We start from the raw sequence: 72,089 nt of genomic DNA on the forward strand, positions 1-72,089 counted from the left end.
GCCAAAGAAGCAAAGAAGCAAATGAATAAATAAATAAATAAATAACGCCTGATCTCAGGTTAACTGTTGAACACTATACAAATCAATGAACACTCTCGCAATGCTTCGGGGGTTTTTCCCGTAACTCACGACCACTATCATTGACTACTTCAGCGTGTGTCAATCTTCATATACGCTTACTATTACTTCGAACGCGCGCCATCGTGAACGCTTAAAAGCCTTTGCCAACTCTTGTAAACACTATAAAATTAATGAACACTCTCGCAATACTTCGGGGGTTACTTTCGGTAACTTCGACCATTATCATTGACTACTTCGGCTTGGTTAATCTTCTTTTAAACTTACTATTACTTCGAAAGTGCGCTATCGTGAACACTTAAAAGCGTTTGCCAACTTGTGAACACTTTACAAATCAATGAACACTCTCGCAATGCTTCGGGGGTACTTCCCGTAACTCACCACCACTATCATTGACTACTTCAGCTTGTGTCAATCTTCATTTAAACTTACCATTACTTCGAACGCGCGCCATCGTAAGCACTTAACAGTCTTTGCCAACTCTTGTAAACACTATAAAATAATCCTTCGGGGGTACTTTCGGTAACTTCGACCACTATCATTGACTACTTCGGCTTGGTCAATCTTCATTTAAACTTACTATTACTTTGAAAGCGCGCTATCGTGAACACTTAAAAGCTTTTGCCAACTTGTGAACTCTATAACATTAATGAACACTCTCGCAATCCTTCGGAGGTACTTTCTCTAACTTTCGACTATTATCATTGACTACTTCAGCTTGCTGATTACTTTCGAACGCGCGCTTGAATGCCTTTACGAGCTTCGCGCAAAATCTCCTGTATCATAGTTTCCTGTGACCCGTAAATCTAAGAGGCACCTCTAGCTGTCGCCACTCTATAAACCAAATTTATACCGACTTGTTTAATGCTGTATCTTCTTTTTAACACTGTATTTACATGAACTTTCTCACGCTCTTGTTAAATTTCTGTCGCTATTATCAATTATTTTATGCGTTTGTAAGGTATAGAGTGCTTTAGTAACCTTCATTTGCTTTCATAATACGCTTTCGATGGCGCGATTCCGTAAACTCGCAAACGTGTATCATGGTCAACTTCGTTAACTTAGTGTTACCCTTTGTGTTACCCGATCTTGTCATTCTCGGTCCTTAACTGTCGTCTTGGTTACTTGGGTTTGTATGAATGTGGTTATCTCAAAATCATTTATAATTTTGTTGCGATTATAGTATAAACTGTATTAACAAATAAAACTCTGTGCTCAATACTAGTTTAATCTGGTGTTTGTGATAAAAATAAAATATATATGTTCATTTTTGATGTCATATAAACATTAAAACTCAGTTCAAGAATATTTCTGTTTGAGGGTAGACATTTGTTTTGCGTCTAATGTGAATGAGATTTGGTTAATGTATATAACGTTATACACAATAAGCTTTATGTAATGTAAAGAAGCTGAAAGGATAAGCAACATAAAGAATGTGGAATAGTGGGTTGTAAGCTATATGTTCTATAAAAATATATTAAGCTGCAACTGTTCAATTAATAAAGGTATTGAATTTTTAAGAAACTGTATTGATGAACCCGTGGGATATTAAATAAAATTGTTTTAATCTGAAATTAAGCTTGTAAATTATAATTTTACCACAGTAATGAGAACTGAGCGCTATCCATTTTGTGCTCGCAAATGTCTAAGCAAAAAAAGAAAAAAGAAACTGGGAGAGAATTGAATGGTTCACTCGATCGAAGCTTATTGTTCTGGTTTTCCACGAACCGCAATGGTTTTATTCGCTTCCAATTCAATGGCTCTTCTCTTGTTGATATCGAATTTCGTGTCCGCTCCGTCGTGTTCTTCGACTTACATGATCGCTCCGAAACCAGATCCAGTTCGTCTCGAAAGCAAGCGCATGAAATTCTTATGACAGTCACAATTTTTTTTACAACATTAACTCTCAACGGTTAAACTTTGGAATTCATCCCAAAAAATGCAAGTTCCAATTAAGGGGGAGGGAGGTTGCGCTGTCTGAAGTGTTTAACTGAATTTAAATGTATTACAAAGTACGAATATAACTCGGTTCATTTAACAGCCGGTATTTACCATTGTCTATCCAATACTGTGTATATTTGACAATTTCTGAGTGAAATTGTAATTAATATAGTAATGAGTGTGCTAGCTAAGTAATACTAATAAATAAATGTGTAATAGTTTGTGTTAATACTACATGATGTAATGGCAGTGCTTTGAATTTAGTTCGTGCAAGCGAATGTGAACCTGAGTGTTAGATAAAGATCAAATATATTCTGCTATTGTTGAATTTGTCACCCCTGTTCTGCTGGTTGCCTTCGCTCAACTTCATCTGGAAAACGCGAAAATAACTGGGAAAATCTGCCCTATTATAAAAAATGGTGGTGTAGAAACTGAGCATGCTGTTTTCCTCTTGTCCTCTAGAGTAGCCTGGACATGAAAATTTTGAATACGCAGCGTCCACGTTATTAGTGCACGCCTCGTTGATAGGTCAAATTACGGCCCCTTTTCAAAAAGCGCACCACTTCCAGACCCAACCTCCTCCCTAATTTAACACCACCTCCTTTCTTAATCAAAAGTATTCACAACTGTGAAAAATGAATCATTAGGGGACATCACGCTATCGGATGTTAAAGACGCGGCTGCGAATAATTTTAAAAGTATAAACCTTATTCACCGAAGTGGTATGGTTGTGAATTGTGCAAGATAATAACCGGCGAGCTTAACAGCCAATCAACCTTGGTACTTGACGAGGCTGAGCCAATCAGAGCGGACAGAAATCTTATAAAAATCTTATAAAAACTACACACAAAACTTCTGTAAAATATTCATAAAAATAAAACGTCCACATCAATGTTGTATAAATACAAATTTCCGGCAAAACCCCTTCACAATTTAGAATTCTAAGATACTAATTAAAAACTAAATATATGTCCACGATAGAAAAATATTACAATTTTGATTAATTTAAGAGTGGGAAAAGGAAAATCATTCATTACTAAGAAAAAAACTATAAAATCTAGGCCTAAAATTATGAGTGCAGATGTAGACCAACTACAGCGAAAGTGAAAGGAATTAGTTGCTGGCAATAGAATGCGTTGCAGTTTTCCGGCGTTCAATTGAAACAAAGACGGGGTTCAATTTGAGGCTGGGAATCCTCTTTCGAGCTCCTCAGGGGCTCACTTTTTCCAAGCACGTTTAAGTAAAAAAAAAAAAAAACCAGGCACATGAAGTTGGAGATCGTGCAGTCAACCATCAAAGACAAATCCGAACTTCCACGACGTTAGGGACCGGTCTTTATTTATCACCTGGGGGGGGGGGGGGGGGGGTCGGAGTATTTTGGGGGGGATCACTTGATTTTTAGGAGAACAGAGGGGGGAATCAGTCGTATCTGAGAGCCCAAAAGGGGGGGATCACTGAAAATTTTGGAAGGATTCAGAGGGGGGACCACTCAAATCTGCTTGAACAATGCCAGTTTGAAAGCATACAACATAAATGTGCCCATTCTGCTGGGAGATGATAGCATTTGCAATCTCAATTTGTTCTAACACAACTTTATTTAAAAAACGGAAGTCTGTCACACTGGCGAACGTGTGCATTTCAATTTATATCGAGAAAGCTTTGTTTTAACGCTTTTATATTTTTCCTTTTATAACGTGCTCATGACTTAGCTAATATTCATCTTTAAACATGACAGGTGAATTCTAAATTGTGAACTATATAAACTTCTGATAACTGAAACATTGTAAAAAGCGTGTTTGTTTAAACATAAACCATTTATCGCCTCTCCAGGAATGGGCGTCCTGTGTCAGCTCTATACTAAATTCGATTCAACTGCTTCATCTGCCTCATCTTGAGCCTCATCATCCCATTCAACAACTTCATTTGCCTCTTGAGCCTCGTCATCCGATTCAACAGCAACATTTAGTCCCCTTCGGCAGGTTGACCCTGGACTTTGTGCCCTTAAAATGGCCGCTACTTGCTCTAGATTTTTTGCTAGGGTCGTGCTAAAAATACCCTTTTCTAGTAGCCATAGCAAAGGGTCTAGATTCAAACGCCTTGTTAGTTTCTTAGCAAAGTCAGCATTGATGCTATCTACAGGAGTAACTCTATCATTCTCTTCGATTGAACCGAAAATTTGCCTCGTGACCTCGATTGAGGTCAAGTTTCCTAAGAGATGACGTGTCCTCTGCTTGAGTCGCTTGTCCTTGGTTTTTCGGACCTTCCTCTTATTTTCTTTCTTTCTTCTTGACATTGTTGATTTTCTCGCGCACAAAGGAAACTTCTTTGACAGGTTAATATGCGCTGTTGTCAACTTGTTGGATGCGGACTGAAGTTCCTCGTGCAGTGTAGTGATTCGCCTATCTGCTTCTTCTAAATAGGCCAACTTGTCGCCTGCAAATGACTTAAGAGTGTGGTCCTCTGAAAATTGTCGCTAAATATGACCTGCTGATAGGGACTTGGCGGGCTGCTTTTTGGCACTCTAAAAAAAGTAACTTTGCAGTTTCAAGCACTGATTGCAGTTTCAAGCATTTTGCAGTTTTAAGCAAGATTGCTTGTATGTCAACTGAATTCAGATGTCTGGATCCAGACTAGAAAAAGACACGGATCAAGAGACACTTTTAAAAAAAGACTGCGCGATAACGGCTTTATTATGCTGTAAGTACATCATAGTTAGAAATACTACCTGTATATGAACGTTTAAAACACTAAATATACACGTCGAAAGGTGAATATGGGTACAGAGACATTGGGGGGGGGATCACTAAAGTTATATATAGTTATGAGGGGGGATCACTTCAATAAAATAACATTTAAAGGGGGGATCGGCTAAATTTCATCGTGTTTAGCCCAAAATCCTCCGACCCCCCCCCCCCCCCCCCCCCAGGCGATAAATAATGACCGGTCCCTTAAGAAACAATACAGGATCAATCTGTCTGAAGTGTTACATTTGTGATAATTTATTACAGTTTACCATTTAAGGGGTCTTGAAAGACGGCCGGGCTTAATAACTTTCTTCGCAGGGAAAGGGAGAGGGGGGTATTAGAGAGAGGGGACGTAATAGATTTATGGTAGCTAAAGCAACAAGAGTGAGCCTAGGCTGGTGTAGACCACGAATAGTCCCTCCAGGGATCATAGAGCGAGGAAGAGACGAGAGGGCGAGTGAATATCATGTTCGTGCGATCTTACTGCCCCCGAAATGATCCCGACTGCCCGAAATGATCCTCAACCCTGAAATGATCCCTAGTTAATTTTAGGAATGGAATGATGTCCCGAATCATAATCATAATATAATAACGTAGCCCAAATATTGAGTTCGACAAGTAAGTTAAAACGGGTAAAACTATAGTTCTACGAAGTTGTAGATTTAATACAGGGCGAATATTATTTTGTTGCGATGGCTCTCAACACAATTCCGATATTAAAGTGGAGCGCCGTTGGTCAGTTAATTATGGGAGTAAACAAGCGGTTATTTGCATACAAATTGGCTCTACAGCCTTGACCTATATTTTACAAAAACACCAAACAATTAATAACTTAACAAGGATCAATTAAGACACGCGACTAATAAACGCTCCCCCAAAAAACAGACACGAGATACCGTTTTAAAAAACTTTATTAAAAAAAAAAATGACAAAAAAAGTCAAATACACAGCGTTTTGAAAGGGATGGAAATTAATTAATCCTCATCTTCTTCGCCCATGGGGTACTTGTAAGGTTTGACTCGAAACTTGGAAAAAGTTAATTTCTCAGCCAAAGGAAGGCTCGGCCCATTTTTTTCAAGTTAATTCCTCCTTGACTATGGTTAGTCCCTCATCTGTGTCTATATATATTCGTGTATTGAAGTACGGTTCCCGTAGATGGCCTGTAAATGATATTCCCCGCTTTCTCTTTGGTTCAATTTCTCAAGTATTGAAGGTCGGTACATTGGTTGCATGTTGTTCAATAGACATCATCAGTGTTATCAGGAGTATGGTACTTTCTAATGTTCAGCCTTCTGGCAAAGGCATCTATGCTCTTGTTGAGAGTTTCTAGCTACGGTGGTGGTGGAGTGGCACAAAAATTCAAGCCCTTCGCTAATAAATTAGTTTCTGGCTGGGTGAGTTTTAATGAAGATAAGGTAACTATTCTTCTTTTAAGGATTTCAGCTTTCGTGATAGTTTCACTGTTTCTTTTTTCTTCTATTCATTTTCCTTTATTCGTAGTCCGTTTCCGTTCTAAAGTATCGCTACAAATGGTATTTTGCTGCGTGTTCCATATATGATGTGTTTAGTCTTTGCATTGGCCACTTCTTTGAAATGGTTGTCGGCCTCTATACTGTTAACAGACTTGGCGCCAAAAAATTCTCTCACGGAGTTTTAACTGCATGAAATGTCTTTAATTCTCCCTTAAAAGTCAATGGTCGGCCTCTCATTGTATGTGGTTTGTCAAACAAAAATAATTTGTGCCGTTGGCTATCAACGGGGACAAAAAAAAGAATGGTAATCGACACGAAGGCAATTTGCGTGGAAGTTTTGGGCAAAACCATCGCAGCCCGCCTTGTCCTCTCCGTCATCAACACAGCAAATCTTGCACGAATCAACGTTCCTTCTGCAAGTAAGACTGCAGTAAACAGTGATCCAGTCTAATGAAATCACTGACAAGCCATGACATGGATTCATTTTGAGAATGTTCTGATATATGGGGGTATGTTCAACTTCAGAAGTTCACAATATTCTTAACTCCGCCCGGGATTTAATTTTTTGACCGGAAACAGTTTCATTGTTAGATGTCATGTGACCTCGAAATAGCCGATGAGAGCACGCGCTGTTGAGAAAAAATTCCAGCTTTATAACAAATTGTTTTCTTTCATGGCACCTAACCCAGGTACCAGAGGTTTTTCTCGGAAGTACGACGGAGACGTTTTGCGGTCAGACGACATGTCTTCGGCCGAAACCCTTATCGAACCCGGAAGCCTCAAGAACGAAGCTTTTTTGGAGACCTTGCTAATAGTTGCTTTGAAATGTTTTTCAAGATACGTAAACTAGCCTATTTCTTTCTTCTCATCAGTCGTGCGGGGGAAGGAAAGTGCAGCCCCCAATAAGATTTGTCTATGAGTGGCTGTTAATCTTTTATTTTTCCAAACACCCAACGGTAAACTTTCATTGGCGAGCTTCGAGAGTCACTGTTATAATATGTCATATTTAGTAATATTCCATTTCATGCAAAACTGCGATTTTTTGTGTGTATAAAATCGTATAAAACTGTACCAAAGCAAGTAAAATAGTTAATTATAACGTCTTTCAGACCAATAAACATAAGAAAGCTAAGATTTTAAAGCATCTTCATAAATCTGCGGCCCTAAAGACGTTTCACATCTTGAATGACGGACAGGTCCCGAGCAGCGCCATGTCACATATAAATATTCAGGGGCACCCAACGATAATATAGTTCAAAACCACTTAAACATAGCATTGTGAAACGTATTTTAGTATTTAAACGGTAGATATAGGCATATTTTTATCCCCTAAAAATTTTTCATCTGTTCGGATTTCCTAGCTGAAAGTCTAAGTGATCCGAAAATTATAGGGATCCAAACTTACCTTTCCGAAAATTTCAGACTGAAAAAAGGCTCCCAAAATCCTAGGTGACCTTTTTAGGGTAAAAATCCGTTAAAAATGGGCAATTATACCATGTTTTAGATGTTCGAAAATCCTAGGAGAGGCAGGCAAGCAAGAAATTTTACAAAAAATGTTCCGAAAATGCTAGATCTCAAATCGTCTTCCGAACAGATATTTTCCGAAAATTGACGTTGGGTGCCCCTGAATATTTGACAGTTGTAGAGCTCATCACAGTTGGGCTATCCACCGAACGTCTCATCTTTGCTTGTCATTCACTCATTCATTTATTTTTATTTCACGGTATTTACATTACCAGTTCACAGATCATTGGGATGTAACAATTACAGATTCTCTTTAAGAGTTAATGAAATAAAACAAAACAGAGTTATTGATATATTGAACGTGTGTTGTGGCCAAAGCACCATCTGCTTTCCAGTTGGTCATCACCTGCTTTAGAATAAACTGAAACCCACTTAGCTTTATTAACAGGGAATCGTAAAGCCTAAGACTAGCATAATTTCATGGTTGACGGTATCAAAGGGTTCGGAAAAATCTAAGAGGAGACCACCTGTAATGAGATTTTTATCAATTGCGGTTTTAAGATTGTCGCTTATTTCCAGAATAGCAAGCTCAGTGGAATGATCTTGTTACTATGTGGACTTTGAAAACTCATAAAAATCATACTTAATAACGGGTAACTTGAAAGCATGCCCAGATGAGCGTGTAGGAGAATATGCAACTGGGCGGAGTTCTGTATATCTCCTTTGGCTAAGTTATTTGTGAACTTGTAAAGCACAGAAGCAAACAATTGTTCAGTGAGATTGCAATGTCTTCCAGTCCAATGCAACTAAGCATATCAGACACATTGTCCTGGCGATTGTAACGTGACAGGACCCAACGAGCTCCTCTCCTCTAAACCATTTCAACCTGCACAATGGTTTTGCCTCTATAACAGTCCCATACTGATGAGAGGTATTCAACTGTAGGCCGCGTGGCTCAGTAGAGCAATATTTCAAATTTCGCATGAGGAATCCTATCGTCTTATTTGCTTTGTTTGTGTTTTTTTTGCATATGATCGTTCCACCTAAGATCTTTTGAAAGATATACCCTAAGATACTTGGTAATATCTATTGCCTCAAGGCAGCAGCCGTGAAGTTGTGAAGTGTGCAATTAAAAATGAAGGGCTCAAGTCGTCTATAATTCTTTAGGACATTGTATTTGGCAACATTGAATTCCGTTTTCAAGTTTTCCCCCGCTGGTTTACTATTAATAAAATCGTCGCGCTTAGAAATAAGCAAATTGCGAATTATTTTACAAAGATATAGATATTAATAAGAAAAAAAGAGAAGTAATTTAAACTAATTACATCGTGTTCAAAATGTTCCAACGTGGATGGGGACCACCCGGGCCAACGGTGTCAATTGGCGCCATGTGTGGATGACAACGCTGGCTGGACGTCTGTTGATTTAATACTTCCTCTGCATTGTGTGAAAGCTTCATTGGACCAGTTTGGGAGAAAAACTCTTGAATTGTTTATTTGACAATTCTACTTTACAGATAGGTCAGTGAACACCAAGTCTTCAGTGGACAACAAGTCTCCTGATATCAGCCAGAAGTAATGCCAGTTTTGTCAGTAGGTGCGTGTTTAATAAAGGACCAGAAGCATTTACTGCGAGTACTGAGGCCTATGCTACTGCAGCAGATGACCATCATCATCTGATTCCTCAAACATGTTGTTCACGTAATCACGTAATTTTTGGACTTCCTTTTTCAAGGACTTTATGTTTAATATCTTACCGAAGGGTTGTGCGTGTTAGTAGTTCTATCCGCTACCTTGTAGAAGTAGTACCTAACTGAAGCGCTGCTGTGCGTGTCGATCTCTTGGTTGCTGCGGTATTTGATTCATAATAGGGACCTTTAGCATCAGGTTTTTCGTGGGGAAACGGCAAACCGCAAACCGCAAAATGTCACGTGACCACGGCCTTGCGGTCACGTTTGCAGTTTGCAGTTCACGTTTGAACCGCAGAAAGGGCTTCCAGCGGTAAGTGATTTACGGCAAGGTTTTTTGCCACAAAAAATTGTACAGCCTCGCGTTTCAAGGTATGAACTAGCTTTTTGTATCCGTTTGCGATGTGTTTGTTGGATTTCTGATCTCGAATCAATGAATTATTGCTGATTTTAGGGCGATTAAAGTGATGCACTTCGACTTGATGAAAACAACATGGCGGCCCTAAACAATGATCGCGTACTTCAAATCAATTTTATATTCCTTTCTGCCGTACTAACAATGGAAAGTATTCTGTTCCAATCCACAGTTAAATTTTTTTTTTCTATCTTGTTACTGAATTCATAACTTAACTCAGTCTCTGTTTGGAACTTCCTATTTTTAACGTATCACTCCGCTAATATCATTTTATTTTGCTTATTTCTTTTAGACCATGTAGACTGGGGAGCTCAGGCTTCATAAAGCCTTCTGGTTTCTTCTGGGCTCCCTTGCAACCTTACAATTTATATATGTATTCTTGTATTGTATTGTATTTTGGCTAAATAAAAGTGAACTGAACTGAACTGAACTGAACGCCTTGCTAAAGTTTGAAATCTCCGCAACGCGAAACTGCAAACGCGTAACTGCGGTTTGCGGTTCGCGGTTTACCTGATGCTAAAGGTCTCTAATGCTGTGGGTTTATCCGGTTGAAGAACCTTCGCTCACAGCAAAACATTTTTTTGAATTCACTTTTAAAGATAGGATTCATTCCTGCGTATATAAAAGGATTTATTGTATTTGACAGATAAATAAAGAAAATAGTAAGGAGTTCAATATTTCGTGGCATCTCAGACGTGACGACATGGAAGCGCCTTAAAACAACAACAACCCAAAATGGAATCCAGCATATCATGAACGCGAACACAACCACAAAGAGAGACTTACTCAGCTTCAGTTCTTGCACAGTGATGCTTGAGCCTGTTGCGCCCCTGTGAATCGTAGATGACATAGCGGCATTGTGCTGTCGGATCATTTTTGCAACCTTTATGTAGCTGAATATTGTTATCGTTAACGGTGTTAAAAAGAACAAACTGAGGACGATGGTATAGTGAATGATTTTTCCACTTTCACTGAGATGAGCTACACCGCAAAGGGCATATCCTGGAATGAACGCATTATAATCTTGGAGACCAGCTAACTTGGGAACTGCACTGTAGCAAGTAACGAGGATCCATACACAGGCCAATAATGCTCGTGACTTCCACGGTGAAAAGATTCTCTTGTATTGCTGCTCCGACTTACAAATCCTCATGTACCTGTTAAATGCTGTTAAACCCATAGTGACGGGTGAAACGTAGATCACAAACATAGCCATGTACACTTGAAAGTTGCAGATCACTTGACCATAAACCCATTCGCCTGTTATAAGCACACCCAATGCAAAAGGCATGACAAATACAGCGGACATCTAGTCACGTACAGCAAGTGCGATGATATACAGATTGGTGGTTGTGCGTAGTCGTGTGTTCTTGTAAACTGCAATACAAACCAATATGTTCCCCGTTAACGACAATACGTTTAAGGTCACAAGGAAGAAGACTTCCACGCTGGTCAAAAAGAAACCGCGATTGCCGAGAGTATCCGCCATCGTGGCTCTTCTAATGGATATTTTCTTAAAAGCAATTCATGATCAAGGATAGTCGTAAAAACGAACACAGAGTTTTACGGCTTTAAGATCACGAACGTGTTAATTGTCAAACTGCTTTTGTTTTGTTACCCTTCGTCCACGACGTTTAAACTAAGTAATGTAAATAAATACGTTATAACAGGTTGTACCCTCCTCTTAGGTTTTTCACCCGTTAAAATATTCTTTTAGAATAGCCAATGGTCCTTGATACAAGACAACGTTCAAGGATGCTAGTTTCAGTTTGGCCTTCATTTGTCATTTGCAACGTTTTTCCGTTTGTAAGTAATTAATAAGTGGTAAATTGTTAAGAGTGCATGGTGCCTATAGCTATGATAACGTGGCTCAAATTTCTTTAACCCCACTTTCGTTTCTGCTAATACTGCATGAGTTCGACGACAAAGTTAGAACAGGTGAAACCATAGGTCTTTTTATTTTAGTGGTAATTCAAATGTGACACTTTTTTATAACGTCTGTTCAAACAGGGCAGCACTAAAACACGGAATCCGGAATCCGGAATCCGGAAACGGAAACGGAATCACGGAAACGGAAACGGAAACGGAAACAGAAACGGAATACGGAATCAAATATCAATGATAGAAAATTAAAGAATTTCACATTACACAATTAGTACAATCCAAAGAGAATTTGTCTTAGTTTTCTTGGCAGTTCCCTTAAATACCGTAAAATTCCGAAAATAAGCCCCTCTATGTATAAGCCTCTCCAAAAATAAGCCCCCCAAAAAGGGCCTTTGAAAAATATAAGCCCCGGGGCTTATTTTCAGAAATTTACGGTATATTCTTGTTATTGTGTCTTGATAAGGTTTGCCGTAGTGTGGGTTACTGCACTGCAAGGCCGATCAAAGTAATTTTACGAGTAATTTTTATTCACAAGTTCATGGGTTGAATAATACAGTGAAATATTACTTTTGTGGCTAATTGTCAAGAATAGTAGTAGTTAGCCTCAGACCACACCACGTGATTGTCCCCAAACTGAATACGCCAAACATGACCGACCGGTGACGTGACCACAGTTCCGGTGTTTTAGCAATAAGTTCAACTTTTTCGCCAAGCTGAATACTGATGGAATACTGGTGTACCGGTAATTGAGTTTACGTGGACGTCCGTATTTTTGTTGAAGAGGCTTATTAAACATGGCGCATTATTTTGATGTAATCGGTTGCGGAATCAAGCTAATGCATGCACAATTCTCTCTTCTCTTTGGACTCCACAATGCCATGGTTCTCTTGAGTAAGTTGTCTTGATAAATAAAACTGAACACTGTTGAAGACAACCCAGAAAAGACACTAAGAAAAACTTGACGGCGACGCCTTTCAGTTATATAAACGACGCCTCTGACGATTCAAACGAAGTCTGTCTCCATATAACTTACCTTTTTCTTAAGGCACTAGTTTTTGTCAGTAACGTTTTTCTCCTCGCTTTGCTGTCCCATGAGAATTTTTATTCGTTGCCGATAGTGGTATCAAGCGTCTTTTCACCGGAATCGACTCCTCTAGTGATACAGCAGTCTCCTCTCCTCTACTCAGCTAATTTATTCATTTGTGTCTTTTTTTTTATCTGTTTATTTATTTTATTGTCATTGCTAATATATTTTTTTTCAAATCGATCGCTTGGAACCTTCTTTCACAGATTCCGTATCCGTTTCCGTTTCCGTTTCCGTGATTCCGTTTCCGTTTCCGGATTCCGGATTCCGTGTTTTAGTGCTGCCGGTTCAAACATAGTGCCGATCACCAGCACTTTGAATTGTTGAAATCTGACACATGAAAGCTTGGTATACGTGCCCTCAAGAGCCAAAAAAAATACTTAAAATGATGCTGCTTGTTCCAATAAGTTTTTTCCTTCTGGCGGGTAGATTTTGTTCTGGAGGGTTGTAAGTTTTGATTTAACAAATGTGATTTTTGCCGCTTGTTTCACACTGAGAGGTCATGACACGCATATTGATTTGCTGTGGGTTTTGTTTCTGGTCGGCAGGATTGGCCCTCTGATCCAAAATTAACGCCCTTTTGTTGCTGCTAAATAAGGTTTTAGGTTGTTTAATTTTCTCCAAAGTGCCTCCTGGATCTGAATAACTTTTCTTTTGTCCGCGAATGTAATGGTTTCCTGCAATGTTTTGACACGCTGGGCCCACAACCTCGAATGTCAAATGAACTTGACGGGTTTTGTTTGCGTCCTCTGCCACTGAAGAAACAAGTTTTAGATACAATGTTCTGAGCGTCGAGTATTTCTTCGATTAGCCATTAGCTTTCGATTGGTTTCCAAATTTTTCATGACTTATTGTTAGAGCTGCTCTGATACGAAGTTCTGACACATGGGACGAAGTTTACTTTCTAGTCCTTTTTTTGTTAGCACCTCTGCTGCTTTCCTGTTTTGATTTCTGCTGTGATTTCCTTGCATTTTAGCGTTTTCGTTCGAATTGCGCGTCGACGTCGCTTAACTGGAATTGACGTTTGGCTGCTTGGATTGTTTTGTGCGACGATATCCTCTGTTTGCCTTTTACTGTTGTTTATTTCTTCCTGCCGAGGTTCCAGTACCGAAATTGAAATTTCATGACTAGGATCGCTGTCCGCGGACTTCAATTCCTCCTAATAAACTGATATATGATCTAGCAAATCAGTCATTTCCAACGAAATCGTGGAATCTAGCTCCCAATCGGGACAACCTTTGAAGAGAAAACCATTTGTTTTGTTTACAAAATCACTTTGGTTGATGAAACACACCTCCACGCGGGACGCTATTATTTCTTGACAGCGCTGAATAAAAGTTTGCGGACCTCTCGGGAAACCAATTTCCGATTAATTCAAGGGTTTAATTAGTCTAAAAATAACTTTAGTGAAATTCACATATCTCAAGGGCTAGACTGGGCGTTTCCGTCACTGTCCCATTATGGCTCTTGGTGCCCAAAAAGAAACAAAATCTAACCCCCCATAACATTCGTTTCTCTGAAAAAGTAGAGTCACCAGGAATTTGGCCGTTACCTCTACCTAGGCTGAAGGCAAGCTCTCCATATGGCCCCGTTTTTTTAACGGTTGGATTGCGCTTTCCACCGCATAAATCACAATTTTCCTCTGAATAGAGATTTATCCAGTGGATAGAGTTATTCACCTTTTGAACAACTGGGCCCTGGGGAATATTGTGCGAATTCACACGCTAGCGACATATTTAAAAATTAATGAATGAGGCTGAGTATCTTATGAAGAATTATGGAGATCGAGGAGAGTGTTATTCGTCGAGGCCGTAGGCCGAGGCGGATAACACTCTCCGAGATCTCCATAATTCTTCATACGATAGGAAAGTCACTGTCATAATAATTTATGTCATAATTAGTAACATTCCATTTTGGGGCAAAACTGCGATTTTTTTTTTATGTGTGTGTAAAAGTCGTGCAAAACTGTCATTTCTATTTTAGACTAATAAACATAAAACAACTGCAGCCAAGATGTTCCACATCTCGTAAATGGCGGACCGGTCCCGGGCAGTGCTATGTCACATATGATTCACAGTTGTAGAGCTCATCTCATTTGGGCTTTTCACTGACCGTCTAATCTTTGCTTAACGTTGTGACATATAAAAAACCCAAGGGTGATTTAAATGTCCCCGCCGTTTTGTACCACGGGGAAGGAGGTGGGGAAAATTTAGTTTTGCTTGTACCCAAGGGGATTAAAATGGCCGCCATCTTGGATTTTACTGTCTAGTTACATTTTCAGAAGAGTGCTGAAACTGAAAGCGTTTTTCTAGATCAAAAGTATGGTCGGATCAAAAATTAAATTGAATTGCACTTAGATGCATTTCGTATTTATATGTTGTTTTTCTACAGAATGAGACCCAAAACAACAATTACCGAAAAAATTGTTAGAACGTTTTTCTCCTAGCGGCGAGGAGTGACGAGAGACGGCTGTGTTGGAAGGTTTAACACTGAGCGATCGTTAAGCCATTGGTTTGGAGCTTAAGAAAAGGCGTTGTCTTTGAGGGACTTACGTCAATCGAACTTGTGAAGACGTTTTCGCATTCTTGAGCAGTAGTTTTGCACAAATATTCGGGCAGAAGTTTTGGACTATTGGCGTGTGCGGGAAAGACTCCGGAACTTAAGCGACCTACAACTGGTTAAGGTACGGAAAAACGGGCAACAAAAAAGTGCACCTTAATTTGCAACATTGCTGTAAAACGAGCTGAATAGCGATGTTGCGAGCCTGTACCACCCACATAAAACCTGTCTTGCAACAAATCAGGCTGTTAACAGGTTTTAAACATGGGTGGTAAAACGCGCAACATCGCTGTTCAACTCGTTTTGTGGCAATGTTGCAAAACAAGTTGCACGTTTTCTGTTGCCAGTTTTTCCGTACCTTTACTTGGGGGGAAACTAACTCTGAGCGACTACGCTTTTAGCGATCTGACAAGGCTCGTCACCGCCTTGGTACACAGGATCTCACTGACTGCCATGAAACAGACAGCAAATACTTCAACTTCTTGAACCAAGTGCAAGTCCAAGTTAGGTTTATTGTGTAAAATACGCTTAGCTATTTCAGTGAGAAAACTCACTAGCTAGGGAGTCACACATTAAACCGATAAGAAATTTTTTAAAAAAAATTGATAATTATGACTAAAATATGTACAAAATAACTAAAGATTAAGCTAAAACTATTTACAGTACGATAGACTGGTAGTAACTTCAACTTTAACTTCAACTTTATTTAAATTTGAAAATATAGCAAAAGATACATTGGGACTGGCCTGCAGTTAGCAAGGCTATTCGAGGCAGGCCAGGCTACATAATTTACAACAAACTAGGCAAATACAAAGAAATTAGGCGTTATATAAGTATATACATTTTACATAAAATAGATACGTTCTACTTAAATGCAAGGACAATAATTAAAGTGAAATTTTAGAAATAAAATAAAATGAAAATAAAGGACAAGAGAATTACTTTTTCATTTTCACGATGATCGTATCCACATCAATATAGGAGTCATTAGTTTCAAGGAAATCGAGTAGCATTTCTTTTAGTGATCTTTTAAAAGCTTTTTTCGGTCTTTCTTTAAGAATTTGAGGTATCCCATTCCAAATTTTGACCCCAACACGCGAAAAAGCATTTCGTTTGACATTGAGTCGAGATTCTTTAGTATAAAAATGTTCAGAGGTTGAGGCACGTGTGTTGTAAGTGTGAACACTAGAAATTCGAGAGAAGAGTTTCGAAATATTAACCGGAGCAGTGTTTTTATTTACATCATACATAAGACTGCAAACGGATTCATAATATAGAGACTGTAAAGGTAGAATTTTTGCATTGACAAAAAAAGGTATTACGTGGTCGTTTGTTTCAGCAAAATATATTAAACGCAGTGCGCGTTTTTGAAGGACAAGAATTTGGTCAAGGAAAGTTTTACACGCGTTTCCCCAAGAGATAAGACCATAAGTTAGATAAGGTGTAATAAGTGACTGATAAATATTTAAGAGGGTGCAAGTGGGAACAATATGTCTTAGACCCTGTTTACATGGAGTGGGGGACCCCGGTCTAGTGGGGTTGGTTTCTTTTGTTTTCACGCTCTGGGGGACACAAAACAAAAGAAACTTACCCCACTAGACCGGGGTCCCCCACTCCATGTAAACAGGGTCTAAATCTCGCAATTAGCCCAATTGTTTTACTTATTTTATTTGCAACAGAGTGAATATGGGTCTTCCAAGATAGATTTTCATCAATTAACAGTCCAAGATATTTAATAAAGTTTTTGCGTTCAAGGGTAACCTTTTTATTGCTTTCATTGTCAAAAATATTGACCTGGGGATCATAGTTGAGTTTTTTTTGGTATGGACGAAAAATTACATAGTTTGACTTTTTAATATTCAGTAGTAGTACTAGTAGTAGTTTATTATAGTAAAACTGACAGGTCCAGTTTTCTAATACCATTTTTAAAAGCCTTGAAAGATCGTTTAGTTCTATATGAATCGGGTGTAGAATTCCATAGTTTTTAGTTTTTCCATGGTGTACAATCTATAATCTTGCTCACAAACGAGGACTAAAGCATAACCAACTAATCATTACAAGGTACTTTCTTACATAGTACATTGTACACTACTCGCCTTTAAAGATGTCTGCTGTGAAAAGTACATCTGTGCGGCACGCAAACCACTTGCAGAAACAATGCCGTGTTTTACCAAAATCCGTTCATGTATTAGTTTACATTGCAAAAGCTACTTGAGCGACAGTTTAAAAAACCTTGAAGGGAAACTAAGACAACATTTGCGTGAATGGAAAAACTTCCTTCCATAAGCAAATTGAAACATGGAAGTTCTGATTATGGTCGATTATGAAAGGAACTGAAATTTCAGAGAAACTACTTGAATATTCATTTGATTAATTGCACGTGGTTACTTCGGGCACATGTGCGAAAGTACAACTTCATTTGAATAATTTGCAGGAAAGTTATTGTCGAGGAATAACGTTCAGACTCGTTCAGATGCATCAAGCCGGAAGGAACATGTGAAACAATTATGTGAAATTGCTGAAGAAATCTACAAATAGATAAGCGGAAGCTGAAATGAGAATATATGCGGATGAATATAAAAAAACCCACAAAGCCCAAAATTTATATGATTTCTCCCCAGACGGTTGTGATTTATTCGCCATTGAAAAGCAGGAAGAAATGAAAACGTTCGAGCAAAACTCTGTTACCTTGATCCAGAGCCATAATACGAGACTTTCATTTTAACACCGAGTGACAGCTCTTTTATCTTCCGATCGAATTAACACAGATCAGTTAACCTGAAGATTCAAACACACACAAACGCTTTTTTAACCCGAATTTTGGGTAGTTGTTAAACTAAGTATCCATTCGCCGGGCAAACATAGATAAAAAAATTTTCTTCACTTGAGACAAAACAGGAAATTAAAATAGAAGAAATTTTCGATTTCACATACACCCACTGGATTGCGCCTTCGTTCACAGCATAGTATTCAGTATAAACGGAATTCTCCTATGGGCACTGATCTATCTCTTTCTCAATTTAATTACAACAGACTGTACGTACTTCACGAAGGCTCATCCACCTCTGACCTGGTAGAAGCTGCTGTAGTATCGAGAAGAATTTCTGCTGTACATGTCGACCCCTCTTTGCCTTCTCCCGATCCGGTATTTGATTCACAATTCTGTGAGTGTTTGCAACTGAAGAGCCTTCGTTGACAGCATAACATTTTTCGGAATTCGCTTCTGAAAGTGCGATTCATCCCTGCGTATATGAAAGGATTTATTGTATGGGATAAATATATGCAGAAATTGGACAGGAGTTTAATGTTCCTTGGCATCGACGTGACGACATTGAAGCCCCTTAAAACAACAACAACCCAAAATGGGATCCAGCATATCATGAACGCGAACACGACCACAAATAGTGCCTTACTCAGCCTGAGCTCTTGCACGTTGATGCTTGAGCCTGTCGCAGCCCTGTGAATCGTAGATGACATAGCGGCATTGTGCTGTCGGATCATCTTTGCAACCTTTATGTAGCTGAATATTGTAGTCAATAAAGGAGTTAAAAGGAAAAAACAGAGGACAATGGCGAAGTGGACTCTTTTTCCAGTTTGATTGAGATGAGCCGGAGCGCACAGGGCATATCCTGGGACAAACACATAGTCTTGAAGACCTGTTAACTTTGGAACAGGGATGTAGCAAGCAACGAGGATCCATGCAAAGGCCAATAATGCTCGTGACTTCCACGGTAAAAAGATTCTCTTGTATTGCTGCTCCGACTTACAAATCCTCATGTACCTGTTAAATGCTGTTAAACCCATAGTGACGGGTGAAATGTACACCACAAACAAAGCAATGTACGCTTGAAAGTCGCAGATCACTGGGCCATAAAACCATTCCCCTTTGATAAGCACACCCGCTGCAAAAGGCATGACAAATACACCGGACATCAAATCACTTACAGCAAGTGCGATGATATACAGATTGGTGGTTGTGCGTAGTCGTGTGTTCTTGTAGACTGCAATGCACACCATTATGTTCCCCGTTAACGACAGAAAGTTGAAAATTATGATGGAGAAGACCTCTACGGTGGTTAAAAGTACACTACGGTTGCTTAAAACGTCCGTCATCCTGAGATCTAAGAAATACCAATTGACTAAACAGGAGGAGGAAGTTTTTATATTTTGGTTTCAATTCTAGATCATGAGATTGCTAATCGGTTAACTTTCGATACTAGTTCATGTCCTTGAGGCGGGGCTTATCAAGGACAGCCTTCTCCTCAGGCGCTTCGTTTTTCGCAAGGTAGAGGCGAGCGACTGGTGATGAACCGCAAGGGTCCAATGGAGGAGTACAGACGGCAGGCGAAGCGCCGTCTCGCCCGTTGTCTCCTTCCCGCCTTCCTTTGCGCGAACATGTTCATCGAGAGAGAGACGTCTGAGTGCGAGGCAGTATCAAGGATGTTTAACCGTAAAATTTGAAGAATGCGACATCCATAGAAACTTACCGAAAATTCAATATTTTCTAGACTTATAACAGCACTGGGTTTTGTGGCTTTTCTTATAGATATATTTCCATATTGTTTCGCAACACAGAAAAGCATGAACAACAACAAGAACAAGAACAACAACAAGAACAACAAAACTGGCCGGTCGTCCTTAGTGCTCAGAAATGGCTTGAATTGCTGAGTCTGAACTGTTAAGAAAATTGTTTCAAATTCCTCTTGGAAAAAAGATTCAAATAGCTACAAATCGGGGAACGGATTCAGCCTTATAAACAATCAATTTGTAATATCTGGCTTTTAGTTTTTGATTGACATTAGTACACCCATCGTCTCAAGGACAACACTCGTCACAGGAAAACGATTTTTTCAGAAGGACATTACTCGTCGCAAGGGCAACAAATGTCAAATGTCATCATTCGAATTAAAAATGAAATTAAACGTACTTTTACTCTATTCAGACAGGGCTATTATGGCTTCCTATGACCGGTAGGGGGATGGGGGGCTACATACTTCAAAACCGCTCATGATACGGCCACCAAAATTACACAGAATATTGTACCCACTATTTCCAGTATCTATGCCTTATTTGATTGACGCAATGACGTAAGTTTACGTCACAATTACGTCATATACTTGAATTTATTGGCAGAATCCAAATTTCATCATTTTTTCTTCTCAACCGAAAAATGCTTTACAAATGGTTAGGTGTCTTACAAAATCAAGAAGTTGGCTGACATATAGTCTGCTACACAGCCGCTTTTAGTGTCGTCAGGAGCGTTGCGTGACGACACTAAAAACGGCTGTGTAGCAGACTAGCTGACATAGAAATCATCTTTAATCACTGAATAGCGATGATTTAAGGATGACGTCATTTATTATTATCAAAGGATCTTAAACAATCTGCCATCTTGGATCCGCCATTTTGAATTATTTGAACGTGTTCAATTTCACGTTAAAAACCCGTACAATATAGAAAATCGTGATAGAAAAAAAATCTATATAAAACGATGCTTAGGAAGCCAAAAAAAAAAAAAAGAAAAGAAAAGAAAAACGGAAGAAAAAAGTCCTCAATTTGCAAAATTCCGAGAGAAATTAACACTGATAAGATTTGAACCCAACTTCTGCCAATTGGTCATTTTAACTTTTTTTTTTTCTCAAATCAGTTACGAAAAAGTCTGGGATACACTAACTGCTTTAAACTTCATAGTGGTCATGGCTAAAACGGTTTTGAAGTTATTTAGCTTTTTAGCGTGGGGGGATCTAAACGCCTCCCTGGTCTGAATAGGAAAAAGTTTAATAAGTGAATTCGTGCTCTCTCTCTCGTTTTCTTTTGTTTCTCGGTTTAAGGTATAAAATTGTTTAGAAGTGAAAATAGTACATTAGCTGCCTTTTTTGCGTAACACACCAAACAAAGTCAACTGGTCCTCCCCTAAGCCCCACACAACGCCTTTTTCGAGTATGTAAAGTCTCATGAGTACGTAGACTAGCCTAATTTTGCCCTCAGTCATGCAAGGGAAAGGAAATGCAATCCCCAATAAGATTTGAGTAGCTGTTCATTTTTTTTCCAGACAGAAAACTTGAATTGGTGAACTTCGACAGTCACTGTTATAATATGTCATAATTAGTAACATTCCATTTTGGGGCAAAACTGCGATTTTTTTTTTTGTATGTGTGTGTAAAAGTCGTGCGAAACTGTACCAAAAGAAGCAAAATATTTAATTATCATTTCCATTTTAGACCAATAAACATAAAACAACTGCAGGCAACATGTTCCACATCTCGTAACTGTGACGGACCGGTCCCAGGCAGCGCCACGTTCGGCATGTTTCACAGTTGTAGAGCTCATCTCAGTTGCTCTAATCTTTGCTTAACGTTGTCACATATAAAAAAACCCAAGGGTGATTTAAGTGTCCCTGTTTTGTGCCACGGGGGAGGAGATGGGAAAATTTAGTTTTGCTTGTACCCAAAGGGATTAAAATGGCTGCCATCTTACATTTTACTTTCTGTTTACATTTTTCAGAAGAGTGCTGAAACTGAAAGCGCTTTTCTAGATCACAAATATGGTAGGAATAAAAATTAAATTAAATTGCTCTTAGATGCATTTGGTATTTATACTTTGCTTTTCTAGAGAATGAGACCCAAAACAACAATTACCGAAGAATTCATCAGATTTTTTTTCTCCTAGCGTCGAGGCACGATGCACAGTAATTTCTTAGGGAGTTATTATAACTCCAAAAATGGAGTAAAACGTTTAGGTACTAGATAATCCCTTTTATGGGGTTACTTTAACTCCTGATTTAACTCCAAATTTGAAGTTATTTTTACTCCTGAAAAAGAGTTCTTTTTACTCCCAGGCAGGAGGCCATATGGGCTCCTGTCCCAGTCTGGAGTTAAATAACTCCAAAAATGGGTTTATTTTTACTCCTTACATGGGTCTTTTTTACTCTTTAACTCTGAAAGTGCAGTGAAAATTTTAGGTTCAGGTATGAGCTTCTGCTACAGGATAACTCCTATTTGGGGGTTATTTTAACTCCTCAATATCTGGGATCATTTTTACTACTGAAAAAGAGTTCTTTAAACTCCTTTTTGGGGTTAAAATAACTCCACAGTAAGAAGTTAAATTAACCCCACTAAAGGAGTTATTATAACTCCTTAAAAATTACTGTGTGAGAGACGGCTGTATTGGAACGTTTAATACTGAGCGATCTTTAATCCATTGATTGGGAGCTTCACATGGAAAAGGGGTTGTCTTTGAGGGACGCAGGTCAATCAAACATGTGAAGACGTTTTCGCATTCTTGAGCAGCAGTTTGGCACGAATACTCGGTCAGAAGTTTCGGAATATTAGCGCGTGCGAGAACAACTCGGGAACTTAAGCGACCTACAACTGGTTACTTGGCGGGGGGAGGGCGGGGGGGACTTACGATGAGCAACTACACTTTAGCGATCTGACAAGGCTCGTCACAGCCTTGGTACACAGGATCTCACTAACTGCCGTGAATCGGACAGCAAATACTTCAAATTCTTGAACCAAGTGCAAGTCCAAGTTAATTTTATTGTGGAAAATACGCTTAGCTATTTCAGTAGACTGCTTGCAGTCCGCCTTTTTTCTTAAAATCCTTCTAGTTCTTATCTAATCCAGCGCGATTACAAATTTAGGGATTGAGACGAGACGGGAAAAGACGGACTGCTGACTCTTTTGCAGTAAACAAACCCTCCGTCAGCCAAGAAACGGACTAACCGATTGGTCAATTGCATAGCTGTTGACAGATCATTGACTGGTCTGTGGTGAGATTGTAAACAACAAAAATAGTCACGCGTCACAAGCAACTGCAAACAATAGCGAACCAAGCAGAATCTCAGCAATATAAAAGTTTTAGGATATCTTACAGAAGGAAAGTGTTGTAAATTTCCTCAAGGGAAACGAATTCAAGGCAATCTTACTTAATTTTTTCAGTTATTTACGTTTTATTTATAAATCGTTTCAAGTTACTCGCGTTTAATTGATTAATTAAATTACCATGACAGCTTCGTTGTCTCCAGACAGAACAAAAGAGTCAGCAGTCTCTTATTTTTACTTCTCGGGCTTCGCCGCTCTTGCCTGCGTGAAATAGGAGACGTCTGCACCGCACAGGCAACGCCGCTCGCGTTTTTATATATAGCAGTAACTTTGCAAAGAAAAATAAGAGACTGCTCGCAGTCTACTATTTCATTGAGAAAACTCACTAGCTAGTTTACAGGTATTACACATTTTACTAGAAATACGTATTACGCAATAACCCTCGCGAAACTCGGTTTGTAACGGCAATCAAGTTTTACAGGTATTACACATTTTAAAAACTGTTAAGAAATTAAAAAAGAATAGATAATTATGACCAAAATATGTTCAAAATAACTATTAAAAACATAGAAAAAAACTATTTACATAAGACTAAAAAATTTCACCAAGATTAAGCAAAAACTATTTACAGTGCGATAGACTGGTAGTAGTAGTAGTTTATTATAGTAAACCTGATAGGTCCAGTTTCGTAATACTATTTTAAAAGCCTTGAAAGATCGTATAGTTCTTTATGAATCGGTTTTAGAATTCCATAGTTTTTCCGTAGTGTAAAATCTTTAATTTATGCTTAAACGAGAACTAAAACATAACCAACTTATCTTTACAGGACAGTTTCCTACGTAGTACATTATACTGGCTATTCGCTATTAGAGATATCTGTGAAAAGTGCGTCTGAGTGGCACGCAACCACTTGTAGAAACAATATTGAGTTCTATTTTTTAAAAGCTATTTGAGTGACAGTTTAAATAACCTTGAAAGGAAATATAGGACTCCCATATGAAAGGGGCGGGGATGCTCGTCGTCTCGCTTAGGAGTGTACATTTTGGATTTTGGTCTCACTTAGGGCGTTCTCGGCAAAACGCCATTATATTTAGCCGTTAAGGTCTCTTTTAGCGTTGCAGGCAAATTATATATTTTCAATTCGTTTTAGTTACTAGATTCATGGAATCAAAGTTGAAAGTGGTCTCCTTTAGTGGTTTAATTCAAAATTTCCGACGAGCATCCCAGGCAAGCCGGAAGGAACATGTGAAACAATTTTGAGAAACTTGCCGGAGATATCTACAAATAGATAGTAAGAGGAAGCTGAAATGAGAGTAAATGCTGATGAATATCGAAAGTTCCAGAAAGCCCCAAATTTTAATGATTTATCCCGAGACTGTTATAATTTATTTGCCATTGAAAAGCAACAAGAAATGAAAACGTTCGAGCAAAACTGTGTCACCCTGATCCTGAGGCATATTACATGACATTCATTTTCACACTGAGAGACAACTCTTTTATCTTCCGATTGAATTAACACAGATGTAACCTGAAGGTTCAAACACACACAAACGCTATTTTAACCCGAATTTATGGTAGTTGCTTAGCTGAGTATCCATTCGCCGCGAAAACATAGATAAAAAAAGTTCTTTACTTGAGACAAAACAGGAAATGAAATTAAAGAAATTTTCGATTTCACATACACCCACAGGATTGCGTCTTCCTTCACAGCATAGTATTCAGTAGCAGAATTCTCTTATGGGCATCTATCTCTTTTTCAATCTAATCACAACAAACTATGACGACTACGTTAGTTCAGGAAGTCTAATCCACCTCTGACTTGGTAGAAGCTGCTGTAGTAGTACATCGAGGAGAATTTCTGCTGTACATTTCGATCCCGCTTTGACCTGTCCCCTGTCCGGTATTTGATTCACATTTCTGTGAGTGTTTGCAGTTGAAGAGCCTTCGTTCACAGCAAAGCATTTTTCGGAATTCGCTTCTGAAAGTGCTATTCATCCCAGCGTATATAAAAGGATTTATTGTATGGGATAAATATACACAGAAGTTGGAGAGGACTGTTATGTTCCGTGGCACCGACTTGACGATATTGAAGCCCGTTAAAACAACAACAACCCAAAATGGGATCCAGCATATCATGAACGCGAACACAACCACGAATAGCGACTTACTCAGCCTGAGCTCTCGTACGTTGATGCTTGGGCCTGTTGCGCCCCTGTGAGTCGTAGATGACATAGCGGCATTGTGCTGTCGGATCATCTTTGCAACCTTTATGTAGCTGAATATTGTAGTCAATAGAGGAGTTAAAAAGAAAAAACAGAAGACAATGGCGAAGTGGACATTTTTTCCAGTCTGATTGAGATCAGCCGGAAGGCAAAGGGCATATCCTGGGACAAACACATAGTCTTGAAGACCTGTTAACTTTGGAACAGGGATGTAGCAAGCAACAAGGATCCATGCACAGGCCAATAATGCTCGTGACTTCCACGGTGAAAAGATTCTCTTGTATTGCTGCTCCGACTTACAAATCCTCATGTACCTGTTAAATGCTGTTAAACCCATAGTGACGGGTGAAACGAGTACCACAAACACCGCCATGTACGCTTGAAAGTTGCAGATCACTCGGCCATAAACCCATTCGCCTGTTATAAGCACACCCAATGTAAAAGGCATGACAAGTACACCGGACATTAAATCACTTACAGCAAGTGCGATGATATACAGATTGGTGGTTGTGCGTAGTCGTGTGTTCTTGTAAACTGCAATGCATACGATTATGTTCCCCGTTAACGTCAGAACGTTGAAAATTATCATGGAGAAGACCTCTACGGTGGTTAAAAGTACACTACGGTTGCTTAAAACGTCCGCCATTCTGAGATATAAGAAACACCGATTAAGTAAACTGTATTTTGGTTTCAATTCTAGATTACGAGATTGATAATCGGCTATTTTTCGAAACTAGTTCACGTCTTTGAGGCGGAGCTTATCAAGGATTTTAACCGCAAAATTTGAAGAATGCGTCATCCATAGAAACTTACCGAAAGTTCAATACTTTCTAGACTTAATATCAGCACTGGGTTATTTGTGGCTTTTCTTATAGATATATTTTCATATTGTTTCTCAACACAGAAAAGCATGAACAACAACATCAAAAAAACTGGCCGGCCGTCTTAAGCGGCTCAGAAATGGCTTGAATTGCCGAGTATGAATGTTCTCGTACCCTGTTAACAAAAATGTTTCAAATTTCTCTTGGAAAAAAGATTCAAATAGCTACAAATCAGAGAAACGGATTCAGCCTTATAAAGAATGAATTTGTAATTATGAAAATATCTGGCTCTTAAATTTTGATTGTCAATATTAGTACACCCATCGTCTCACGCACAACACTCGTCACAGGCCGGCATGATTCTTTCAGAGGGCAGTACTCGTCAAAGGGGCAACAAATGTCATATATCATCATTCTAATTAATTAATTAATTAATTAAATGAAGTATACTTTTACGCTATTCAGACAGGGCTTTTATTTTGCTTCCTGTGACCGGTAGTGGGATGAGGGCTCCAAACTTCAAAACCGCTCATGATACGGCCACCAAAATTACACAGAATATTGTACCCATGATTTCCAGTATCTATGCCTAACTTGATTGACACAATGAGGTAACTTTACGTCACAATTACGTCACATTCTTGAATTTGTTGGCAGAATCCAAATTTCATCAATTTTTCTTCTCAACCGAAAAAATACTTTATAAATAGTAAGGTGTCTGACAAAATCAAGAAGTTGGCTGACATAAAAATCATCTTAATCACTGAACAGCGGTGATTTAAGGATGACGTTATTTATTATTATCAAAGGATCTTAAACCATCTGCCGTCTTGGAACCACCATTTTGAAGTATTTGAATGTGTTCAATTTCACATTCAGAAGCCGTATAAATATAGAAAATCGTGTTAGAAAAAAATCTATACAAAACAATGCCTAGGAAGCAAAAAAAAAAAAAAAAAAAAAAAAAAAAAGAAAAACGAAAGAGATTTCAAATCAGTTACGAAAAAGTATGGGATACACTAACTGCTTTAAACTTCATAAATAGTGCTAAATCAAGTGTAATTAATAAGTCATTATAACGTGAATGTTGACGTGACGTAAGGTTCCTAGATACCTTTTTCGGAAAAGTCGCTGATTTTAGAGGACATAGGTAAAACGGCTTTGAAGTTATTTAGCTTTTTAGCGTGGGGCGATCCAAACGCCTCCCTGGTCTGAGTAGGAATTAATAAGTGACTTCGTGCTCTCAGTTCCTTTTCCTTTTGTTTCTCGATTTGGGATATAAAATTGTTTAGAAGTGATAATAGGGCATAAGCTGCCTTTTTTTCGTAACAGTTTAACTCCTTTCTGAAGTAAACACGACTGGAAGAGTGGATCCCTGCCTGCCTTCTTGAATTGTTCGCACTACTCTAGCAGACACACCCATAGCATTGCGTCTTTGGGCACAGCAGAGAATTTTTCGGAATTCCCTTCTGAATATAGGATTTATCCTTGCGGATATAACGCATTCACTGTATTGGAGAAATACATACAAAAATTGCAGAGGAGTTCGACATTCCGTGGCATCGTCGTGACGAGACGAAAGCGTCTCAAAATAACGATAACCCAAAATGGGATCTAGCATATCATGAACGCCAGCACGACTGCGAAAAGTGATTTGCTTATCTTGATCTCACGCGTAGTAATGTGGCTGAATGTTTCGCGTCTCTGGATTGTGGTTGACGCATCGGCGTTGTGCTGTTGGATCGTCATTGCAATTTTTATGTAACTAAATATTGCTGTTAGTAACGGGATTAACAGGAAACATATAACGATAAAGGCATAGTGAAACAGTTTTCCAATTTTGCTTAGGTGGGCTGGAGCGCAAAGGGCATATCCCGGGACGAAGACAAAATCCTGAAGACCAGCTAACTTCGGTGCAGCAGTATAACAAGCGACAAAAATCCACACACAGGCAAGCAAACCGCGAGACTTCCACGGTGAAAAGATTCTCTTGTACTGCTGCTCCGACTTGCAAATCCTCATGTATCTGTTGAAAGCCATTAAACCCATCGTTACTGGTGAAATGTAGATAACAAACCCACGGAGGAAACCATCCGCGGAAAGTTGCAAAAACCTGAGCCAAAAACCCAATCGCAAAGGCGGATAACACTCTCCGAGATCTCCATAATTCTTCATACGATACAAAAGCCGAATTCAAAATTTTTTTTTTATTCAGTCAAAATTCTTTATTCCTAGTTTAAAAACATGGCTAAAAAAGAGGAGAAAAATGTTCCTTACCCACACCAAATGAAGTCAACTGGTCCTCCCCTAAGCCCCAGATAACGCCTTTTTCGAGTATGTAAAGTCTTGACATTTTTTCAAGAGTACGTAGACTAGCCTAATTTTGCCCTCAGTCATGCAAGAGAAAGGAAATGCAACCTCCAATAAGATTTGAGTAGCTGTTCATTTTTTTTTTTCCAGACACAAAACTTGAATTGGTGAACTGCGACAGTCACTGTTATAATATGTCATAATTAGTAACATTCCATTTTGGGGCAAAACTGCGATTTTTTTTGTATGTCTGTGTAAAAGTCGTGTGAAACTGTACCAATAGAAGCAAAATATTTAATTATCATTTCCATTTTAGACCAATAAACATAAAACAACTGCAGGCAACAAGTTCCACGTCTTGTAAATGACGGACCGGTCCCAGGCAGCGCCATATCACATGTTTCACAGTTGTAGAGCTCATCTCAGTTGCTCTAATCTTTGCTTAACGTTGTAACATATAAAAAAACCCAAGGGTGATTTAAATGTCCCTGTTTTGTACCACGGGGGAGGAGGTGGGGAAAATTTAGTTTTGCTTGTACCCAAAGGGATTAAAATGGCTGCCATCTTGCATTTTACTTTCTGTTTACATTTTTCAGAAGAATACTGAAACTGAAAGCGTTTTCTAGATCACAAATATGGTAGGAATAAAAATTAAATTAAATTGCTCTTAGATGCATTTGGTGTTTATATTTTGTTTTTCTACCGAATGAGACCCAAAGCAACAATTACCGAAAAATTCATTAGACTTTTTTTCTCCTAGCGTTGAGGAGCGATGTACAGTTATTTTTAGGGAGTTATTATAACTCCAAAAGTTGAGTAAAAAGTTTAGGTACAGGATAATCCCTTTTATGGGGTTACTTTAACTCCTGATATAACTCCAAATTTGAAATCATTTTTACTCCTGAAAAAAAGTTTAGGTACAGGATAATCCCTTTTATGGGGTTACTTTAACTCCTGATTTAACTCCAAATTTGAAGTCATTTTTACTCCTGAAAAAGAGTTCTTTTTACTCCCAGTCAGGAGGCCATATGGGCTCCTGTCCCAGTCTAGAGTAAAATAACTCCAAAAATGGGTTTATTTTTACTCCTTACATGGGTTGTTTTTACTCGTTTTGGAGCTAATTAAACTCTGAAAGTGGAGTGAAAGTTTTAGGTACAGATATGAGCTCCTGGTGCAGGATAACTCCTATTTGGGGGTTATTTTAACTCCTCAATATCTGGGATCATTTTTACTCCTGAAAAAGAGTTGTTTAAACTCCCTTTTGGAGTTAAATGACTCCACTGTAAGGAGTTAAATTAACCCCACTAGAGGAGTTATTATAACTTCTTGAAAATTACTGTGTGAGAGACGGCTGTATTGGAACGTTTAATACTGAGCGATCCCTAAGCCATTGATTGGGAGCTTAACATGAAAAAGGGGTTGTCTTTGAGGGACGCAGGTCAATCAAACTTGTGAAGACGTTTTCGCATTCTTGAGCAGTAGTTTTGCACAAATATTCGGGCAGAAGTTTCGGACTGTTAGCACGCTAGAACAACTCGGGGACTTAAGCGACCTACAACTGGTTACTTAACGGGGCGGGGGGGGGGGGGGGGGGGGGCTTACTCTGAGCGACTACGCTTCAGCGATCTGACAAGGCTCGTCACAGCCTTGGTACACAGGATCTCACTAACTGCCGTGAATCGGATAGCAAATACTTCAACTTCTTGAACCAAGTGGAAGTCCAAGTTAATTTCATTGTGTAAAATACGCTTAGCTATTTCAGTGAGAAAACTCACTAGCTAGTTTACAGGTATTACATATTTTACTAGAAGTACGTATCTCGCAATAACCCTCGCGAAACTCGGTTTGGTCACGGCAGGACTCAAGTTTTACAGGTATTACACATTTTAAAAACTGAAAAGAAATTAAAAAAGAATAGATAATTATGACTAAAATATGTTCAAAATAACTACTGAAAAGATAAAAAGAAACTATTTACACAAGACTAAAAAAATTCACTAAGATTAAGCAAAAACTATTTACAGTGCGATAGACTGGTAGTAGTAGTTTATTATAGTAAACCTGATAGGTCCAGTTTTGTAATACTATTTTAAAAGCCTTAAAAGATCGTATAGTTCTTTATGAATCGGGTATAGAATTCCATAGTTTTTCCATAGTGTAAAATCTTTAATTTATGCTTAAACGAGAACTAAAACATAACCAACTTAACTTTACAGGGCACTTTCCTACGTAGTACATTGTACCGGCTATTCCGGCACTATTAAAGATATCTGTGAAAAGTGCGTCTGAGTGGCACGCGACCACCTGTAGAAACAATATGGAGTTCTATATTGTAAAAGCTATTTGGGTGACAGTTTAAATAACCTTAAAAGGAAATATGGGACTCCCATATCAAAAGGGCGGGAATGCTCGTGGTCTCGCTTAGGGATTTCGGATTTTGGTCTCACTTAGGGCGTTCTCGGCAAAACACCATTATATTTAGCCGTTAAGGTCTCTCTAGCGTTGCACTCAAATTATACATTTTCAATTCGTTTTAGTTACTAGATTCATGGAATCAAAGTTGAAAGTGGTCTCCTTTAGTGGTTTAATTCAAAATTTCCGACGAGCATCCCAATCAAGCCGGAAGGAACATGTGAAACAATTTTGTGAAACTTGCTGAAGATATCTACAAATAGAAAGTAAGAGGAAGCTGAAATGAGAGTAAATGCTGATGAATATCGAAAGTTCCAGAAAGCCCCAAATTTTAATGATTTATCCCGAGACTGTTATAATTTATTTGCCATTGAAAAGCGGCAAGAAATGAAAACGTTCGAACAAAACTGTGTCACCCTGATCCTGAGGCATATTACAAGACTTTCATTTTTACACTGAGAGACAACTCTTTTATCTTCCGATGGAATTAACACAGATTAGCCTGAAGGTTCAAACACACACAAACGCTTTTTTAACCCGAATTTATGGTAGTTGCTTAGCTGAGTATCCATTCGCCGCGAAAACATAGATAAAAAAATTCTTTACTTGAGACAAAACAGGTAATTAAATTAAAGAAATTTTCGATTTCACATACACCCACAGGAATGAGTCTTCCTTCACAGCATAGCATTCAGTAACAGAATTCTCTTATGGGCATCTATCTCTTTTTCAATCTAATCACAACAAACTATGACGACTACGTCAGTTCACGAAGTTTCATCCACCTCTGACTTGGTAGAAGCTGCTGACTAGTATCGAGGAGAATTTCTGCTGTACATTTCGATCCCTCTTGGACCTGTCCCCTGTCCGGTATTTGATTCACAATTCTGTGAGTGTTTGCAGTTGAAGAGCCTTCGTTCACAGCAAAACATTTTTCGGAATTCGGTTCTGAAAGTGCGATTCATCCCAGCGTATATAAAAGGATTTATTGTATTTGACAGATAATTAAAGAAGCAAGCAAGGAGTTCAATATTTCGTGGCATCTTGTCAACGACATGGAGGTTCCTTGCAACAACGATCACCCAAAATGGGATCCAGCATATCATGAACGCGAACACAACCACAAAGAGAGACTTACTCAGCTTCAGTTCTTGCACGGTGATGCTTGAGCCTGTTGCGCCGATGTGAATCGTAGATGACATAGCAGCATTGTGCTGTCGGATCATCTTTGCAACCTTTATGTAGCTGAATATTGTAGTAAATAAAGGAGTTAAAAAGAAAAAACAGACGACAATGGCGAAGTGGACACTTTTTCCAGTTTGATTGAGATGAGCCGGAACGCACAGGGCATATCCTGGGGCAAACAAATAGTCTTGAAGACCTGTTAACTTTAAAACAGGGATGTAGCAAGCAACGAGGATCCATGCACAGGCCAATAATGCTCGTGACTTCAACGGTGAAAAGATTCTCTTGTATTGCTGCTCCGACTTACAAATCCTCATGTACCTGTTAAATGCTGTTAAACCCATAGTGACGGGTGAAACGTACACCACAAACATAGCCATGTACGCTTGAAGGTTGCAGATCACTCGGCCATAAACCCATTCGCCTGTTATAAGCACACCCAGTGTAAAAGGCATGAGAAATACACCGGACATTAAATCACTTACAGCAAGTGCGATGATATACAGGTTGGTGGTTGTGCGTAGTCGTGTGTTCTTGAAAACTGCAATGCACACCATGATGTTACCCGTTAACGACAGAACGTTGAAAATTATTATGGAGAAGACCTCTACGGTGGTTAAAAGTACACTACGGTTGCTTAAAACGTCCGCCATTCTGAGATATAAGAAAAACCAATTAAGTAAACTGTATTTTGGTTTCAATTCTAGATTACGAGATTGATATTCGGCTATTTTTCGATACTAGTTCACTTCTTTGAGGCGGAGCTTATCAAGGATTTTAACCGCAAAATTTGAAGAATGCGACATCCATAGAAACTTACCGAAAGTTCAATACTTTCTAGACTTAATATCAGCACTGGGTTATTTGTGGCTTTTCTTATAGATATATTTTCATATTGTTTCTCAACACAGAAAAGCATGAACAACAAAAACAAAAGAAAAACTGGCCGGCCGCCCTAAGCGGCTCAGAAATGGCTTGAATTGCCGAGTCTGAATGTTCTCGTACCCTGTTAAAAAAATTGTTTCAAATTTCTCTTGGAAAAAAGATTCAAATAGCTACAAATCAGAGAAACGGATTCAGCCTTATAAAGAATGAATTTGTAATTATGAAAATATCTGGCTCTTAAATTTTGATTGTCAATATTAGTACACCCATCGTCTCACGCACAACACTCGTCACAGGCCGGCATGATTTTTTCAGAGGGCAGTACTCGTCACAAGGGCAACAAATGTTATATATTATCATTCTTATTAATTAATTAATTAAATGAAGTATACTTTTACGCTATTCAGACAGGGCTTTTATTTTGCTTCCTGTGACCGGTAGTGGGATGAGGGCTCCAAACTTCAAAATCGCTCATCATACGGCCACCAAAATTACACAGAATATTGTACCCACGATTTCCAGTATCTATGCCTAACTTGATTGGCACAATGAGGTAACTTTACGTCACAATTACGTCACATTCTTGAATTTGTTGGCAGAATCCAAATTTCATCATTTTTTCTTCTCAACCGAAAAATACTTGATAAATAGTAAGGTGTCTGACAAAATCAAGAAGTTGGCTGACATAAAAATCATCTTTAATCACTGAACAGCGGTGATTTAAGGATGACGTTATTTATTATTATCAAAGGATCTTAAACCAGCTGCCGTCTTGGAGCCACCATTTCGAATTATTTGAATGTGTTCAATTTCACGTTCAAACACCGTATAAATATAGAAAATCGTGTTAGAAAAAAATCTATACAAAACGATGCCTAAGAAGCAAAAAAAAAAAAAAAAACGAAAAAAAAAGAAAAAAAAGAAAGAAAGAAAGTCCTCAGTTTGTAATGATTCCGAGAGAAATTAACGCTGTTGAGATTTGTACCCAACTTCTGCTAATTGGTCATTTAAAATTTGTTTTTTCAAATCGGTTACGAAAAAGTCTGGGATACACTAACTGCTTTAAACTTCAGAAATAGTGCTAAATCAAGTGTAATTAATAAGTCATTATAACGTCAATGTTGACGTGACGTAAGGTTCCTAGATACCTTTTTCGGAAAAGCCGCTGATTTTAGTGGACATAGCTGAAACGGTTTTGAAGTTATTTAGCTTTTTAGCTCGGGGGGATCCAAACGCCTCCCTGGTCTGAATAGGAATAAGTTTAATAAGTGAATTCGTGCTCTCAGTTCCTTTTCCTTTTGTTTCTCGAATTGGGGTATAAAATTGTTTAGAAGTGATAATAGGGCATAAGCTGCCTTTTTTTTCGTAACAGTTTAACTCCTTTCTGAAGTAAACACGACTGGAAGAGTGGATCCCTGCCTGCGCTCTTGAATTGTTGGCACTACTCTAGCAGACACACCCACAGCATTGCGTATTTGTGCACAGCAGAGAATTTTTCGGAATTCTCTTCTAAATATAGGATTCATCCCTGTGTATATAAACGGATTCACTGTGTTGGAGAAATACATACAAAAATTGCAGAGGAGTTCGACATTACGTGGCATCGTCGCGACGAGACGAAAGCGTCTCAAAATAACGATAACCCAAAATGGGATCCAGCATATCATGAACGCCAGCACAACTGCGAAAAGTGATTTGCTTATCTTGATCTCACGCGTAGTAATGTGGCTGAATGTTTCGCTTCTCTGGATTGTAGTTGACGCATCGGCGTTGTGCTGCTGGATCGTCTTTGCAATTTTTATGTAACTAAATATTGCTGTTAGTAACGGGATTAAGAGGAAACATATGACTACAAAGGCATAGTGAAACATTTTTCCAATTTCGCTTAGGTGGGCTGGAGCGCAAAGGGCATATCCCGGGACGAAGACAAAATCCTGAAGACCAGCTAACTTCGGTGCAGCAGTATAATAAGCGACAAAAATCCACACAAAGGCAAGCAAGCCGCGAGACTTCCACGGTGAAAAGATTCTCTTGTACTGCTGCTCCGACTTGCAAATCCTCATGTATCTGTTGAAAGCCATTAAACCCATCGTTACTGGTGAAATGTAGATAACAAACCCACCGAAGAAACCATGAAAGTTGCAAAAAACTGAGCCAAAAACCCAATCGCTTGTTATTAACACACCGGTTGAGAAGGGTATTACAAGTACAGCTGAAATCAAGTCACTTAAAGCCAATGCGATGATATAGAGATTTGATGTTGTGCGTAGTCGACTGTTCTTGTAAACAGAAATACAAACCAAAATGTTTCCCAATAAGGACGAAACGTTTAAAATAACAAGCGAGCTGACCTCCAGGATGATTAAAAAGGGGCTGCGATTAATAAGTGCTTCCGCCATTGAAGCTGTTCTCCAGAAATATTTTAGCGAAGTCCGCGAGAACTGACTTTAAGAAAGAAGTTTACTCTGTGTCAGGTTATGGAGCTGCTAATGTTAAGTTTCGAATAATCTTTTTTGCTTTTTGCTGAGCTTTTTACCCACGGATTTTAATTTAAAAGTCATGAAAAATTGATAGATGCCACTTTGTGAAAATCTGATAACAAAACCATGAAATATAGCTTGAATGCCATGCATTTCGACTCTTCCAGGTACTAAGCTAAGTACAAACTGACGCAACATTGTTGGCCAAAAGGTTTTCCTGACATTTTTGGGTGTTACGTACATGTTGCCTCCGTTTGCAAACCTTGTTCTATATTTATGCGTGTTGTTCAGAGTTGTTGCGCAAAGTTTGAAACCGGTCAAACTTTTGGACCAATCGCAAATTGTAATCCCAAATTTCTTCCAGATTTGGTCAACAGTAGCTGACTATGGTGAATTATGTCTGGCTTTTAGCCAATCAGAAACAGAGAAATATTTTGCATGAATAATAATGGGAGTTATCGCATCCGTTTGCAAACTAATGCCGCCAACCGACTATTCAACAGCCCCCAACATTTTCGGGCCGACAATGGCGGGAGTTGTTGGGTCCGTTTGCAAGTTTAGCTTTATATATCTGAATTCATTGAAGGTCAGGAGTTTGCGCAATTCACAATTCGCAAAGCAACCTTCATTGAAATAGCTATGCATTTAAAAATACGTGCGTTGTCATGTGGTTATAAGTGATAAAAAGAAACACTTGAATGGTTTACAAACCTCTTTGAGCCGCAATCAATTCTTTATGACTTTAATTTGGAGCCCTGCAGGTGCTATTAAAATTGTCAGTAGTAAGAGGGACGAGACAAAACAGACGCTAGCCGATTAGAGAAATTGATTTTTATATTTATTTAATTTCTGATATTTCACTTAAAGGTTTTTTTATTAACCTCTATCTTATAACTGACAAGGTAAAACCAATACCTTTTGTAACAGAACATCACTATATCCTAAGCAAAGATTTTCCTTTCAAAATCAGTAAAATTATGGCAGCGCAAGCTTTCGAATGCTTTCTTGGTCGTGTATCCCCAGAAACGTATTAAGCTGTATTGCTAACGTATTACTTGTTTTAAGCAACATTTATTTTGACGGCTTGATTAACATGTTGGTCCGTCTTCGAGCCCAAAAAACCCTAAAAAGCTAAATTCAGCGTGCGGTAAAGGATGTTGCAACTTTCTTGGATTGTTTCGTATATCACCACCCTTATTGAGTTACAAAGTAAGGTGACTTGAGATTAATTTCACATTATTTCGATTAAAGCTTTTAGTCTTATTGAACAGCTTAATAAATAAGGAGTGCCGCGAGTGCCAAAACTATGGCCGTTTTCAGAGAGAACAAGGGAATCTAAATCAGTTTCGATTAGCCCAGCCCTGCTCAGTAAGGACTCAGCTGGTACTTATAATTACTCCGGTTTTTTGCACGCATTTATAATTAAATAACTTTGTCTACAATGAATGTACAAAACAACTGCAAAATGATTCTTTGCTTTCAACGCGTAAAAAAAAAAATTTGATTTCATTTCTTCTGTCTCTTTTTTTGTTTAGCAATTCATTCAAAGAAACCCGGGATGTAATCGTTTTATACTCCTTTCAAGGAAAACACATTGGTCGACACTTTGTTCGAACACCTGTTTTGAGGAATTTCTTTAAATGATCACAAAAAAATTTAATATTGTAAATATTAAGCTTATTGAGTGGAAAAAACGGTGATTTTTGTTAAACCACAGCCTTGGGCAACTAGTTGTTATGAAAAAGTTATAAACCTGTTTACAGATTATGTTAGGAAATTACACTCATTTATAGCTACTATTATACCGTAAAATTGCGAAAATAAGCCCCCTCAAATATAAGCACCCCAAATTCGTAACGCAGAAAACCCTCCGTTTAATCGCCCCTCGAAATATAAGCCCCCCAGGGGCTTGTACTTGGAAATTGCCCTCAATTACAAAGTGAAACAAAGCAAAAACGGTAAACTTCCTTCCAACTATAAGGTTAGCGCAATCGATTTGAAACGCAAATCTCCGTCCATAGATAATCCCCTCCTAATTTAAGCCCCTCCAAAAGGGCCTTTGAAAAATATAAGATCCGGGGCTTGTTTTCGGAATTTTACGGTAGTTTTTAAAATAAGGCGTGCTCCCGATCAAAGGAACCCTAGCCTCCTTTGGCCGCACCCATTGCCGTGTTCATGTTATGTATAGTGTAACAAATAGCTTAATATAGTAGATTGTATTTTCAAATTATTTGGAAAATGGTTGATGTACCAGATGGTATAAGATCCCAAATAAAATATTGTCTATTGTCTATTGTTACCCTTGTAACATACAGGGCGAACTTACTGCACGCTGATTGATTGATAACGAAGAGGCCTTCTCATTATTAGAAGAATATTTTACCTACACCTATTTGCCATTTAAGTCTGCGGAAATTTTCCAACGTTTATTCTTTGAAACAAATAAACAAAGAACGTGTCAACTACCAGCACATGTTCCAAATATGCCGAATAGAATAAGCTGATTCCACGATGAAAACGTTGACTTTTTACCCATGCACGCAGAGTCTCACCCCCTCGCTAACATTAGTGCTTCTGTACGTGTCGATCCCTTCTTGCCCTCCTCAGTCTTTCAATCCCCTCCACTAGACACACCCACAGCATTACGTCTTCCTTCACAGCAGAGCATTTTACGGAATTCTCTTTTGAATAAAGGATTCATCCCTGCGTAGATAAACGGATTTATTGTGTTGGAGAAGTAAAGAAAAAACATGCAGAGTAGTTCAACATTTCGTGGCATCGATGCGATTAGACGAAAGCGCCTTAAAACAACGATCAGCCAAAATGGGATCCAGCATATCATGAATGCGAAAACAACAGCGAAGAGAGATTTACTGAGCTTGATCTCGCGCGCGGTGAGGCGTTCGTTTCTTTCGCTCCTCTGGATCGTCAGTGATGCATCGGCATTGTGCTGTTGGATCATCTTTGCAATTTTTATGTAGCTGAATATCGTTGTTGCTAAAGGTGTTAAAAGGAACAAACAAAGGACGATGGCATAGTGAATCATTCTTCCAGCTTCACTCAGGTGGACTGGAGCGCACATGGCGTATCCTGGAACGAAAACAAAATCTTGAAGACCAACCAACTTTGGAACGGCACTGTAGCAAGCAATTAAGATCCAAATGCAAAATAGCCAGGTGCGAGACTTCCACGGTGAAAAGATTTTCTTGTATTGGTGCTCCGACTTGCAAATTCTCGTGTATCTGTTAAAAGCTGTTAAACCCATGGTGACGGGTGAAATGTAGATCACAAACCCACCGAAGAAAGCATGTAAGTCACAAATCACTCTCCCAAAAACCCAATCACTTGTTATTAGCACACCGATCACTGGGGGCATGACAAATACAGCAGATATCAAATCACTTACAGCCAGTGCTGTAATGTAAAGGTTTGTTGTTGTGCGAAGCCTGTAGTTCTTGTAAACTGAAATACAAACCAAGATGTTTCCTGTCAACGACAAAACGTTTAAAATAACAAGCGAGCTGACTTCTACGATAGTTAAAAGGAGACTGCGACTGTTAAAGGCATCCATATAGTAATAGTAACTCCTCTTTGGAAATCTTTTAGAGAAAAACCCGAGGGCACCTGCTTAAGCAGGGAAACGGTTCATGTGAACTCAAGTTGTCGAAGCTGGCAATCTTTGTATTTGACAGTTTAGTTTTGCTTTTTGGTAAGCCATTTATCCACAGTGTTTAAATTAAAAATGAATAATGTGTCATTTTACAATTACACTTGAACTGATCATTCCCTTTTCGATACATTTGTGTTGACTTTCTCAGCGCCCCAATTTTCGCAAGCAGTCCCTCTAATGCTATACACTGTGATGTTATTTCAACAAATGGAAACGAAACATTGCTCCTGAATGCTTTAATTTCTACCATTTATTATACATTAAATGAAGAATGAACATTTCATTTACTGTGGGTGTGAATCATAAAAACTTTTGTTTTAAAAACCCTCTTGTCGCTTTTTATTATCCTACGTAAGCGCCTCCCGCAACTAATCAACCACTGTCAAATCTCGATACCTACTGAAAGACGTACAGATAGATGACATCTCAAATATTCAGTCATTAAAAAGATCCGTAATAAATTTTGCCACCATGACACCATAGTCAAACGACGGAAAGCTATATTTGTTTTCTGCTATTTTACTTAAAAGGTTTCTCTCCCCCAAAAAGTTTTCTATTGGTAGTTTTGGGGGACACCTGTCTTGCCAAGAGCACTGAGCAACTTACTGCAATTTATATGCTTGAAAAGAATTAATACCAGTAGGTTTCTTATTAACATTTCAAAGGAAAAATGGCAAATGACACAGAATTCAATCAGTCTTAACACGTGAGCACCCTTCTTTATCCCTGTGCCACTATATGGATTTTGAGTAAACTAGCGTGTGTGGCGAGGGCATTAAAAAGGCATGATCGAAAAGGCGCATCGCTAATTTGGTGCCTCAATAATTTTCATTCTGCAAACCACTTCTCTACCTCGCCTGTATAAAGTTAATTTCACCTGGTTAAATACATTAAACTTTTTTCATTTTGTATCTAAATCTTGAATACAAAAACATGGAAGCTGTTTATTTCCAAAGTTTTTTCAGAAGCAATGGAAAGGAAACTTTCCTCAGTGATTGCTATTCGCAAACCACCTTTAGCTGTTTAGGAGGTTCACAACAAGGAGAGCACCCAACAGAATGAGGCCTGAGCTTCCATGATCCTACTGTTAACTGACGTGTACAGCAAAAAGAAAGGCATATTTCCTCCAGAATTCGTAAAAATGCTATTTCATGCTTTCCTACGAGCAGAAGCCCGACGATTTTTCTGGATGATTTTTCTTTTCCTGACTTTCAAAGGGCGGGTTATGTGGTAAAACCCTGCCTGAGGGCCGAGTACATTACCCAAACTCGCTGCTCATTATGCTCATCATGTTCATAACTGCTACGCAAACGACGATGCAATATATTCGGATGTTCTAAGCTCCCACTTTCCCAAATGCAGAGTACCCAGACGGTGTAGGAAAAGAAAAGACGCGCTCAAAATTAATCATTTCATTGGGCACACAATTGACTAAAAGAATAAAATGTTGCCAAAACTCCTAGCAAATCTAAAAATCAATGTTGACCCTGATTCCACGAATTTTTAGATAGTTATATTATGTTAACAATCTAAAAATTCGAGACTTTCACCTTAATATTGCCCGAGGGCCAAGTACATTACGCAAACTCGCTGCTCATTATTTATTATGTTCATAACTGCTACGCAAACGAATATGTTCGGATGTTCTAAGCTCCCACTTTCCCAAATGCAGAGTACCCAGACGGTGTAGGAAAAGAAAAGACGCCCTCACAATTAATCATTTCATTGGACGCGCAGTTGACTAAAAGAATAAAATGTTGCCAAAACTCCTAGTAAGTCTAAAAATCAATGTTGACCCTGATTCAACTACGTTTTCTGTATTATCATCTTATTTTATCATTTTTACTATCATAATTATTCATAATTTTTATTATTAGTAGTATTATTGTTTTGTTTTGTTTTTGTTTTTGTTTTTTTTTTCCCTATGGCGCATTTGAATATATTTATATAGATATTTGCGCCTTATAAGTTTTTGAAATTAATTAATTAATAAGTTTTATGCTGTAATGTTGGTGGAACTTACGATTTTAACCCAGCATAAAGGCAGTACATAAGCCAAACTCGCGGCTGATTTATTTATTTTGAATGTATAATAATGGAAGTTATTGCATCCGTTTGCAAACTAATGCCGCCAACCGACTATCCAACAACCCCCAACATTTTCGGGCCAACAATGTCGTGAGTTGTTGGGTCCGTTTGCAAGTGTAGCTTTAATATATCTGAATTCATTGAAGGTCAGGAGTTTGCGCAATTCACAATGCCCAAAGCAACCTTCATTGAATTAGCTATACATTACGTGGGTAATACGTGCGTTGTCATGTGGTTATAAGTGATAAAAAGAAACACTTGAATGTTTTACAAACCTCTTTGAGCCGCAATCAATTCTTTATAACTTTAATTTGGAGCCCTGCAGGTGCTATTCAAATTGTCAGTAGTTATAGGGACGAGACAAAACAGACGCCAGCCGATTAGAGAAACTGATTTTTTTATTTATTTAATTTCTGATATTTCACTTAAGGGTTTTTTTGTATTAACCTCTATCTTATAATTGACAAGGTAAAACCAATACCTTTTGTATCAGAACATCACTATATCCTAAGCAAAGATTTTCCTTTCAAAATCAGTAAAATCATGGCAGCGCAGGCTTCCGAATGCTTTCTTGGTCGTGTATCCCCAAGGGAATCTAAATCGGTTTCGATTAGCCCAGCCCTGCTCAGTAAGGACTCAGCTGGTACTTATAATTACCCCGTTTTTTTGCACGCATTTATAATTAAATAACTTTGTCTACAATGAATGTACAAACATCTGCAAAATGATTCTTTTCTTTCAACGCGTAAAAAAATATTGATTTCATTTCTTCTGTCTCTTTTTTTGTTTAGCAATTCATTCAAAGAAACCCGGGATGTAATTGTTCTATACCCCTTTCACGGAAAACACATTGGTCGACACTTTGTTCGAACACCTGTTTTGAGGACTTTCTTTAAATGATCACCAAAAATTTAATATTGTAAATATTAAGCTTATTGAGTGGAAAAAACGGTGATTTTTGTTAAACCACAGCCTTGGGCAACTAGTTGTTATGAAAAAGTTATAAACCCGTTTACAGATTATGTTAGAAAATTACACTCATTTATAGCTATAATATCATAGGTGACAAATTACTCCTTAATTTTGGCGCGAAATTTCAGCGTTAATTTGTAATTTCACATGTGAAATTACCAAATTGCCATGGCAACCTGCCGTACGTCTCCGTTTCAAGATGGCGAGGAAGTTTTAAAACGTCATGAATGAAGATGTCGGGGCATAAAAAGACGCTTTAAGAAACCTCAACACACGAAAGAGCACATCAAGAAGGATTCTTAGAGGTATGTTGTGGAAAAATTCTGAAAACTTAAGCCAAATTTTAGCTCTAAACGCTTGAGAGAGTGGAGTTTACGATCGATCGATACGATCCAGGATAAAGAAGTCAAAAATCCTCGATTGCTAACGTAATTCGTCACCCATCAGGGGTGGATCTAGGGGGAGGGTGCGCACCCCCCCCCCCCCCCCCCCCCTGAGATGACCTGCGGTTTTCTAATACAACTGGTATTCTGCAAAAAAAAAAAACTATGTGTTTTATTGGTGTTGAAGTAGAGCAAGGGACGAGTGCACCCCCTCCTAAAAAAAATCCTGGATCCGCCCCTGCCCATGATATTAATAGGTAATCAAATGGTATACTCGTGAAATTAAGGAATAAAGGCCTAATGGCTAAAGGCTCGGGAAATTATAAGGATTTGGACAAAACGCGCTTGAAATTATTCCCTAATTTCACTCGTCACCATTTGATTACACATACTTATTATACCGTAAAATTGCGAAAATAAGCCCCTCCAAATATAAGCACCCCAAATTCGTAACGCAAAAAACCCTCCGTTTAATCACCCCTCGAAATATAAGCCCCCCAGGGGCTTGTACTTAGAAATTGCCCTCAAATACAAAATAAAACAAAGCAGAAATAGTAAACTTCCTTCCAATTATAAGGCTAGCGCATATCGATTTTGAAACGCAAATTTCAGTCCCTAGATAATCCCCTCCTAATTTAAGCCCCTCCAAAAAGGCCTTTGAAAAATATAAGACCCCGGGGCTTGTTTTCGGAATTTTACGGTACTTTTTAAAATAAAGCGTGCTCCCGATCAAAGGAACCCTCCTTCGGCCGAACCCATTGCCGTGTTCATGTTATGTATAGTGTAACAAATAGCTTTATATAGTAGATTGTATTTTCAAATTATTTGGAAAACAGTTGATGTACCAGATGGTATAAGACCCCAAATAAAATATTGTCCATTGTCTATTGTTACGCTTGTAACATACAGGGCGAACTTACTGCACGCTGATTGATTGACAACGAAGAGGCCTTCTCATTATTAGAAGAATATTTTACCTACACCTATTTGCCATTAAGCTCTGCGGCAATTTTCCAACGTTTATTCTTTGAAACAAATAAACAAAGAACGTGTCAACTGCCAGCACATGTTCCGAATATGCCGAATAGAATAAGCTGATTCCACGATGAAAACGTTGACTTTTTACCCATGCACGCAGAGTCTCACCCCCTCGCTAACATTAATGCTTCTGTACGTGTCGATCCCTTCTTGCTCTCCTCAGTCTTTGAATTCCCTCCACTAGACACACCCACAGCATTACGTCTTCCTTCACAGCAGAGCATTTTACGGAATTCTCTTTTGAATAAAGGATTCATCCCTGCGTAGATAAACGGATTTATTGTGTTGGAGAAGTAAAGAAAAAACATGCAGAGTAGTTCAACATTTCGTGGCATCGATGCGATTAGACGAAAGCGCCTTAAAACAACGATCAGCCAAAATGGGATCCAGCATATCATGAATGCGAAAACAACAGCGAAGAGAGATTTACTGAGCTTGATCTCGCGCGCGGTGAGGCGTTCGTTTCTTTCGCTCCCCTGGATCGTCAATGATGCATCGGCATTGTGCTGTTGGATCATCTTTGCAATTTTTATGTAGCTGAATATCGTTGTTGCTAAAGGTGTTGAAAGGGACAAACAAAGGACGATGGCATAGTGAATCATTCTTCCAGCTTCACTCAGGTGGACTGGAGCGCACATGGCGTATCCTGGAACGAAAACAAAATCTTGAAGACCAACCAACTTTGGAACGGCACTATAGCAAGCAATTAAGATCCAAATGCAAAATAGCCAGGTGCGAGACTTCCACGGTGAAAAGATTTTCTTGTATTGGTGCTCCGACTTGCTAATTCTCGTTTATCTGTTAAAAGCTGTTAAACCCATGGTGACGGGTGAAATGTAGATCACAAACCCACCGAAGAAAGCATGTAAGTCACAAATCACTCTCCCAAAAACCCAATCACTTGTTATTAGCACACCGACCACTGGGGGCATGACAAATACAGCAGATATCAAATCACTTACAGCCAGTACAGTAATATAAAGGTTTGTTGTTGTGCGAAGCCTATAGTTCTTGTAAACTGAAATACAAACCAAGATGTTTCCTGTCAACGACAAAACGTTTAAAATAACAAGCGAGCTGACTTCTACGATAGTTAAAAGGAGACTGCGACTGTTAAGGGCATCCATATAGTAATAGTAACTCCTCTTTGGAAATCTTTTAGAGAAAAACCCGAGGGCACCTGCTTAAGCAGGGAAACGGTTCATGTGAACTCAAGTTGTCGAAGCTGGCAATCTTTGTTTTTGATAGTTTAGTTTTGCTTTTTGGTAAGCCATTTATCCACAGTGTTTTAATCAAAAATGAATAATGTGTCATTTTACAATTACACTTGAACTGATCATTCCCTTTTCGATACATTTGTGTTGACTTTCTCAGCGCCCCAATTTTCGCAAGCAGTCCCTCTAATGCTATACACTGTGATGTTATTTCAACAAATGGAAACGAAACATTGCTCCTGAATGCTTTAATTTCTACCATTTATTATACATTAAATGAAGAATAAACATTTCATTTACTGTGGGTGTGAATCATAAAAACTTTTGTTTTAAAAACCCTCTTCTCGCTCTTCTCCTTCTGAAAGACGTACAGATAAATGACATCTCAAATATTCAGTCATTAAAAAGATCCGTAATAAATTTTGCCACCATGATACCATAGTCAAACGACGGAAAGCTATATTTGTTTTCTGCTATTTTACTTAAAAGGTTTCTCTCCCCCAAAAAGTTTTCCATTGGTAGTTTTGGGGGACACCTGTCTTGCCAAGAGCACTGAGCAACTTACTGCAAGTTGTATGCTTCAAAAGAATTAATACCAGTAGGTTTCTTATTAACATTTCAAAGGAAAAATGGCAAATGACACAGAATTCAATCAGTCTTAACACGTGAGCACCCCTCTTTATCCCTGTGTCACTATATGGATTTTGAGTAAACTAGCGTGTGTGGCGAGGGCATTAAAAAGGCATGATCGAAAAGGCGCATCGCTAATTTGGTGCCTCAATAATTTTCATTCTGCAAACCACTTCTCTACCTCGCCTGTATAAAGTTAATTTCACCTGGTTAAATACTTTACATTAAACTTTTTTCATTTTGTATCTAAATCCTGAATACAAAAACATGGAAGCTGTTTATTTCCGAAGTTTTCTCAGAAGCAATGGAAAGGAAACTTTCCTCAGTGATTGCTATTCGCAGGGGCGGATCCAGGATTTTTTTTAGGAGGGGGTGCACTCCACTGTTGCTCTACTTCAGCACCAATAAACCACATAGTTTTTTTTTCGCAGAATATCAGTTGTATTAGAAAACCGCAGGTCATCTCGGGGGGGGGGGGGGGGGGGGTGCGCACCTACTGCACCCTCCCCCTAGATCCGCCCCTGATTCGCAAACCACCTTTAGCTGTTTAGGAGGTTCACAACAAGGAGAGCACCCAACAGAATGAAGCCTGAGTTTCCATTATCCTACTGTTAACTGACGTTTACGGCAAAAAGAAAGGCATATTTCCTCCAGAATTCGTAAAATGCTATTTCATGCTTTCCTACGAGCAGAAGCCCGACGATTTTTCTGGATGATTTTTCTTTTCCTGACTTTCAACGGGCGGGTTCTTTACGCATGGTAAAAAAAAAAAAATGGAAATTGGTCTGTGATGATGAGTCTGCGTCCTCTAATAATTATTCGCCCCAGTAAATCTATTCATAAATAATATAAAAGCCACCTGCAAAACAGAGAAGATTTTTTCGCTGTTAATAATGTTCTTTTACAATATTCATCTAGGCAACCTACACATTAAGAGATTTTTCGCCCTTTCTTTCAAGAAAATAAGACACGCGTTCGCAATTAATCATTTCATTGAACACGAAAAGTTTGTTGCCAAACTCACGTCCTAGCAAAGTCAATGTTGATCTTGATTCCACGAATTTTTAGATAGTTATAATGTTAGTGTGACTTCCACCTAACACTCTGCCTGAGGGCCGAGTACATTACCCAAACTCGCTGCTCATTATTTATTATGTTCATAACTGCAACGCAAACGACGATCCAATATATTCGGATGTTCTAAGCTCCCACTTTTCCAAATGCAGAGTACCCAGACGGTGTAGGAAAAGAAAAGACGCGCTCAAAAATTAATCATTTCATTGGGCACACAATTGACTAAAAGAATAAAATGTTGCCAAAACTCCTAGCAAATCTAAAAATCAATGTTGACCCTGATTCCACGAATTTTTAGATAGTTATATTATGTTAACTATCTAAAAATTCGTGACTTTCGCCTTAATATTGCCCGAGGGCCAAGTACATTACGCAAACTCGCTGCTCATTATTTATTATGTTCATAACTGCTGCGCAAACGAATATGTTCGGATGTTCTAAGCTCCCACTTTCCCAAATGCAGAGTACCCAGACGGTGTAGGAAAAGAAAAGACGCCCTCACAATTAATCATTTCATTGGACACGCAGTTGACTAAAAGAATAAAATGTTGCCAAAACTCCTAGTAAATCTAAAAATCAATGTTGACCCTGATTCAACTACGTTTTCTGTATTATCATCTTATTTTATCATTTTTACTATCATAATTATTCATAATTTTTATTATTAGTAGTATTATTGTTTTGTTTTGTTTTTGTTTTTGTTTTTTTTTTCCCTATGGCGCATTTGAATATATTTATATAGATATTTGCGCCTTATAAGTTTTTGAAATTAATTAATTAATAAGTTTTATGCTGTAATGTTGGTGGAACGTACGATTTTAACCCAGCATAAAGACAGTACATAACCCAAACTTGCGGCTGATTTATTTATTTTGAATGTATAATAATGGAAGTTATTGCATCCGTTTGCAAACTAATGCCGCCAACCGACTATCCAACAACCCCCAACATTTTCGGGCCAACAATGTCGTGAGTTGTTGGGTCCGTTTGCAAGTGTAGCTTTATATATCTGAATTCATTGAAGGTCAGGAGTTTGCGCAATTCACAATTCGCAAAGCAACCTTCATTAAATTAGTGAAAAGATTTTCTTGTATTGCTGCTCCGACTTGCAAATTCTTATGTATCTGTTAAAAGCTGTTATTATATAAACTGCAGTGTTTTACAAGGATTTCTACCACCGAGAAATGTGTTATCTGAACACACGTAAAAATACGATATTTTTACATGTGAAGATATCGATAATTTCACTGACATCAGGTTTGTCTCTTTAATTGTACTAAAATTCGTTGGTGTATCATCGAAACATCTTCGGGTCTTCCTCGAAAGTGCTCGGCAATGTTCAACAATCTTCGGACATCTTCGGAAATTTTCGGAAATTCTCGGAAAATGTTCGGGAACGTTCGCCTGGTCTTCGGTACAATTTGAAAAATCTTCGGAAATCTTCGGAAGGTGGTCGGAAATCTTCGGAAAATCATCAAAAACGCCGTCATCAGTATGTTTATATAATAAACAGAATAATACATGGACGCTTGGAGATATAGAATTTATCTTCTCGGTTTCACATTCGATATCTCACTCGTTCGCTGCGCTCACTCGTTCGATATCGATGTGAACACTCGAAGATAAATTCCATATCTCCGTGCGACCATGTATTATTCTCTATTTAAACCCATGGTGACGGGTGAAATGTAGATCACAAACCCACCGCAGAAAGCATGTAGGTCACAAAACACTCTCCCAAAAACCCAATCACTTGTTATTAGCACACCGATCAATAGGGGCATGACAAATACAGCAGATATCAAATCACTTACAGCCAGTGCTGTGATGTAAAGGTTTGTTGTTGTGCGAAGCCTGTAGTTCTTGTAAACTGAAATACAAACCAAGATGTTTCCTGTTAACGACCAAACATTTAAAATAACAAGCGAGCTGACTTCTACGATAGTTAAAAGGAGACTGCGACTGTAAAAGGTATCCATATAGCAATAGTAACTCCTCTTTGGAAATCTTTTAGAGAAAAACCCGAGGGCAGCTGCTTAAGCAGGGAAACGGTTCATGTGAACTCAAGTAGTCGAAGCTGCCATCTTTGTTTTTGATAGTTTAGTTTTGCTTTTTGGTAAGCCATTTATCTCTATGAATAATGTGTCATTTTACAACACTTGAACTGATCATTCCCTTTTCAATACATTTCTGTTGACTTTCTCAGCGCCCCAATTTTCGCAAGCAGTCCCTCTAACGCTATACACTGTGATTTTATTTCAACAAATGCAAACGAAACATTGCTCCTGAATACATTAATTTCTACCAATTATTATATATTTAATGAAGAATAAACATTTCATTTACTGTGGGTATGAATCATAAAAACTTTTGTTGAAAAACCCTCTTCTCGCTTTTCATTATCTTACGTAAGCGCCTCCCTCGACTAATCAACCGCTGTCAAATCTCGATACCTTCTGAAAGACGTACAGATAAATGACATCTGAAATACTCAGTCATTAAAAAGATCCGTAATAAATTTTGCCACCATAATACCAGAGTCAAACGACGGAAGCTATATTTGTTTTCTGTTATTTTACTTAAAAGGTTTCTTTCCCCCCAAAATTTCTCCATTGGTTGTTCTAAGTGTGGGGGGCACCTGTCTTGCCAAGAGCACTGAATAACTTACTGCAATTTATATGCTTGAAAAGAATTAACACCAGTAGGTTTCTTATTAACATTTCAAAGGAAAAAAGGTAAATGACACAAAATTGAATCAGTCTGAGAGCACTTGGGCATCCCTCTTTATCCCTGTGCCACTATATGGATTTTGAGTAAACTAGCGTGTGTGGCGAGGGAGTTAAAAGGGCATGACAAGTCGCATCGCTAATTTTGGTGCCTCAATAATTCTCATCTCTAACCACTTGTCCCACGCCTGTGTAAAGTTAATTTCACTTTGTTAAATGCTCTATATTAAAGTTTTATTATATTGTATCTAAATCCTGAATACAGAAAAAATGTATGCTGTTTATTTCTTAACTACCTGAAGTTTTTTTTGCAGCAATGGAAAGGAGCCTTTCCTTATGACTGCTATTCTCAAACCACCTTTAGTTGTTTAGGAGGTTCACAATAAGGAGAGCACCCAACAGAATGATGCCTGCGCTTTCATGATCCTACTGTTAAGTGATGTGTACAGCAGGAAAAAGGCATATTTCCCTCAGAATTCTGACCGTTTCCGTAAAATGCTATTTAATCCTTTTCTACGAGCAGAGCCCAACGATTTTTCATTTCCTAGCTTTCAACAGGCGGGTTCTGCACGCACGGTGAAAAAAAAAAAGGAAATTGGTCTGTGATGAGGAGTCTGCGTCCTCTAATATGTAATTATTCGCCCGAGTAAATCTATTCATAAATAATATACAAGCCACCTGCAAAACAGAGAAGATTTTTTCGCTGTTAATAATGTTCTGATGTTCTAACCTACACATTAAGAGATTTTTCGCCCTTTCTTTCAAGAAAATAAGACACGCGTTCGCAATTAATCATTCCATTGAACACGAAAAGTTTGTTGCCAAACTCACGTCCTAGCAAAGTCAATGTTGATCTTGATTCCACGAATATTTAGATAGTTATAATGTTAGTGTGACTTCCACCTAACACTCTGCCTGAGGGCCGAGTACATTACCCAAACTCGCTGCTCATTATTTATTATGTTCATAACTGCGACGCAAACGACGATGCAATATATTCGGATGTTCTAAGCTCCCACTTTCCCAAATGCAGAGTACCCAGACGGTGTAGGAAAAGGAAAGACGCCCTCACAATTAATCATTTCATTGGACACACAATTGACTAAAAGAATAAAATGTTGCCAAAACTCCTAGCAAATCTAAAAATCAATGTTGACCCTGATTCCACGAATTTTTAGATAGTTATATTATGTTAACTATCTAAAAATTCGTGACTTTCACCTTAATATTGCCGGAGGGCCAAGTACATTACGCAAACTCGCTGCTCATTATTTATTATGTTCATAACTGCTACGCAAACGAATATGTTCGGATGTGCTAAGCTCCCACTTTCCCAAATGCAGAGTACCCACACGGTGTAGGAAAAGAAAAGACGCCCTCACAATTAATCATTTCATTGGACACGCAGTTGACTAAAAGAATAAAATGTTGCCAAAACTCCTAGCAAATCTAAAAATCAATGTTGACCCTGATTCAACTACGTTTTCTATATTATCATCTTATTTTATCATTTTTACTATCATAATTATTCGTAATTTTTATTATTAGTAGTATTATTGTTTTGTTTTGTTTTTTTCCCTGTGGCGCATTTGAATATATTTATATAGATATTTGCGCCTTATAAGTTTTTGAAATAAATTAATTAATAAGTTTTATGCTGTAATGTTGGTGGAACTTACGATTTTAACCCAGCATAAAGGCAGTACATAAGCCAAACTCGCGGCTGATTTATTTATTTATTATGTTACTTCATAACTGAAACGCAAACTGCGTTGCCACATGTTCGAAAGTCCCACTTTTCCACGTGCAGAGTAACCAGACCACATGGGCCAATAAGAAAGCGGATTTTTCGTTAATATCAATGTCATTTAAACATTTTCCTTTCATTTCTAGGTATAGTGTAGATGTCTTCTTAGTTGCCGATGTTTCGTAATTCATAATTCAAACATATATCTGACGCTATGACAATCTAATTTACTTAGGCCCGGTTCAGACACCGATCTTTTCATGAGCCGAACCTAATACATTGAATTAAGTACATGAAAAGTTCGGCGTCTGAATCAATTTGGAACGCCTATTTCAATTTGGAACAGCTCAGCCGTTCTTTTCGCCTAGCCAGGCCGGGAATTTCGCCTTTGGACAGGGTCACCCAACGAGAATATAGTTCAAGACCACTTAAACAAACTTAAACGTATTTTAGTATTTAAACGGTAGATGCAGGCATATTTTTATCCCCTAAAAATTTTACATCTGTTCGGATTTCCTAGCTGAAAGTCTAGTGATCCGAAAATTATAGGGATCAAAACTTACCTTTTCGAAAATTTCAGCCAGAAATAAGGGCTCCCGAAAGTTCTAGTTGACCTTTTTAAAGTAACAATCTGTTAAAAATGGGCAACTATACCGTATGTTCGAAAATCCTAGGAGAGGGAGGCAAGCAAGAAATTTTACAACGAATTTTCCGAAAATTCTAGATCTCAAATCGTCTTCGGAACAGATATTTTCCGAAAATTGACATTGGATGCCCCTGTTTGGAGCGACTTTGGAACTGCTTTGATTCAGACGCCGAACTTTTCATGTACCGAACCTAATGCATAAATTGTTATAACACATTTTGAAAGCAGTTTGACCGAAATGAGCATTTTTTGCCTTTTGAATTTAGTTCAGCTGCAATTAAGATCGGCGTCTGAATCAATTCAGCTGGTCTAAATAATTTGGGTCGATATATCGACGACTTATTCAAGACTGGCGACGTAACCACACTTTTCCGTATCAGCATCTACGATAAGAGAGATGACTTTGCATTCTGGATTGTCAACTTTCCTCATATGGACAGCAACATTCCCGCCAATCCAGCTTACGGTGTTTACATATCTCAACTGGTGAGATATGCTAGAATTAGCACGTCCAAAGTTGACTTCATAAATAGACTCCGCGGACTTTCATTACGTCTCAGACAACAAGGCTTTGAAACTAATCGACGTCAGAACTCATTTTTAATAAATTCGTCAATCGCCATGGTCTTATCGTCGAGAAGTATGGTGCAGCCCTGCGGGAGATGAGATTTAGCAATCCAGGCTTAAATTGCACCATCGTATCCTTACATTGCTTATTTATTACTCGGATTTTTATTTCAGTTGTATCTTGGTACCTGTGCGCGCGCAATTTAATTTTGGTCGCGTGCATTATTTATTTATTTAAGTTGCGTGTACATTTAGTTCGTTTAATAACGTCTTAGTTTTGCTTTGCGTTATTTTCCTCACTTATATGTATTGTCCGCGACTGTGCTCACATGGTGGGTGGCTCCTCCTAAAATGTTCTGCAATTGGTATAGGATTTAATGGAGCCGAAACCAATCGTGGAATTGCACGCACTTTAGGCATCCTACTGATGAACAGTTGGGATACGTAGATATATTTTTAGCAACTACTATAATTTGCAGTCTGTCTACTTTGAATTATAATTCGAATTAGGTTCGGCTCATTAAAAAAGTTCGACGTCAGCGAACCGGACCTTAGGCTCCAAGTTACTAGCATTACGGTGCAATTGTAACAAACTACTTGCTAGCGATGGGATAACAAGCTTCCGCAGGTGATAGGAACAAAGCGATAGGATAACCCAACTTGTGACTCATTTGTCTCTGATCGCCATTCTCCCCTACCCGCCTACGCAAACTCACTCGCCCCCTCCCCCTCCCCCCCCCCCCTCTCCCTTTTGAAATGAAACACTTGCTGGCGCTAAATATAAAACTTCCGGTGGCTAAAGTGTTATAGTAGGATCAAAGGAATATTAATGTTACTCGTTTTCTTCGATAACTTGTCCTAGTTGCCATTGCTTTGTGTCGATTATGCTCTACTGTTCTCTTTATTCTCTTTTGCCTCAAGTTTAATCAACTACTATTTTAGTACGGTAATTTTTACATTCAATCCCGATGCCATGCGAGTTCCTAACTTTTCACCTGAGGACGAAATGCAACCGTTCAAATCCTTTACCTGTATATTTTTCCATCTAGTGTCTATAATTGTAGTTAATTATTAACCACCTAATGAGAATTTTAAATTCAAATTTTAGGAGCCGTTAAAAGATATTTTCTCTTGGTATAGCTCTGGCGCTGAGGAACGCTAATTTTGTTAGCCGAAATATTGGCCTATAATAAATCAGCCCTTTGCCGTAGTGCCAGTTCTGCATTCAATTTTGTTTTACCTTACACTTTAAGTGACGTCTGGCTACAGCATCTCTTTAATTAGAGATCCGGCAAGGGGAACCGGTCAGTTATATTTAAGTGTTGCGTGGACCTCTGCATTCAAACAGTTAGTTCAAAAGTAGTGTTACCCTTTTAGTGAGCGTTTTTACACGACTGGTAAACGATTTAGTCTGTGGGAGAAAATCTATGATGAGATTATCCAGATGAAAACTTTTTTTCCAGAAACATTGCATGGTGGACTTGATATTCAGTATCATCCATCATCCGTCCATCCGTCTATCCGTTAGCCTCCTCGCAAACGTCCTTTGGGGTTCGTTTGTCAGGCATTCATTTCTCCCCACGGACGTCGTCCGTGGGGAAGAAATGAATGCGTGACAAACGAACCCCAAAGGACGTCTGCGGGGAGGCTATCTATCCGTCCCCTCGTCCCTTCGTCCATCCATCCACTAATCCATCCATCCATCCATTCATTCGTTGCTTCCTCTTCCTGTAAATTAGTAACCCGAAAGCAAAGTTCACGAAAAAACCAAACAAACAGCAAACCACTAACAAAAGTAAAAAATATCCAGCACTAGTGTCTTTGCTTGACCCTCCTGGAAAGTGGTTTTATGAGTTTCTTTGCATCCGTTCTGTTACAGCGTCTTCTATCTTTGCTCCACCCTTAGTTTCCACTTTTGCAAACACTTTCATCTGAGTATTTTAGGAAATTACATTTGAAAACAGGATTTATCCGTGCCACACTCCTGTCCTGGCGTATATAAACGGATAAATTGTATTAGAAAAGTAAGTACTAGAAACGCTCACGGCCATCACTTAAAATGGGATAAAAAGGTTAACACGATTCGTGCCGCTTCCGGCTCGGGAAGGCCTGCCGACTTGCCGAAATCAATCTTCTGCCGGGCTTCCGTTTTACTTACTTTCTTACGTGCGTTATGGGAGATGTGCAAGTGGCCAATAAGACCACTAAATGCAAAATGACGTGCGCGCATTTTCGGACAAAAACACGAGCTTCAATACCTCGAAAAATTAAGTACGTAAAGTCGGGATTTCAAGTAATAGAGACTCAACACTGAAAAACTGATAGCTATTTACCAAAATTCAAACTAAGGGAAAGAACTAGCGATTCTTCTAAGTTTCTACTTTCATGAGGTATCACAGCACTTAAACACCTTTATTTGTACAAATTTTCGGTTCGAAAGGGGTTCTTTGTTTTCCGATAGAGAACGCTTGAATTCTCAGGCTTTTGCGTCACGCGGCATTTAGCTGGCGGCCGGGAAAGCTCTTATGTGGGTTAAAAACGTTACCCATTTTTGAGAGTTTGCTATCTAAGCATTCCTTGTCTCAGAATAAATATTACATTAATCTTTTAGTTCCTCAAGCAATGAATTCACGCACTGCTAGAAAAACTGAAAAACAGATGTTTCTGTTGGTTTCCGGCGGCCATATTTGTGCCCCTCAAAACAAAGCTTTATAAATTTGGGTAAAACGTTTTTCTGAATATCCGGCGTATATGAAAAATCGCCAAGACCTGATTCTGGGCGAGGCTTTTTGTACATTTATCTTCTTTCATTTCCCAGATTCTGGACATTTCTGTACTGAATAGTTTCCTTTCTTTTTTTGTGGATGGCGTAACAGTGGAAACAGAGGCTAAAAATCAGGCACCTTATACGGAGGCTGTGTCACCTGTCATAATCTAAACGATTTTTAATTGACACAAGCTCAGGGCGTGATCGTTTTTTGTTTTCCCTTAATAAGCGTTTTGAGTCAAAAAATGAAATTCTAAGATGATACGACTATTTTTTAACCGGAAAATGAGCTTATTTTTCAAAAAAAAAAAGCGATAAGCAAGGAAGAAATAATCGTGTCAACGGGAAATGACAGGGAATTGCAGTAACTGATTCAGTGTGTCGAAGAGAAGTGTATAGATCATAAAGACGCAGACATGAGAAAGTACTCTAACGTTTTCAACGAACTGGTCTAGTTGATGGGCTTGTTCTCCGCGGTGAACGCATTGCGGTGCCTCAGACACTCAGGGAAGCAATGGTTAAGATTGCCCACGAAGGCCACCAATTGTTCGTACAAAGCAGTTACTCCGTGCCTATGTGTGGTTTCCTGGTATAAACACAATGGTCTAAAAGCATGTAGGGAAATGCCTCGCTTACCAATCTACCACGCCCTGTCACACCAGAGAGCCTCTACAGATGACAGACTTGCCAGGGGGTCCGTGGAAAAAAGTCAGTGTAGATTTCGCTGGGTCTTTACGAAACAAAGACATGGCTTTGGTCTTTTGGCACCAGTATGCCAGGTATCCGGTCGTTGACTTCACATCAAGTACTTCTACTGATGACGTCATTTCCCTATTTACGCACGTGTTCAACACGTACGGAATCCCCGAAGAGATGAAAACGGATAATGGGCCCCCGTTTAATGGATCAAAGTTTGCGAACTTTGCTCAGGAACAAGGGTGCCGACACCGAAAGGTCACCCCTAGGTGGGCGGAAGCTGATGGTGGCTTGGAGCGTTTCATGTAAATCCTCAAGAAGGGTGCGAGAATTTATAAACTTGAAGGATAAGCTATTCGGGAGGGAGTGCAAAGAACGGTTGGCAGCTATCGCGCCACGCCCCACCCAGCGACAAAAGGAAGGCCCTGACATGCTCATGTTCGACAGAGAGCTACGGAGGAAGCTACCGGAAAGGATCGTACCTGCAGGAGAAATTCCATACGACCCAATCAGACAAAGAGACGCAGCTAAAAAGAAGCAGATGAAAGAGTACGCGGACAAGAGAGGGAACGCCCGGGAGAGCCTATTATAGTGGTTGGAAACGAAGTTCTTTTGAAGCAGAGCAAAGTAGATGTTCTGACCCCAGCATTTGACCCCCGACCCTTCTCAGTAATAGGCGTGAAAGGAAGTATGATCACCGTGAAAAGGGGTAGGGAGATTAAATCGAGGAATTCATCCCATTGTAAGTTGCTGAAGCACGCGAGGGAGGATGAGTACGTAGCTGTGGATTTGGACCAAGAAGGTCTGGATACATCCAGCGCGGAAGAAACTGAAACAGGAGCCAGGGAAGATTTGCGTTTGCAACCTGACAACCTCGGCGCATCCAGTGAGTTGACAATTGGCGGTCAACGTAACAAGCCTGATGGTCCACCGAGATCCTTAGGAGCGACGGAAACGGAGCGACACCTAAAGCAGCCAGACAGTACTGCAGTAAGCGGGCGAAGAAGATCAGCGCTAACAAGAACGTCTACTTGGAACACTATTTACAGCGACTTTGAACCACACTAGAAAAAAGGGGGGAGATGTAGTGTCGGGTCTCAAGGGACTTAATGCAGGATAATGAGATGCCAAATGAGGTTAACACTCGAGGCAAAAGGGACTAGACTTGCATATAAGACAGTGGTGGACTATTAACGGAACTCGAGGCGTATAATGTAACTGTTTATTAAGCCGCATTTGCGACTTTACAATAACCGTCACGAAAACTATCACAAGGTCTATGATTTTTATTATAGGTTAAAATTACCTGTGTAACTGGTTATAACCTTTTAAAATAGTTACCATAACTTGTCAGTTTTTACAGGGTGAATGTTGTGAACGACTTTCAGCCTTATAAAAAATGAATTTGTAATTATGAAAATATCTGGCTCTTAAAATTTGACTGACAATATTAGTACACCCATCGTCTCACGCACAACACTTGTCACAGGAACATGATTTTTTTAAGAGGGACATTACTCGTCACAAAGGCAACAAATGTCAAATATCATCATTCGAATTTATTAATAAAATGAAGTATACTTTTACGCTATCCAGACAGGGATTTTATTTTGGTTCCTGTGACCGGTAGTGGGATGGGGGCTCCAAACTTCAAAACCGCTCATGATACGGCCACCAAAATTACACTGAATATTGTACCCACAATTTCCAGTATCTATGCCTAACTTGCTCGACACAATGAAGTAAAATTACGTCATATTCTTGAATTTATTGGCAGAAACCAACTTACATCATTTTTTCTTCTCAACCGAAAAATACTTTATAAATAGTAAGGTGTCTGACAAAATCAAGAAGTTGGCTGACATATAGTCTGCTACACAGCCGTTTTTAGTGTCGCTCAGAGCGTTGCGTGACGACACTAAAATCGGCTGTGTAGCAGACTAGCTGACATAGAAATCATCTTTAACCACTGAATAGCGATGATTTAAGGATGACGTCAACAAAGGTTCTTAAACCATACCATCTGCCATCTTGGATCCGCCATTTTGAATTATTTGAATGTGTTCAATTTTACGTTAAAAACCCGTATAAATATAGACAATCGTGATAGGAAAAAATCTATATAAAACGATGCTTAGGAAGCAAAAAAAAAAAAAAAAAAAAAAAAACGAAAGAAAAAAGACCTCAATTTGTAGCATTCCGAGAGAAATTAACACTGGTAAGATTTGAACCCAACTTCTGCCAACTGGTCATTTTAATTTTTTTTTTTTCAAATCAGTTACGGAAAAGTCTGGGATACACTAACTGCTTTAAACTTCATAAATAGTGCTAATCAAGTGTAATTAATAAGTCATTATAACGTCAATGTTGACATGACGTTTACGTCACGACTATCAAAAAAGGGTCCTAGATAACTTTTTCGGAAAAGTCGCTGATTTTAGTGGTCATAGCTAAAACGGTTTTGAAGTCATTTAGCTTTTTAGCATGGGGGGATCCAAACGCCTCCCTGGTGTCAATAGGAATAAGTTTAATAAGTGAATTCGTGCTCTCAGTTCCTTTTCCTTTTGTTTCTCGATTTGGGGTATAAAATTGTTTAGAAGTGATAATAGGGCATAAGCTGCCTTTTTTTCGTAACAGTTTAACGCGTTTCTGAAGTAATCACGACTGGAAGAGTGGATCCCTGCCTGCCTTCTTGAATCGTTGGTACTACTCTAGCAGACACACCCATAGCATTGCGTCTTTGGGCACAGCAGAGTATTTTTCGGAATTCTCTTCTAAATATAGGATTCATCCCTGCGTATATAAACGGATTCACTGTGTTGGAGAAATACATACAAAAATTGCAGAGGAGTTCGACATTACGTGGCATCGTCGCGACGAGACGAAAGCGTCTCAAAATAACGATAACCCAAAATGGGATCCAGCATATCATGAACGCCAGCACAACTGCGAAAAGTGATTTGCTTATCTTGATCTCACGCGTAGTAATGTGGCTGAATGTTTCGCTTCTCTGGATTGTAGTTGATGCATCAGCGTTGTGCTGTTGGATCGTCATTGCAATTTTTATGTAACTAAATATTACTGTTAGTAATGGGATTAAGAGGAAACATATGACTACAAAGGCATAGTGACACATTTTTCCAATTTCGCTTAGGTGGGCTGGAGCGCAAAGAGCATATCCCGGGACGAAGACAAAATGCTGAAGACCAGCTAACTTCGGTGCAGCAGTATAACAAGCGACAAAAATCCACACACAGGCAAGCAAGCCGTGAGACTTCCACGGTGAAAAGATTCTCTTGTACTGCTGCTCCGACTTGCACTGATACTCATGTATCTGTTGAAAGTCATTAAACCCATCGTTACTGGTGAAATGTAGATAACAAACCCACCGAAGAAACCATGCGCGGAAAGTTACAAAAACCTGAGGCAAAAACCCAATCGCCTCGTAGGCCGAGGCGGATAACACTCTCCGAGATCTCCATAATTCTTCATACGATACAAAAGCCGAATTCAACAATTGTTTTATTATTCAGTCAAAATTCTTTATTCCTAGTTTAAAAACATGGCTAAAAAAGAGGAGAAAAATGTTCCTTACCCACACCAAATAAAGGCAACTGGTCCTCCCCTTAGCCCCAGACAACGCCTTTTTCGAGTATGTAAAGTCTTGACATTTTTCAAGAGTACGTAGACTAGTCTTATTTTACCCTAGTCATGCAAAGAAAGGAAATGCAACCCCCAATAAGATTTGAGTAGCTGTTCATTTTTTTTTTTCCAGACACAAAACTTGAATTGGTGAACTTCGACAGTCACTGTTATAATATGTCATAATAAGTAACATTCCATTTTGGGGCAAAACTGCGATTGTTTTTGTATGTGTGTGTAAACGTCGTGCGAAACTGTACCAAAAGAAGCAAAATATTTAATTATCATTTCCATTTTAGACCAATAAACATAAAACAACTGCAGCCAATATGTTCCACATCTCGTAAATGACGGACCGGTCCCAGGCAGCGCCATGTCACATATGAATGTTTCACAGTTGTAGAGCTCATCTCAGTTGCTCTAATCTTTGCTTTACGTTGTAACATATAAAAAAACCCAAGGGTGATTTAAATGTCCCTGTTTTGTGCCACGGGGGAGGAGATTGCTTGTACCCAAAGGGATTAAAATGGCTGCCATCTTGCATTTTACTTTCTGTTTACATTTTTCAGAAGAGTGCAGAAACTGAAAGCGTTTTTCTAGATCACAAATATGGTAGGACTAAAAATTAAATTAAATTGCTCTCAGATACATTTGGTATTTATATTTTGTTTTTCTACAGAATGAGACCCAAAACAACAATTACCGAAGAATTCATTCGACTTTTTTTCTCCTAGCGTCGAGGAACGATGCACAGTAATTTCTTAGGGAGTTATTATAACTCCAAAAATGGAGTAAAACGTTTAGGTACTAGATAATCCCTTTTATGGGGTTACTTTAACTCCTGATTTAACTCCAAATTTGAAGTTATTTTTACTCCTGAAAAAGAGTTCTTTTTACTCCCAGTCAGGTGGCCATATGGGCTCCTGTTCCAGTCTGGAGTTAAATAACTCCAAAAATGGGTTTAGTTTTACTCCTTACATGGGTTTTTTTTACTCTTTAACTCTGAAAGTGGAGTGAAAATTTTAGCTACAGGTATGAGCTCCTGGTACAGGATAACTCCTTTTTGGGGGTTATTTTAACTCCCCAATATCTGGGGTCATTTTTACTCCTGAAAAAGAGTTCTGTAAACTCCTTTATGGGGTTAAAATAACTCCACTGTAAGAAGTGAAATTAACCCCACTAGAGGAGTTATTATAACTCCTTGCAAATTACTGTGTGAGAGACGGCTGTATTGGAACGTTTAATACTGAGCGATCCTTAAGCCATTGATTGGAAGCTTCACATGGAAAAGGTGTTGTCTTTGAGGGACGCAGGTCAATCAAACATGTGAAGACGTTTTCGCATTCTTGAGCAGCAGTTTGACACGAATATTCGGTCAGAAGTTTCGGACTATTAGCGCGTGCGAGAACAACTCGGAAACTTAAGCGACCTACAACTGGTTACTTGGTGGGGGGGGGGGGGGGGGGGGTGGAGGACTTACGCTGAGCAACTACACTTTGGCGATCTGACAAGGCTCGTCACAGCCTTGGTACACAGGATCTCACTAACTGCCGTAAATCGGACTGCAAATACTTCAAATTCTTGAACCTAGTGCAAGTCCAAGTTAATTTTATTGTGCAAACTACGCTTAGCTATTTCAGTAGACTGCTTGCAGTCCGCCTTTTCTCTTAAAATCCGTCTAGTTCTTATCTAATCCAGCGCGATTACAAATTTAGGGATTGAGACGAGACGAGAAGAGACAGAATGCTGACTCTTTTGCAGTAAACAAACCCTCCGTCAGCCCAGAAACGGACTAACCGATTGGTCAATTGCATAGCTGTTGACAGATCATTGACTGGTCTGTGGTGAGATTGTAAAAAATAAAAATAGTCACCCGTCACAACCAACTGCAAACAATAGCGAACCAAGCAGAATCTCAGCAATATAAAAGTTTTAGGATATCTTACAGAAGGAAAACTGCTGTAAATTTCCTCAAGGGAAACGAATTCAAGGCAATCTTATTTAATTTTTTCAGTTGTTTACGTTCTATTTATAAATCGTTTCAAGTTACTCGGGTTCAATTGATTAATTAAATTACCTTGACAGCTTCGTTGTCTCCAGACAGAACAAAAGAGTCAGCAGTCTCTTATTTTTTCTTCTCGGGCTTCGCCGCTCGCGTTTTTATATGTAGCAGTAACTTTGCAAAGAAAAATAAGAGACTGCTTGCAGTCTACTATTTCATTGAGAAAACTCACTAGCCTTTTTACAGGCATTACACATTTTAACCCTCGCGAAACTCGGTTTGTAACGGCACTCAAGTTTGACAGGTATTACACATTTTAAAAACTGATAAGAAATTAAAAAGAATAGATAATTATGTCTAAAATATGTTCAAAATAACTATTAAAAAGATAAAAAAAACTATTTACAGAAGACTAAAAAATTTCACTAAGATTAAGCAAAAACTATTTACAGTGCGATAGACTGGTAGTAGTAGTAGTAGTTTATTATAGTAAACCTGATAGGTCCAGTTTTGTAATACTATTTTAAAAGCCTTGAAATATCGTATAGTTCTATATGAATCGGTTTTAGAATTCCATAGTTTTTCCATAGTGTAAAATCTTTAATTTATGCTTAAACGAGAACTAAAACATAACCAACTTATCTTTACAGGGCAATTTCCTACGTAGTACATTGTACTGGCTATTCGCTATTAAAGATATCTGTGAAAAGTGCGTCTGAGTGGTACGAAACCACCTGTAGAAACAATATTGAGTTCTATATTGCAAAAGCTATTTGAGTGACAGTTTAAATAACCTTGAAAGGAAATATAGGACTCCCATATGAAAGGGGCGGGGATGCTCGTTGCTCGCTTAGGAGTGTACATTTTGGATTTTGGTCTCACTTAGGGTGTTCTCGGCAAAACACCTTTATATTTAGCCGTTAAGGTCTCTTTTAGCGTTGCAGGCAAATTATATATTTTCAATTCGTTTTAGTTACTAGATTCATGGAATCAAAGTTGAAAGTGGTGTCCTTTAGTGGTTAAATTTAAAATTTCCGACGAGCATCCCAGGCAAGCCGGAAGGAACATGTGAAACAATTTTGTGAAACTTGCTGAAGATATCTACAAATAGATAAGAGAAAGCTGAAATGAGAGTAAATGCCGATGAATATCGAAAGTTCCAGAAAGCCCCAAATTTTAATGATTTCTCTCGAGACTGTTATAATTTATTTGCCATTAATAAGCGGCAAGAAATGAAAACGTTCGAGCAAAACTGTGTCACCCTGATCCTAAGGCATATTACGAGACTTTCATTTTCACACTAAGAGACAGCTCTTTTATCTTCTGATTGAATTAACACAGATTAACCTGAAGGTTCAAACACACACAAACGCTTTTTTAACCCGAATTTATGGTAGTTGCTTAGCTGAGTATCCATTCGCCGCGAAAACATAGATAAAAAAAGTTCTTTACTTGAGACAAAACAGGAAATGAAATTAAAGAAATTTTCGATTTCACATACACCCACAGGATTGCGTCTTCCTTCACAGCATAGCATTCAGTAACAGAATTCTCTTATGGGCATCTATCTCTTTTTCAATCTAATCACAACAAACTATGACGACTACGTCAGTTCACGAAGTCTCATCCACCTCTGACTTGGTAGAAGCTGCTGTAGTAGTACATCGAGGAGAATTTCTGCTGTACATTTCCATCCCGCTTTGACCTGTCCCCCGTCCGGTATTTGATTCACATTTCTGTGAGTGTTTGCAGTTGAAGAGCCTTCGTTCACAGCAAAGCATTTTTCGGAATTCGCTTCTGAAAGTGCTATTCATCCCAGCGTATATAAAAGGATTTATTGTATGGGATAAATATACACAGAAATTGGAGAGGACTGTTATGTTCCGTGGCACCGACTTGACGATATTGAAGCCCGTTAAAACAACAACAACCAAAAATGGGATCCAGCATATCATGAACGCGAACACAACCACGAATAGCGACTTACTCAGCCTGAGCTCTCGCACGTTGATGCTTGGGCCTGTTGCGCCCCTGTGAGTCGTAGATGACATAGCGGCATTGTGCTGTCGGATCATCTTTGCAACCTTTATGTAGCTGAATATTGTAGTCAATAGAGGAGTTAAAAAGAAAAAAACAGAAGACAATGGCGAAGTGGACATTTTTTCCAGTCTGATTGAGATCAGCCGGAAGGCAAAGGGCATATCCTGGGACAAACACATAGTCTTGAAGACCTGTTAACTTTGGAACAGGGATGTAGCAAGCAACAAGGATCCATGCACAGGCCAATAATGCTCGTGACTTCCACGGTGAAAAGATTCTCTTGTATTGCTGCTCCGACTTACAAATCCTCATGTACCTGTTAAATGCTGTTAAACCCATAGTGACGGGTGAAACGAGTACCACAAACACCGCCATGTACGCTTGAAAGTTGCAGATCACTCGGCCATAAACCCATTCGCCTGTTATAAGCACACCCAATGTAAAAGGCATGACAAGTACACCGGACATTAAATCACTTGCAGCAAGTGCGATGATATACAGATTGGTGGTTGTGCGTAGTCGTGTGTTCTTGTAAACTGCAATGCACACGATTATGTTCCCCGTTAACGTCAGAACGTTGAAAATTATCATGGAGAAGACCTCTACGGTGGTTAAAAGTACACTACGCTTTTATTAAAACGTCCGCCATTCTGAGATATAAGAAACACCAATTAAGTAAACTGTATTTTGGTTTCAATTCTAGATTACGAGATTGATAATCGGCTATTTTTCGAAACTAGTTCACGTCTTTGAGGCGGAGCTTATCAAGGATTTTAACCGCAAAATTTGAAGAATGCGTCATCCATAGAAACTTACCGAAAATTCAATACTTTCTAGACTTAATATCAGCACTGGGTTATTTGTGGCTTTTCTTATAGATATATTTTCATATTGTTTCTCAACACAGAAAAGCATGAACAACAACATCAAAAAAACTGGCCGGCCGTCTTAAGCGGCTCAGAAATGGCTTGAATTGCCGAGTATGAATGTTCTCGTACCCTGTTAAAAAAATTGTTTCAAATTTCTCTTGGAAAAAAGATTCAAATAGCTACAAATCAGAGAAACGGATTCAGCCTTATAAAGAATGAATTTGTAATTATGAAAATATCTGGCTCTTAAATTTTGATTGTCAATATTAGTACACCCATCGTCTCACGCACAACACTCGTCACAGGCCGGCATGATTCTTTCAGAGGGCAGTACTCGTCAAAGGGGCAACAAATGTCATATATCATCATTCTAATTAATTAATTAATTAATTAATTAATTAAATTAAGTATACTTTTACACTATTCAGACAGAGCTTTTATTTTGCTTCCTGTGACCGGTAGTGGGATGAGGGCTCCAAACTTCAAAACCGCTCATGATACGGCCACCAAAATTACACAGAATATTGTACCCATGATTTCCAGTATCTATGCCTAACTTGATTGACACAATGAGGTAACTTTACGTCACAATTACGTCACATTCTTGAATTTGTTGGCAGAATCCAAATTTCATCAATTTTTCTTCTCAACCGAAAAATACTTTATAAATAGTAAGGTGTCTGACAAAATTAAGAAGTTGGCTGACATAAAAATCATCTTTAATCACTGAACAGCGGTGTTTTAAGGATGACGTTATTTATTATTATCAAAGGATCTTAAACCATCTGCCGTCTTGGAACCACCATTTTGAAGTATTTGAATGTGTTCAATTTCACATTCAGAAGCCGTATAAATATAGAAAATCGTGTTAGAAAAAAATCTATACAAAACGATGCCTAGGAAGCAAAAAAAAAAAAAAAAAAGAAAAAAAAAAAAGAAAGAAAAACGAAAGAGATTTCAAATCAGTTACGAAAAAGTATGGGATACACTAACTGCTTTAAACTTCATAAATAGTGCTAAATCAAGTGTAATTAATAAGTCATTATAACGTCAATGTTGACGTGACGGAAGGTTCCTAGATACCTTTTTCGGAAAAGTCGCTCATTTTAGACGATATAGGTAAAACGGTTTTGAAGTTATTTAGCTTTTTAGCGTGGGGCGATCCAAGCGCCTTCCTGGTCTGAATAGGAAAAAGTTTAATAAGTGACTTCGTGCTCTCAGTTCCTTTTCCTTTTGTTTCTCGATTTGGGGTATAAAATTGTTTAGAAGTGATAATAGGGCATAAGCTGCCTTTTTTTCGTAACAGTTTAACTCCTTTCTGAAGTAAACACGACTGGAAGAGTGGATCCCTGCCTGCCTTCTTGAATTGTTGGCACTACTCTAGCAGACACACCCATAGCATTGCGTCTTTGGGCACAGCAGAGAATTTTTCGGAATTCTCTTCTGAATATAGGATTTATCCTTGCGTATATAACGCATTCACTGTATTGGAGAAATACATGCAAAAATTGCAGAGGAGTTCGACATTACGTGGCATCGTCGTGACGAGACGAAAGCGTCTTAAAATAACGATAACCCAAAATGGGATCCAGCATATCATGAACGCCAGGACGACTGCGAAAAGTGATTTGCTTATCTTGATCTCACGCGTAGTAATGTGGCTGAATGTTTCGCGTCTCTGGATTGTGGTTGACGCATCGGCGTTGTGCTGTTGGATCGTCATTGCAATTTTTATGTAACTAAATATTGCTGTTAGTAACGGGATTAACAGGAAACATATAACGACAAAGGCATAGTGAAACAGTTTTCCAATTTTGCTTAGGTGGGCTGGAGCGCAAAGGGCATATCCCGGGACGAAGACAAAATCCTGAAGACCAGTTAACTTCGGTGCAGCAGTATAACAAGCGACAAAAATCCACACACAGGCAAGCAAACCGCGAGACTTCCACGGTGAAAAGATTCTCTTGTACTGCTGCTCCGACTTGCAAATCCTCATGTATCTGTTGAAAGCCATTAAACCCATCGTTACCGGTGAAATGTAGATAACATACCCACGGAGGAAACCATGCGCGAAAAGTTGCAAAAACCTGAGCCAAAAACCCAATCGCCTCGTACGCCGAGGCGGATAACACTCTCCGAGATCTCCATAATTCTTCATACGACACAAAAGCCGAATTCAAAATTTTTTTTTTTATTCAGTCAAAATTCTTTATTCCTAGTTTAAAAACATGGCTAAAAAAGAGGAGAAAAATGTTCCTTACCCACACCAAATGAAGTCAACTGGTCCTCCCCTAAGCCCCAGATAACGCCTTTTTCGAGTATGTAAAGTCTTGACATTTTTTCAAGAGTACGTAGACTAGCCTAATTTTGCCCTCAGTCATGCAAGAGAAAGGAAATGCAACCTCCAATAAGATTTGAGTAGCTGTTCATTTTTTTTTTCCAGACACAAAACTTGAATTGGTGAACTGCGACAGTCACTGTTATAATATGTCATAATTAGTAACATTCCATTTTGGGGCAAAACTACGATTTTTTTTTGTATGTGTGTGTAAAAGTCGTGTGAAACTGTACCAATAGAAGCAAAATATTTAATTATCATTTCCATTTTAGACCAATAAACATAAAACAACTGCAGCCAACATGTTCCACATCTCGTAAATGACGGACCGGTCCCAGGCAGCGCCATATCACGTTTTACAGTTGTAGAGCTCATCTCAGTTGCTCTAATCTTTGCTTAACGTTGTAACATATAAAAAAACCCAAGGGTGATTTAAATGTCCCTGTTTTGTACCACGGGGGAGGAGGTGGGGAAAATTTAGTTTTGCTTGTACCCAAAGGGATTAAAATGGCTGCCATCTTGCATTTTACTTTCTGTTTACATTTTTCAGAAGAGTACTGAAACTGAAAGCGTTTTCTAGATCACAAATATGGTAGGAATAAAAATTAAATTAAATTGCTCTTAGATGCATTTGGTGTTTATATTTTGTTTTTCTACAGAATGAGACCCAAAGCAACAATTACCGAAAAATTCATTAGACTTTTTTTCTCCTAGCGTTGAAGAACGATGCACAGTTATTTTTAGGGAGTTATTATAACTCCAAAAGTTGAGTAAAAAGTTTAGGTACAGGATAATCCCTTTTATGGGGTTACTTTAACTCCTGATTTAACTCCAAATTTGAAGTCATTTTTACTCCTGAAAAAGAGTTCTTTTTACTCCCAGTCAGGAGGCCATATGGGCTCCTGTCCCAGTCTGGAGTAAAATAACTCCAAAAATAGGTTTATTTTTACTCCTTACATGGGTTGTTTTTACTCTTTTTGGAGCTAATTAAACTCTGAAAGTGGAGTGAAAGTTTTAGGTACAGATATAAGCTCCTGGTGCAGGATAACTCATATTTGGGGGTTATTTTAACTCCTCAATATCTGGGATCATTTTTACTCCTGAAAAAGAGTTGTTTAAACTCCCTTTTGGAGTTAAATGACTCCACTGTAAGGAGTTAAATTAACCCCACTAGAGGAGTTATTATAACTTCTTGAAAATTACTGTGTGAGAGACGGCTGTATTGGAACGTTTAATACTGAGCGATCCCTAAGCCATTGATTGGGAGCTTAACATGAAAAAGGGGTTGTCTTTGAGGGACGCAGGTCAATCAAACTTGTGAAGACGTTTTCGCATTCTTGAGCAGTAGTTTTGCACAAATATTCGGGCAGAAGTTTCGGACTGTTAGCGCGCTAGAACAACTCGGGGACTTAAGCGACCTACAACTGGTTACTTAAGGGGGAGGGGGGGGGGGGGCTTACTCTGAGGGACTACGCTTTAGCGATCTGACAAGGCTCGTCACAGCCTTGGTACACCGGATCTCACTAACTGCCGTGAATCGGATAGCAAATACTTCAACTTCTTGAACCAAGTGGAAGTCCAAGTTAATTTCATTGTGTAAAATACGCTTAGCTATTTCAGTGAGAAAACTCACTAGCTAGTTTACAGGTATTACATATTTTACTAGAAGTACGTATCTCGCAATAACCCTCGCGAAACTCGGTTTGGTCACGGCAGGACTCAAGTTTTACAGGTATTACACATTTTAAAAACTGAAAAGAAATTAAAAAAGAATAGATAATTATGACTAAAATATGTTCAAAATAACTACTGAAAAGATAAAAAGAAACTATTTACACAAGACTAAAAAAATTCACTAAGATTAAGCAAAAACTATTTACAGTGCGATAGACTGGTAGTAGTAGTTTATTATAGTAAACCTGATAGGTCCAGTTTTGTAATACTATTTTAAAAGCCTTAAAAGATCGTATAGTTCTTTATGAATCGGGTATAGAATTCCATAGTTTTTCCATAGTGTAAAATCTTTAATTTATGCTTAAACGAGAACTAAAACATAACCAACTTAACTTTACAGGGCACTTTCCTACGTAGTACATTGTACCGGCTATTCCGGCACTATTAAAGATATCTGTGAAAAGTGCGTCTGAGTGACACGCGACCACTTGTAGAAACAATATGGAGTTCTATATTGTAAAAGCTATTTGAGTGACAGTTTAAATAACCTTGAAAGGAAATATGGGACTCCCATACGAAAAGGGCGGGAATGCTCGTGGTCTCGCTTAGGGATTTCGGATTTTGGTCTCACTTAGGGTGTTCTCGGCAAAACACCATTATATTTAGTCGTTAAGGTCTCTTTTAGCGTTGCACTCAAATTATATATTTTCAATTCGTTTTAGTTACTAGATTCATGGAATCAAAGTTGAAAGTGGTCTCCTTTAATGGTTTAATTCAAAATTTCCAACGAGCATCCCAGGCAAGCCGGAAGGAACATGTGAAACAATTTTGTGAAACTTGCTGAAGATATCTACAAATAGAAAGTAAGAGGAAGCTGAAATGAGAGTAAATGCTGATGAATATCGAAAGTTCCAGAAAGCCCCAAATTTTAATGATTTCTCCCGAGACTGTTATAATTTATTTGCCATTGAAAAGGGGCAAGAAATGAAAACGTTCGAACAAAACTGTGTCACCCTGATCCTGAGGCATATTACAAGACTTTCATTTTTACACTGAGAGACAACTCTTTTATCTTCCGATGGAATTAACACAGATTAGCCTGAAGGTTCAAACACACACAAACGCTTTTTTAACCCGAATTTATGGTAGTTGCTTAGCTGAGTATCCATTCGCCGCGAAAACATAGATAAAAAAATTATTTACTTGAGACAAAACAGGTAATTAAATTAAAGAAATTTTCGATTTCACATACACCCACAGGAATGCGTCTTCCTTCACAGCATAGCATTCAGTAACAGAATTCTCTTATGGGCATCTATCTCTTTTTTAATCTAATCACAACAAATTATGACGACTACGTCAGTTCACGAAGTTTCATCCACCTCTGACTTGGTAGAAGCTGCTGACTAGCATCGAGGAGAATTTCTGCTGTACATTTCCATCCCGCTTTGACCTGTCCCCTGTCCGGTACTTGATTCACAATTCTGTGAGTGTTTGCAGTTGAAGAGCCTTCGTTCACAGCAAAACATTTTTCGGAATTCGGTTCTGAAAGTGCGATTCATCCCAGCGTATATAAAAGGATTTATTGTATTTGACAGATAAATAAAGAAGCAAGCAAGGAGTTCAATATTTCGTGGCATCTTGTCAACGACATGGAGGTTCCTTAAAGCAACGATCACCCAAAATGGGATCCAGCATATCATGAACGCGAACACAACCACAAAGAGAGACTTACTCAGCTTCAGTTCTTGCACGGTGATGCTTGACCCTGTTGCGCCCCAGTGAATCGTAGATGACATAGCAGCATTGTGCTGTCGGATCATCTTTGCAACCTTTATGTAGCTGAATATTGTAGTCAATAAAGGAGTTAAAAAGAAAAAACAGAGGACAATGGCGTAGTGGACTCTTTTTCCAGTTTGATTGAGATGAGCCGGAACGCACAGGGCATATGCTGGGGCAAACAAATAGTCTTGAAGACCTGTTAACTTTGGAACAGGGATGTAGCAAGCAACGAGGATCCATGCACAGGCCAATAATGCTCGTGACTTCCACGGTGAAAAGATTCTCTTGTATTGCTGCTCCGACTTACAAATCCTCATGTACCTGTTAAATGCTGTTAAACCCATAGTGACGGGTGAAACGTACACCACAAACATAACCATGTACGCTCGAAAGTTGCAGATCATTCGGCCATAAACCCATTCGCCTGTTATAAGCACACCCAGTGTAAAAGGCATGAGAAATACACCGGACATTAAATCACTTACAGCAAGTGCGATGATATACAGATTGGTGGTTGTGCGTAGTCGTGTGTTCTTGTAAACTGCAATCCACACCATTATGTTACCCGTTAACGACAGAACGTTGAAAACTATAATGGAGAAGACCTCTACGGTGGTTAAAAGTACACTACGATTGGTTAAAACGTCCGCCATTCTGAGATATAAGAAAAACCAATTAAGTAAACTGTATTTTGGTTTCAATTCTAGATTACGAGATTGCTAATACTAGTTCACGTCTTTGAGGCGGAGCTTACCAAGGATTTTAACCGCAAAATTTGAAGAATGCGACATCCATAGAAACTTGCATGCAAAATTCAAAACTTTCTAAACTTAATATCAGTACTGGGTTTTTTTTGGCTTGTCTTATAGGTATATTTTCATATTGTTTCGCAACATAGAAAAGCATGAACAACAACAACAACAAAAGAAAAACTGGCCGGCCGTCCTAAGTGCTCAGAAATGGCTTAAATTGTCGAGTCTGAATGTTCTCGTACCCTGTTAAAAAAATTGTTTCAAATTTCTCTTGGAAAAAAGATTCAAATAGCTACAAATCAGAGAAACGGATTCAGCCTTATAAAGAATGAATTTGTAATTATGAAAATATCTGGCTCTTAAAATTTGACTGACAATATTAGTACATCCATCGTCTCACGCACAACACTTGTCACAGGAGCATGATTTTTTTCAGAGGGACATTACTCGTCACAAGGGCAACAAATGTCATATATCATCATTCTAAATAATTAATTAATTAAATGAAGTATACTTTTACGCTATTCAGACAGGGCTTTTATTTTGCTTCCTGTGACCGGTAGTGGGATGAGGGCTCCAAACTTCAAAACCGCTCATGATACGGCCATCAAAATTACACAGAATATTGTACCCACAATTTCCAGTATCTATGCCTAACTTGATTGACACAATGAGGTAACTTTACGTCACAATTACGCCATATTCTTGAATTTATTGGCAGAAACCAACTTACATCATTTTTTCTTCTCAACCGAAAAATACTTTATAAATAGTAAGGTGTCTGACAAAATCAAGAAGTTGGCTGACATATAGTCTGTTACACAGCCGTTTTTAGTGTCGTCCAGAGCGTTGCGTGACGACACTAAAATCGGCTGTGTAGCAGACTAGCTGACATAGAAATCATCTTTAACCACTGAATAGCGATGATTTTAGGATGACGTCATCAAAGGATCTCAAACCATGCCATCTGCCATCTTGGATCCGCCATTTTGAATTATTTGAATGTGTTCAATTTTACGTTAAAACCCCGTATAAATATAGACAATCGTGATAGGAAAAAATCTATATTAAACGATGCTTAGGAAGCAAAAAAAAAAAAAAAAAACGAAAGGAAAAAGTCCTCAATTTGTAACATTCCGAGAGAAATTAACACTGGTAAGATTTGAACCCAACTTCTGCCAATTGGTCATTTTAAATTTTTTTTTCTCAAATCAGTTACGGAAAAGTCTGGGATACACTAACTGCTTTAAACTTCATAAATAGTGCTAAATCAAGTGTAATTAATAAGTCATTATAACGTCAATGT

General features: G+C 38.6%; 7 protein-coding genes and 3 pseudogenes across 7 annotated transcripts in view; all 10 read right to left on the reverse strand.

The window, feature by feature from the left end:
- Positions 1 to 10,327: 10,327 nt before the first annotated feature.
- Positions 10,328 to 11,415, reverse strand: LOC140945517 (beta-4C adrenergic receptor-like; annotated as a pseudogene).
- Positions 11,416 to 17,199: 5,784 nt separating this feature from the next.
- LOC140945907 (beta-4C adrenergic receptor-like) lies at positions 17,200 to 19,482 on the reverse strand. Its single transcript, XM_073394971.1, has one exon. The coding sequence runs from the start codon at positions 19,439 to 19,441 to the stop codon at positions 18,374 to 18,376; it is 1,068 nt and encodes a 355-aa protein (XP_073251072.1). The 5' UTR covers positions 19,442 to 19,482; the 3' UTR covers positions 17,200 to 18,373.
- A 3,964-nt stretch (positions 19,483 to 23,446) lies between these two features.
- LOC140945908 (melatonin receptor type 1A-like) lies at positions 23,447 to 26,085 on the reverse strand. Its single transcript, XM_073394972.1, has one exon. It carries the CDS (start codon positions 26,017 to 26,019, stop codon positions 24,955 to 24,957), a length of 1,065 nt encoding a protein of 354 aa, XP_073251073.1. The 5' UTR covers positions 26,020 to 26,085; the 3' UTR covers positions 23,447 to 24,954.
- Positions 26,086 to 30,144: 4,059 nt separating this feature from the next.
- Positions 30,145 to 32,795, reverse strand: LOC140945912 (histamine H2 receptor-like). Its single transcript, XM_073394975.1, has one exon. The coding sequence runs from the start codon at positions 32,752 to 32,754 to the stop codon at positions 31,726 to 31,728; it is 1,029 nt and encodes a 342-aa protein (XP_073251076.1). The 5' UTR covers positions 32,755 to 32,795; the 3' UTR covers positions 30,145 to 31,725.
- A 1,564-nt stretch (positions 32,796 to 34,359) lies between these two features.
- LOC140945518 (melatonin receptor type 1B-like) lies at positions 34,360 to 35,385 on the reverse strand. The gene has a single exon (XM_073394534.1). The coding sequence runs from the start codon at positions 35,383 to 35,385 to the stop codon at positions 34,360 to 34,362; it is 1,026 nt and encodes a 341-aa protein (XP_073250635.1).
- Positions 35,386 to 38,077: 2,692 nt separating this feature from the next.
- LOC140945519 (melatonin receptor type 1B-like) lies at positions 38,078 to 39,037 on the reverse strand. Its single transcript, XM_073394535.1, has one exon. It carries the CDS (start codon positions 39,035 to 39,037, stop codon positions 38,078 to 38,080), a length of 960 nt encoding a protein of 319 aa, XP_073250636.1.
- A 4,684-nt stretch (positions 39,038 to 43,721) lies between these two features.
- On the reverse strand, positions 43,722 to 44,744 carry LOC140945520 (melatonin receptor type 1B-like; annotated as a pseudogene).
- A 16,880-nt stretch (positions 44,745 to 61,624) lies between these two features.
- On the reverse strand, positions 61,625 to 64,017 carry LOC140945906 (QRFP-like peptide receptor; annotated as a pseudogene).
- A 5,637-nt stretch (positions 64,018 to 69,654) lies between these two features.
- LOC140945913 (histamine H2 receptor-like) lies at positions 69,655 to 70,738 on the reverse strand. Its single transcript, XM_073394976.1, has one exon. The coding sequence runs from the start codon at positions 70,682 to 70,684 to the stop codon at positions 69,656 to 69,658; it is 1,029 nt and encodes a 342-aa protein (XP_073251077.1). The 5' UTR covers positions 70,685 to 70,738; the 3' UTR covers position 69,655.
- Positions 70,739 to 72,016: 1,278 nt separating this feature from the next.
- Positions 72,017 to 72,089, reverse strand: part of LOC140945914 (melatonin receptor type 1B-like) — a 1,370-nt gene continuing 1,297 nt past the window's right edge. The window contains exon 1 of the mRNA XM_073394977.1: positions 72,017 to 72,089. This exon is cut by the window's right edge and continues 1,297 nt beyond it. The gene's annotated coding sequence lies outside the window, so the exon portion shown is untranslated.

The sequence above is a fragment of the Porites lutea genome, chromosome 8 (assembly GCF_958299795.1).
Source record: "Porites lutea chromosome 8, jaPorLute2.1, whole genome shotgun sequence".
Classification (NCBI taxonomy): Eukaryota; Metazoa; Cnidaria; class Anthozoa; order Scleractinia; family Poritidae; genus Porites; species Porites lutea.

Coding starts and splice junctions, on each gene's coding strand:
- LOC140945907 (XM_073394971.1), bottom strand. CDS start 19,441: ATGACGGACGTTTTAAGCAACCGTAGTGTACTTTTAACCACCGTAGAG.
- LOC140945908 (XM_073394972.1), bottom strand. CDS start 26,019: ATGGCGGACGTTTTAAGCAACCGTAGTGTACTTTTAACCACCGTAGAG.
- LOC140945912 (XM_073394975.1), bottom strand. CDS start 32,754: ATGGCGGACGTTTTAAGCAACCGTAGTGTACTTTTAACCACCGTAGAG.
- LOC140945518 (XM_073394534.1), bottom strand. CDS start 35,385: ATGGCGGAAGCACTTATTAATCGCAGCCCCTTTTTAATCATCCTGGAG.
- LOC140945519 (XM_073394535.1), bottom strand. CDS start 39,037: ATGGATGCCTTTAACAGTCGCAGTCTCCTTTTAACTATCGTAGAAGTC.
- LOC140945913 (XM_073394976.1), bottom strand. CDS start 70,684: ATGGCGGACGTTTTAACCAATCGTAGTGTACTTTTAACCACCGTAGAG.